This window comes from Eufriesea mexicana, unplaced genomic scaffold, assembly GCF_001483705.2.
Source record: "Eufriesea mexicana isolate 0111107269 unplaced genomic scaffold, ASM148370v2 scaffold58365, whole genome shotgun sequence".
Classification (NCBI taxonomy): Eukaryota; Metazoa; Arthropoda; class Insecta; order Hymenoptera; family Apidae; genus Eufriesea; species Eufriesea mexicana.
Window position 1 is genome coordinate 208,746 of NW_016963461.1, and position 72,089 is coordinate 280,834.

The following is a 72,089-nucleotide window of genomic DNA, read 5'->3' on the forward strand; positions in this document are numbered from 1 at the left end:
CAATGGCTATAGTATTATGTAGAAGGATACGTTCGATACTGTATTACCAATTGTCAATATTTGAAGCTAAATTTATTGTGTCCATTGCTCATTCTAGAATTGCAGTGGTATTTTGATAGTCAGCGAAAAGATTAACACAATGAATATCGCACTGCGTAGACGGCCATACACAATATTTCATGTTAAATTGTCTATATCTAAAGCGATAATTTACCTATCCATAACAAGGTTTGCAATATAAAAGCGATGTCCAGAGAATAAGTTGCTACAATGGCTGTTGGACTTTGTTGATTGGAATACTCAGAAGATCAATGCCAATTGTTCATGTCCCAAGATGTAACTAATGCATACCATGATCATTCTAGAATTGCTGTGGAAGGATCGTCAGTGATCAGATTAATCTGACAGCTATGCTGCCCTGTTGGTGGATATACTAATTACCGTAGACTCAATTGCAAACTTCTCTAGCCATAACTGATCTATGCATTGATTATTCTGGAGGTGCTGCGTATTACATGTAATCAGTGGACAAATAATTCCAACGGACACAGTAGTGTGACGATGGCAGCACACAGTACCCTTTTGTCAATTGTTGATATATCGATCGATAATTGATTCAACTCTTCCCATTCTAGAATAACTTTAGAATCTCTGTCATTGTAAAACAGATCAATACAACGGTTGCGGTAGAGAGTTAACTGCTGTAATCTGTACTGTGCTTTCAGAGCTTAATGTCTCGAGCGATAGCTGAAATTTCGTTCGTCACTCTAGAAACCAGCTGAATACAAATCCTCCAACTGCTAGAGTACCGCGTATATGACTGCACCTTGTGCGGTATTGACTTCTGTCAATATCTCTTGGGGTAATTAATCCATAAGTTAACCATTCTAAGGATTTATGTAGCACTCATATGATCTGAGAATAGATTAAACAAGTGGACGCGTTACTGTTTAGATGTCATGTCCAATGCTGCATCTTCGAATGTCAACATGCTTAGCGACAATTGATCCTTCCAGTGATCATACTTGAATGGCAATAGAAGTTAGAACAGATAGGAACAGGTTGAAGCAATTGCTTTGGTACTGCGTCCATGGCTGTAGTCAGTACTGTATTATCAATTGTTAATGTCTCCTGATACAACATATTTATGACTTGATCAACCTAGAATTTTCATACAATAAAAATCATCAGTGAAATTGAAATCATGAGTGAACTTATCATTCCAACGGCAGCAGAACTGTAATGATGGCTGAATTCAGCACTTCTTCGTCCACTATCTATGAATCGAGCGATAATTGACATGTCTCTTGCGACTCTAGAATTGCTATAGGATATTTATCATTTATGGACAGGTTAATCCAACGGCAACTGAGGCATGCTGATGAATGTACTGAGTACCGTACTATCAGTTGTAAATATCTCTAGCCATAATTGAACTATACATTAATTATGCTAGTACTGCTGAGGAATATGCATCTTCAGCGCTCAAAATAATAGTACGGCTGCAGTACTGTGGTCATGTTTTCACTCACTAGTGCGTTGCTAGGTGCTAATATCTGGCGCAATAATGAATCTGCCTTTAGTCACTACAGAATTACTGCAGAATTTATATAGTCCTTTGAACAGTTTGGTGCAACGGCTACAGTTCCCTGTTAATGGCTATACTCAGTACTATATTGACATATGCCAATGTCTTCAACAAAAGTTGCACTGTCCAGTGATTATTCTAAGCTTACGAAGGAAATTCGATGATAAGCGAAAAGATTGATACAATGGCTATATTATGGTGTAGACGGCTACACTCGGTACTCCATTGTCATTTGTCAATATCACTACCGATATATGGTCTATCCGCTTATCATTCTAGAATTTCTATAGAGTTTAAATTATCATTGGACAGATTAATCTAATGGATACTGTACTGTGATGTTGGCAATACTCAGTACTGTGTTGTCGGTTGTTAGCGTTTCGAGCAATAATGTATACGCTTCCGCCAGCCCGAATCTTCGTCAGAGCCTCATCATCAATGAACAGATAAATCAAACGGCCACAGTGCTCCCATGATTGCTATACTTCGTACTGTATTGGCATATGTCAATGTCTATAGCGACAATTGCACTATACATTGATTATACTCAAATTGCTGCGGAATTTATATCATCAGAGAACAAATTATCCCTGCTTTGTCGTATGTCTATATCTCGAGCGGTGGTGCACCCAGCTGTTGGTCACCCTAGAATTGCTATAGGGCTTGAATCATCAGTAAACAGACTGTTCCAACAGTTACAGTTCTCTGGTACTGGACGCACAGAGCACCGTACTGCCAGTTGTAAGTACATGTAGCCATAACTGACTTATAAATTGGTTATTCTAGTATTGCAATATAATATAAAACAACAGTATATGACTGATCCAACGGCTACAGTACTGTAATGGTGGCTGTACTCAGTACAGCGTAGACAAATGTAAATACCTGGAACGATGGTCTCAAGATATAAATGCAATGTACATTGGTTGCCTAGATTTTCTGTTGGGTTTACATCGTCAGTGAACATTGCAGTCCACGGGCTACAGTACAGTGATGGTGTCTGTACTCACTACTGTGTTGTGAATTGCTATTACCTCTATTAATTATGGATCTGCATTTCTCATTCCAGAATTGCTGTAGGATATACGTCATCAGTGAACAGACTAGTACAACGGCTACACTGCTCTGCTGGCGTATGTAGTAATTACCGTATTGCCTAATGCAGGTATCGCAAGGCATAAAGGTACTATATATAGTTCCTCTATATGGTGTTTGGAATTTACGTCGTCAGTGAACGGAGTAGTCCAGGCGCTGCAGTGCTGTGATGATGGCTGTACTCAGAGCCGTGATATCAGATGTCAATATATCGAGGGATAACGGACCTCCATTTATCATCCTAGATTCGACGTAGAATTGCCATCGTAACTGAAGAGATGAATCCAACGGCAACAGTGCTCTGCTGATGGATGTACAAAGTACCGTACTGTCTATTGCACGTTTCACTAGACATAACCCTACTGTACATGGGTTCGCTAGAATTGCTTTCGCATTTACATCGTCAGTGGGCAAAGTCTTCCGACGGCTAGTGTAATGTGACGATGGCTGCACTCAGTATTTTATTGCCAATTGCTAGTGCCTCGATGGATAATTGATCTGCATTTCTAACTCTAGGATTGTTGTACGATGTGCATCATTATTGAACAGTTTAATCCAATAGCAACTGTGTTCTATTGGCCGATGTAATAAGTACCATACTGCAGATTGGAAATATCACTAGCCATAACCGTCCTAAACATTGATTATTCCAGAATTGCTGAGGAACTTACGCCATTAGTGCGCAAATAGGTCCGAAGGCTGCATTACTGTGATTATGTATGTACTTAGGACAGTGCTGTCATTTGTTAATATCTCGAGGGTAATGGAAAACTGCCTTTCACGCTATTGAACATTTGTAGGATATACATCATTCGTAAGTAGATTAATCCAACAGCAATGGTGCTGTGCTGATAGATGTAATAAACGCCGTACCGAAAAATGTAAATATCACTTGCCATAAATATAACATCCATTAATTATTCCGGAATTGCTTTTTATTTCCGTCATCAGTTTACAAAGTAGTTTAGCGGCTACATTACGGTGATGTGCCTGATCTCACTACTGCTTTGGCGGTTGTTAGTATCTCGAGGGACAATGTATCTGCAAATCGTCTTTGAGGGATTGTTACAGAAACTGTATCATCACTCAGCAGATTAAGCCTGTGGCAACAGCGCTCTGTTGGTGGATTTACTAAGCACCGTTCGGTCATTTGTAAATATCCCTAGATATAACTGAGCTATAACAAGATTATTCTGGATTTGCTGTGGAATTAGTGTCATTGGTGATCGTATTAATCCAACGGGTACAATACTATGACGACGGCTGTACTCTGTACTGTGCTGCCAATTGCAAATGCCTCGAAGGATGATGCATATATGCGCTGTCATTGTAGAAATGGTATAATGCTTAAATCGTCATAAAGAGGAACTACACAACTGCCACGCTGCCTTGCTGGTGGATGTACTAAGTACCGTATTGTTTGTTGGAGATATCTCTAGCCATGCTGGTTCAGTACTTTGGTTATTCCAGAATTGCTTTTGAATATACATCGTCAGTGGACGGAGTGAACCAGAGGCTACATTACTGTGCTGATGGTTGTACTCAGCAATGTGTTGTCATCTGCTAATTTCCCGAGGCGTAGTGGATACTATCGCTGTCATTCTAGAATTGCTGAACATCTATAACATCATGGATGAACAAACCAATCCAACGCCTACGGTGCTATCGTCATGGACGTACATTGTACTTTGTTGTCAATTGCTAATTACTCGAAGGGAAACCGATATGTTCGCCGTCATTCTAGAGTTGCTAAAGGATCTAAATCATCACTGAACAGATTAATCCAATTGCTACAATGCTCTGTGTGTTGATGTACCTGGCACCGTACTGTCAATTGTAAATATCCGCAACCATAACCATACCATATGTTGATTATTCTGGAGATGCTATGGAATTTTATCATCGAGGAACAAAGTAATCCAACGGCTACTGTACGGTTATCATGTCTGTAGTATGCACTTTGCTGTCAATTACTGCCTTCTCGAGCGATAATTCACATGTTCGCCGTCATTCTAGAATTGCTATAATGTAAATACCATAATTTCGCGGATTAATATAACGGATTCAGTGCTCTGCTTACGAATGTACTAAGTTCCGTACTGTCAATCGTACATGTCTCTAGGCATGTACGTCCTATGCAACATTTTTTCTAGAATTTCCTTGAAACTTGCATCATAGGTCATTAAGGTATCCCAAGAGCAACATTACTGTGATGATGGCTGTACGCAGTACTACGTTGTCAACTGTCAATGTCGCGAGGAATAATTGATATGTACTTTGTCATTTTAGTGCTGTTGCAGATTCTAAAGCATCACTGATGAGGTTAATTCAACAGCAGGAGTGCCCCACTGTTGGATGTACTTAGTACCGGACTGCCAAATATAAATATCGATAGGTATTTTCGCACTATACATTGATTATTCCAGAATAGCCTTGGAATATGCTTCGTCAGTGGACAAAGTAGTCCAACGTCCACAGCACTGTGGTGATAGATGTAGCCAGCACCCTGTTGTCAGTTGCTAATTTCTTTTGCCATTCTATGATTGTAACAGCGACTAAAGCATCATTGAACAGATTAATCTGACGGCAGCAGAGCACTATGAGCCCATTGCTTCAGAACCGTCCTCACCGTTGTAAACAAATCTAGTCATAACCGTAAAATACATTGATTATTTTATAATTGCTTGGTAATTCACATGATTAGTGGACAAGTGATACGTCGGCTATAGCTCTGTGATGATGGCTGTACTCAGCACTGTGTTGTCAATTGATTATATATCAGGGACATTGGATCTGTGCCTAGTCATCCTTGAAATTCTATACAGTATAAGTCATCGGTTATTGTTAATATCTAGAGGGTTAAGGGATATGTATTAGTTATACTAGAATTGCTGAGCAAAAAAGTGGTCACTGAGCAGATTAGTCCAGTGGCAGCAATACTCTGTTCGTGGATGTACTAGGTAGCGAACTACAAACTATAAGTACACCTATCTATAGCCGTACTATGCTCTGATCACTTTAGAATTGCTTTGGAACTTACATAATCTCTGAGCAAGGTATTCCGACAGCCAGAGTTGTGGGATAATGGCTGTTCACAGTTCTGCCTCTTCAGTTGCTAATAACTCGAGGCATATGGATATTTCTTGCTCTATTCCCGAATTGCTGCAAAATATAAATCATTAGCGAACAGATTAATACATCGGCAAAGGTGCACTCTTGGTAGATACACTAGTCACCGCACAGTCAATTGTAAATACCATTAGCAATAACCATTCTATGCAAAGGCTATTCTAGAATTGCCTTGCAATTTACGTTATCAGTGATCGTAGTGGTCGAACGGCTGCGATACTGCGACGATGGCTGTACTCATTACTGTGCTGTCAGTTGATAATATATCGAGCGATAATGGGTCTGTGCATTGCCATTCTAGAAATTCTATAGAGTATAAGTCATCAGTGAACAAAGTAATCCCACAGCAGCAGTACATTGATGATGACATTGCTCAGAATTGCATTGTTAATTGTTAACCTCTCGAGGGATAATGGATATGTGTTAGTCATTCTTGCATTGATATACAATAAAAACTTTCACTGAACAGATTATTCGAACGGCTGCAATGCTCTGTTCGTGCATGTTATTAGTTGCGTACTGCCAATTGCAAATTTCCCCCAACAATGACCGCACTATACAGCGGTTATTGCAGAATTGGTTTGGAATTTACAGAATCAGTGAGCAAAGCAGTCCAACGGATACAGTGATGGCGTGACGGCTGTCCTCACTACTATGTTTTCAGTTGTTTAGAACTCGAGGATTAATGGACCTGTCTTCTTCCATTCTCGCACTGCTGCAGAATATAAATAGTGAGACAACAGATTAATACAACGATAGCAATGCTCAGTAGGTGGATGCACTAATCACAACACAGTAAATTGTAGATATCACTAGCATTAACCATTCTATACAAAGGAAATTCTTGAATTTTCTTGCAACTTACGCTATCAGTCAGCATAGTCATCCAACGGCTACGACACTGTGATGATGGCTGTACCCAGGACTGTGTTGAAAATTGATGGTATATCGAGGGATGATGGATATACGCCTTGTATCATTGTTATCATTGGACAAATGATCCAACGTCTACAACACTCTGACGATGACTGTATTCCTTACTGTGTTGTCAGCTGTACGTATATCGAGTGCTAATGGGTCTGTGCGTTGTTATTCTGGAAACTCTATAGAAATTAGATCATCAGTGAACAAGGTAATCCAACGACAGCAGTACAGTGCTGATTGCTGTACTCAGTATTGTGTCGCCAATTGTTAATATCAGTGGGAATAATAGACATGTATTAGTCATTATGGCATTGAGGGAGAAAAAAAATTGTCACTGAGCAGATTAAACAAATTTCTGCAATGATCTGTTCGCGGAAGTACTAAGTAGCGTGCTGCCACTTGTAAATATCCCCAACTAGAAGCCGTACTGTACACCGACTATTCAGGAGTTGCTTTGGAATTTCCATAATCAGTGGGCAAATCAGTACAGCGGCTGCTGTGACGGGATGATAGCTGTACTCAGTATCGTGACTTCAAATGTTTATAACTGGACGCTTGATGGAACTCACTGTTTCCATTCTCGCATTGCTGCGGAATATAAATCGTGGAGCAACAGAATAATGCATCGGAAACCATGCTCAGTAGGTAGATGCACTAATCACCACACAGTCAACTGTAAGTGTCAACATCAATAACCATTCTGTGCAAATGTAATTCTAGAATAGTCTTGCAACTCACGCCATCTGTGAGCATAGTAATCCAACGGCAGCGGCAATGTGATGATGGCTGTACTCAGTACTTTGTTGACAATTGATAATATATCGGGGGCAATGGATCTGCGCCTTATAATTCTAGAAATTCTGTACAATTTAAATCGTTAGGGAACACAGGAGTCAAACGGCAGCAGCACAGTGGTAATGGCTGTACTCAGTATTGTATTGCAAATACTTAGTACCTCGAGGGATGATAGATACGTGTCAGTTATTCTAGACCGGTTGTACAATGAAAATTTTCTCTGAGAATGTTAATCCAGCGTCTGAAACGCTGTGTCCGTGGATGTACCAGTTAGCGTACTGCAAACTTTAAATATCCACAGCTATAACCGTAAAAGACACTGATTATTCTAGAATTGATATGGAATTTACATAATCAGTGAGCAAAGTGGTCCAACGGCTAATGTCAAGGGATGACTGCTGTACTCAGTGCCGTATTTTCAGATGTTTATAACTCGAGGCTTAACGGATACGTCTTTCTTCATTCTCGCATTGCTGCAGGACGTAAATCATGAGACAAGAGATAAATACAACCGCAAAAATGCTCAGTTAGTAGATACACTAATCACCGTACAGCCAATTGTAAATATCACTATCAATAACCGTACCGTGTTATTTTCGGTTTGCCATGCAACTTTCGACATCAATGTGCACAATAGTCCAACTGCTACGGCACTGTGTTCATGGCTGTACTCAGTACCGTGTTGACAATTGTTAACATCTCGAGGGATGATTGATATGTATTAGTTATTCTAGATTTGCTATACGGTGAAAAATGTCACTGAGCAGAATATTCAAACGGCTGCAAAGCTCTGCTCGTGGATGAGCTATGTAGCGTACTACCAATTGCAAATATCGCCAATCGATGCCGCACTGTACTCAGATTATTCTAGGATTGCTATGGAATTTATATAATCATTCAGCAGGGCAGTACAATGGCAGCAGTGGTGGTATGATGGCTGTACACATTCCTTTGTCTTCATCTGTTAATATCTCGATGCATATGAATCTGACCTTTATCATTCTCGAATTGCTGGAGTATGTAAATCATCAGAGAACAGATTATTCCAACGGCAAAAGTGCTCTATTGGTAGATGCAGTTGGCACATCACTGCCAATTGTATACGTAACTAACAATGACCATTCCATGCATAGGTTATTCAAGAATAGCTTTGCAAATTTCGTCATCAGTGAGCATAGTAATCCGACGGCTGCGGCACTGCGATGATGGCTGTACTCAGTACTCTTTTGAGAATTGATAAGGAATCGAAGGATAATGTACCTGCGCTTGTCATTCTAGATATTCTATAGAATTTATATCGTCAGTGAGCAAAGTAATCAAGCGGCAGCGGTACAGTGATAATGGCTCTACTCTGTATTATATTGCGAATTGTTAATATCTCGAGGGATAGCGGATATCTACTAGTCACTGTAGAATTGCTATACAATCAAAATCGTCACTCAGCATACTAATCCATCGGCTGCTATGTTCTGTCCGTGGAAGAAGTATGTGGCGTACTGCCAATTTTAATATCTCTTATTATATACATTCTATGCACTGATCATTCAAGAATAGCTTTGGAATTTACATAATCACTAAGCAATATAGTCCAGCGTCTACAGTGATGGGATGATGGCTGTACACAGTTCCGTGTCTTCAACTGTTAATAACTTCAGGCATATGAAATTGTCTTTTTCATTCTCGCACTGCTGCATTATATAAACAATGAGACGACATATTACTACAACGACAACAATGCACAGTTGGTGGATGCACCAATGACCGCACAGTCAATTGCAAATGTCACAAGCAATAGCCATTCAGTACAAAGGTCATTCAAGAATTGCCTTGCAACTTAAGGCACCAGTAAGCGAAGTAATTCAACGGCTATGGTACTTTGATGATTGCTTTACTCAATACTCTGCTGACAACTGAAAATACATCGAGGGCTAATGGATCTGTGCCTTGTCGCTGTAGATATACAATGAAATTTAAAACATGAGCGAACAAAGTAATCCATCGGCAGCAGTACTGTGATGAGGTCTGTACCGAATATCGTATAGCCATTTGCTCTTATCTCGAGGGATAATAGTTACGTGTTTATTATTCTAGTACTGCTACGCAATCAAAATGGTCACTGAGAAGGTCAATCCAGCGGCTGCTGTGCTCTGTTCGAGGATGTACTAGTTAGCGTACTGCAAATTGTAAGTATCCCTAACTATAACCGTCCTACACAGATTATTCTAGAGTTGCTTTGGTATTTACATAATCAGTGAGCAAAATATTTCGTCGGCTAAAGTGAAGGGATGGTTGCTGTACTTAGTATTGTGTCTTCTGTTGTTAATAACTCGAGGCATATGAACCTGTCATTTTTCACACTCGAATTGCTGGAGAATATATATCATCAGGGAACAGATTAATCCAGCGTCAACAGTGTTCTCCTGGTAGATACATTAATCGTTACACGAACTGCTATATATATCTCTAGCAATAACCGTTCCATACAAGGGTTGTCGTAGAATTTCCCTGCATATTAAACCATCGGAGGGCATAGTAACCCAACGGCTGTGGCACTGTGATGGCGGCTGTGCTCAGTACCCTTTTGACAATTGAAAATATATCGAGGGACAGTGAATATATGCCTAGTCATTCCTGAAATTCTATAGAATTCAAGATATAGGTGAACAAAGTAATCCGACGACAGCAGTACAGTGATGATGGCCGTACTCAGTATTGTGTTGTCAATTGTTAATGTCGGGAGGATTAATGGACATGTATTACGCATTCTAGCATTGAGACACAATAAAAATGATCACTGATCATGTCAATCAAGCAGCTGCAATGCTCTGTTCGTGGATGTACTAAGTAGCGTACTGCCAATTGTAAATGCCTCCAACTAAAAAGCGTATTAATAGACGGATTATTCAAGAATTGCTTTGGAACTTACATAATCAATGCGCAATGTAGTCCAACGTCTACGGTCATGGGATGATGGCAGTACACATTCCTGCGTTTTCAATTGTTAATGGATAGAGGCTTATGGGTCTATTTTCCATTCTAGAATTTCTGAAACATACATATATAATCAGAGAACAGACTAAACCAACGGCAAACTGCTCTCTTGGTAGATGCACTAAGCACCGCAATGTCAATTGTATATATCTCCAGCTATAGCTGTTCCATACGTAGGTTATTCTATAATTGCTTTGCAATTTACGTCATCAGTGAGTATAGCATTTCAGCGGCTACGGTACTCTGATGATGGCTGTACCCAGTATTGTGTTATGATTTGACGGCGTATAGAGGGATAATGTGCATTTGCCTTGTCATTGTAGAAATTCTATACAATAATTGTCACCAGTGAACAAAGAAATCCAACGGCTGCAGTACAGTAATGATGGATGTACACAGTACTATATTGTCAGCAGTTAATATCTCGCACGGTAATGTATATTTATTAGTCTCTATAGAATTGCTGTATGGTAAAAATGATCTGTGGGTAGTTTAATCCAACGGTTGCAATGCTGTGATCGTGGACGTAGTAAGTAGCGTACTGCCAATTGTAGGCATCCCTAACTATAGCCGTCATGTTCACTGATTATACTAGACTTGCTATGGAATTTACATAATCAGAGAGCTAGGTATGCCAACGGCTACACAGATGGGATGATGGCTGTACGCAATACTCTGCTTTCAGTTGTTAATACCCTGAGGCTTAACGTCCCTGTCTTTTTTCATTCTCGCGTTACTGCAGAGGATGGATCATGAGACAACATGTTAATACAAGAGTTACAATGCTCAGTTGTTGGATGCACTAATCACCGCACAGTCTATTGCAAATACAACTAGCAATAACTATACTACATAAAGGTTATTCTAGTATATGCCTGCAACTTACACCATCGTTGAGCATAATTGTGCAACGGCTAGGACACTGTGATGACAGCTGTACTTAGTACTGTGTTGAAATTTGATAGTATATCGAGGTATAATGGGACTGTGCCATGTCATTCTTGAAACACTATGGAGTTTGAAACGTCTGTGGACAAAGTAATCCAACTGCATCGGTACAGTTAAAATGGCAGTATCCAGTATTGTGTTGTCAATTGTTCATATCTCGAGGGATATCGGATATGTATCAGCCATTCTTGCATAGCCATAAAACAAAAATGGGCACTGAGCAGGTTAATCCAGCGGCAGCAATGCTCTGTTCGTGAATGTACTAGGTAGCTTACTGCCAATTATAGATACACCTAATTATAGCCATACTATGCACTGATTATTTTGGAATTGCTTTGGAAGTTACGTAATCAGTGAGCAAGGTAGTCCAGCAGCTACAGTTATGGAATGATGGCTTTTCACAGTTCTGTGTCTTCAATTGTTAATAACTCGAGCATATGGATATGTCTAGTTTCATTCTCGAATTGCTGAAGGGTATGAATCGTCAGCGAACAGATAAATTCGCCGTCAAAGTGCACTCTAGGTAGATGCACTAAGCACCGCACTGTCAACTGTATATATCACTAGCAATAACCATTCCATGCATAGGTTATTCTTGAATTGCCTTGCAATTCACGTCTTCAGTGAGCAAAGTAGTCCAACAGCTACGGTACTGTGACGATGGCTTTTCTCACTACTGTGCTGCCAGTTGATAGTGTATCCAAGAATAATGGACATATGCCTTGTCATCCTTGGAATCCTATAGAACTAAACCATCGATGAAAAATGTAATCCAACGACGGCAGTACAGTCATGATGGTTGTACTCAGCACAGTATGGTCAATTGTCAATATCTCGGATTATAATAGATATATTAGTCATTCTAGGATTGATACACGTTTAGAATTGTCACGGGGAATATTAGTCCAACGGCTGCAATGCTCCGTTCGTGGATGTAATAAGTAGTGAACTGCCAAATGTATATATCCCTAACTATAGACGTACCATACACTGATTATCTTAGAACTGCTGTGGAGTTTACGTAATCAGTGAGCAACGTACTCCAACGGCTATTGTAATGGAATGACGGCTGTACTCAGTACTGTGTCTTCAATTGTTTATAACTCGAGGTTTAATGGATATGACTTTCTTCAATCTCGGATTGCTGCAGAATATATATCATGAGAAAGCATATTAACACAACGGCAACAATGCTAGAATGGTAAATGCACTTGTCACCGCACAGTCAATTGTAAATGTCACTTGCAATAACCATTCCATGCAAACGTTCTTCTCCGATTGCATTGCATCCTTCGTCATCAGCGAGCATAGTTGTCCAACTGCTACGACACTGTGTTTATGGCTGTACTCAGTACTGTTTTGACAACTGATAATATATAGAGGGATAGTGGATATGTACCTTGTCATTCCTAAAAACTCTGTAGAATTTACATCAGTCAACAAAGCAATCCAACGGCAGCTGTATAGTGATGATGACTGTACTCAGTATTGCTTTGTCAATTGTTGCACATCTCGAGGGATAATTGATATGTATTAGTCATTATAGATTAGCAATACGGTGAAAAATGTCACTTAGCAGGTTTATCAAGCGGCTGCAATGCTCTGTTCGTGGATGTTGCTAGTAGCGCACTGCCAATTGCAAATTTCCCTAACCTATAACCGTACCATACACCGATTATTCTAGAATTGCTTTGGAACATACGGAATCAGTGAGCAATTCTGTCCAACGGACGCAGTGACGGCATGATTGTTGGACTCAGTAGTGTGTCCTCAATTGTTTATAACTCGAGGCTTAAGGAATCTGTCTTCTTTCGTTCTCGCCTTGCTACGGAATAAAAATCATGAGACAAAAGATTAATACAACGGCAAGAATGCTCTGTTGCTAGATACGCTAATCACCGCACAGTCAATTGTAAATATCACCAGCAATGCCCATTCCATATAAACGACATTCTAGAATTGCCTTGCAACGTACATCATCAGTGAGCATTGTTATCCAACGGCTACGGCACAGTGATTGTGGCTGTAATCAGTGCTGTGTTGTCAATTGCTAGGATATCGAGTTTTAGTGGATCTGTGCTTTGCCATACAAGAAATTCTGTCGAATTTAAACCAGTCAGAGAACGATGTAGTCAAACGGCAGCAGTACGGTGGCAATTGCTGTACTCAGTATTGTGCTGTCAAGTGTTAATGTCACGAGGGATAATATATATCAACTTTTCTTCCCGGAACTGCTATACCGTAAAAATGGCAATTAGGCAGATTTGTTCAACGGCTGCATACAGTGATCGTGAATGCACTGTGTAGCGCACTGCCAGCGACAAATGTCCGTCACCATTACCTTACTATACACGGGTTATTTTACAATTGCTTTGTAATTTACGTAATCCGTGAGCAAGGTAGTACAACGATTACAGTGATGGTGTGATGGCTGTACACAATTCTATGTATTCCATTGGTAATAACACGAGACGTATGGTTCCGTATCTTTTCATTATCGAGTGGCAGGAGGATATATATCATGAGAAAAAAGATTAATACAACGGCAACGATGCTCAGTAAGTAGATGAACTAATCACCACAGAGTTAATTGTAAACATCAATAGCAATAACCATTCTATACAAAGGTAACTCCAGAACATTCTTGCAACTTACGTCATCAGTGAGCATAGTAATGCAACGAATGCGGCACTGTGATGATAGCTGTACTCATTACTTTGTTGGCAATTGGTAATGTATCGAGTGATGATGGATCTGCGCCATGTAATTCTAGAATGTCTATAGAATTTAGATCATCCGGCAACAAATGTATCAAACGAAAGCAGTACAGTGATAATGGCTGTACTCAGTATTGTATTGTCAATTCTTAATATCTCGAGGGATGATGGATACATGTTAGTTATTCTAGTACTGCTATGCAATGAAAATTGTCACAGGGAACGTTAATTCAGCGTCTGCAATGCTCCGTCCGCGGATGTACTAGTTAGCGTACTGCAAATTGTAAATATCTATAGCAATAACTATAGTATGCACTGACTGTTCTAGGATTGCTACGGAATTAACATAATCATTGCGCAGGGCAGTTTAACGGCTGCAATGGCGGTATGTTGGCTGTACACATTCCTGTGTCTTCAATTGTTGATATCTAGATTCATATGAATCTGTTTTTTTTTTCATTCTCGTATTACTGGAGAATGTATATAGTCAGAGAACAGCTTAATCCAACGGAAACAGTGCTCCCTTGGTGGATGCACTCATCACGGCACAGTCGTTTGTAGATATCACTGGCAACAGCCATTCTCTACGGGGGCTACTTTAGAATGGCCGTGCAAAATAAATCATAAGTGAGCATAGTAATCCAACGGCTAGGGCAATGTGACGATGGGCGTACTCGCTACTGTGTTAACAATTGATATCATATCGAGATACAATGGATCTTCGCCGTGTCATCCTGGAAGATCTATAGAATATAAATCATAAGTGAACAACGTAATCCAACTGCAGCAGTACAGTGACAATGGCTGTATTCCGTGTTTTGTTGTCAATTGTTAATATATCGAGGGATAATGGACATGTATTAGTCATTGCAGAATTGCAATAGGATCAAAATCGTTACTGAGCCGACTAATCAAACGTCTGTAATACTCTGTTCATGGATTCACTAAGTAGCGTACTGACAATTGTTAACATCCCCAACAAGTAACCTTAATATACAAAGTTTATTCTACAATTGCTTTATAATTTAAATAATCAGTGAGCAATATAGTGCAACGGCTAATGTGATTTGATAACTGCTATACACAGTACTGAATTTTCAGTTGTTTATGACTCGAGGCTTAATAGATATGTTCTTTTTCATTCTCGGATTGCTGCAGAATATATATCTTGAGACAACACATTAACACAACTGCAACTATGCTCAGTTGGTAAATGCACTAATCACCGCGCAGTCAATTGTAGGTATCACTAGCAGCAACCACTCTGTACAAAGGTTATTCTAATATTGCCTTGCAAAGTAGATCATCGGTGCGGATAGTAATCCAACGGCTACAGCGCCGTGAAGATGGCCGTACTCAGTACTGTGTTAACAATTGATATCGTATCGAGGTATAATGGATTTGTGCCTTGTCATTCTAGAAAATATATAGAATATAATTCAACAGTGAACAATGCAATCCAACTGCAGCAGTATAGTGATAATGGCTATACTCTGAATTATGCTGTCAATTGATAATGTGTCGAGGGATAATAAACATGTATTAGTCATTGCAGAATTGCTATACAATCAAAGTGGTCACAGAGCAGATTAATCAAACGTCCGTAATGCTCTGCTAGTGGATGTACTAAGTAGCTTATTGCCAATTGCTAATATCCCCAACTGAGGACCGCACTAAACAACGATTATTCTATAATTGCTTTGTAATTTACAAAATCTGTGTGCAAATATGTCCAACGGATGCCGTGATGGCATGATGACTGTACACAGTACCGTGTCTTCAATTGTTTATATCTCGAGGCTTAATGTATCCCTCATTCTTCATTCTCGCATTGCTGCAGAATATATACCATGAGACAACTGATTAATAGAACGGCAACAATGCTTAGTTGGTAGATGCACTAGTCACCGCGCAAGCTGTAAATGTCACTATCTGTGATCATACTATGTAAAGGTTGTTCTAGGGTTGCATTGCTAATTTCGTCATCAGTGGGCATAGTAATCTGACGGCTGCGGTACTGTGATGACGGTTGGAATCAGTACTGTGTTGCGAATTGACAATATATCGAGGGATAGCGGATATGTGCCTTGTCATTCTAGAAGTTCTACAGAATTTAAGTCATCAGTGAACAAAGTAATCGAACGGCAGCGGTACAGTGAAAATGGCTGTACTCAGTATTGTATTTCCAATTATTAATGTCTCGAGGAATAGCGGATATGTACTAGTCACTCGAGAATTGCTATACAATCAAAATGGTCACTGAGAAAGTTATTCCAGTGGCTGCTAGCAGCGGATGTACTAGTTAGATTACTGCAAATTGCAAATATCCCTAACTATAACCGTCCTATACGCAGATTATTCTAGAGTTGCTTTGGAATTTGCATAATCAGTGAGCAAAATACTTCAACGGCAAGAGTGAAGGGATAGTTGCTGTACTTAGTACTGCGCTTTCTGCTGTTAACTGCTGAAGGCACATGAACCTGTCCTTTTTCATACTTGAACTGCTGGAGAATGTAAATCATCAGAGAACAGATTAATCCAGCGTCAACAGTGCTCACCTGGTTGATGCCTTATTCGCTGCACGGACAGTTATAAATATCACTAGCAATAAACATTCCATACAAAGGTTATCGTAGAATTGCCACGCATGTTAAACCTTCATCGAGTATGGCAATCCAACGGCAGCGGCACTCTTATGGCGGCTGTGCTCAGTACTATGTTGACAGCTGAAAATATATCGAGGGTTAGTGAATATGTGCCCAGTCATTCCTGAAATACTATAGAACTGAAAACATGGGTGAACAAAGTAATACAACGGCAGCAGTACAGTGATGATGGCTGTACTCAGTACTATATTGCCAATTGTTAGTATTCCGCAGAATGATGTATACGTATTATTCATTCTAGAGGTACTATATAATCAAAATTGTAACTGAGCAGATTAATCCAACGGCTGCAATGCTGTTACCGTGGATGTACTAAGTAGCCTACTGCCAATTGTAAAGGGACCTAAATATAACTGTAATGTACACTGATTATTCTAGAATCGCTTTGCATTTTAAATAATCGGTGAGCAAGGTAGCACAACTGCTGCAATGATGGGATAACGGCAGTACACGGTTTTGTGTTTCCAATTGTTAATAACTCGAGGCATATGTATATGCTTTTTTTCAATTTAGAACTATAGGAGGAGATAAATCAACACAGAACAGATTAATCCAACGGCGACAGTGCTCTCTTCGTTGATATACTAAGCATCGCGCCGTCAACTGTACATACCACTGGCTATGACCATTCTATACATGAGATATTCTGGAGTTGCCTTGCAATCTATGTCATCAGTGAGCATAGCATTTCAATGGCTACGGTACTCTGATGATTGCTGTACCCAGTATTGTGTTGTGGAATTCCGGCGTATGGAGGGATTATCTACATTTGCCTTGTTACTGTAGTAATTCTCTAGAATAATTATCGTCAGTGAACAGAGCAATCCAACGGCGGCAGTACAGTAATGATGGATGTACACACCATTATATTGTCAACTGTTAATATCCCGCACGATAAGGGACATGTATTAGCATCTCTAGAATTGCTGTACGGTAAAAATGGTCAGTGGGTAGTTTAATCCAACGGCTGCAATGTTGTGATCGTGAGCGTAGTATGTAGCGTACTGTCAATTATAGGTAACCCCAGTTATAACCGCAGTGTACATTGATCTTCTAGAAGAGCTTTGGAATTTACGAAATCACTGTGCAAGGTAATTCAATGGCTGCTGTGATGGGGTGATGGCTGTACATAGTTGTCTGTTTTCAATTGTTAATTGCCCGAGTCGTACAGTTCTGCCTTTTTTCAGTCTCGAATTGCAGGAGTATACATATCATTAGACAACAAATTAATCTAACCGCAACGGTGCTCTCCTTGTGGATGCACTAAGCAAAGCACTGTCAATTGCATATATTTCCAGCAATGACTATTCCATACATAGGTTATTCTAGAATTGCTTTGCAATTTACGTCATCAGTGGGCATAGTATTTCAACGGCAACGGTGCTCTGAGGATGGCTGTTCCTAATACTGCGTTTTGAATTGACAGCATTTCGAAGGTCTAAGGGACATGTGCCCTGTCGTCCTAGAAATGCTGTACAATATGAATCATCAGTGAAGAAAGCAATCCAACGGCGGCAGTACAGTAGTGATCGACGCACGCAGTATTATATTGTGAATTGTTAATATCTCGCAAGATATTGCATATGTATTAGGCATTTTAGAATTGCTATACAGTGCAAATTGTAACTGAGCAGATTAATTCAAAGGCTGCAATTCTCTGTTCGTGGATGTAATATGTAGCCTACTCTCCATTGTAACTATCCATATTTATAACCGTACTATACACTGATAATTCTATAATTGCTTTGGAACTTACATAGTCAGTGGGAAAAGTAGTACAGCGTCTGCTGTGATGGAATTATGGCTGTACACAGTTCCGTGTCTTCAGTTGCTAAGAACTGGTGCATATGGATCTGTCTATCATCATTCTCGAATTGGTGGAGAAAATATATCATCAGAGAGCTGATTAGTCCAACGGAAACGGAGCTCTCTTGGTAGACGCACTAAGCACTGCACTGAAAATTGTATATATCACTGGAAATGACCATTCTATATATGGGACATTCCCGAAATTCCTTGCGATTTACGCAATCAGCGAGCAAAGTAATCCTACGGCTACGGTACTGAGGTGATGGCTTTACTCGTAACTGTGACGTCAAAAGATAAAACATCGAGGGTTAAAGGCTCTGTGCCTTGTCATTCTAGAAATTTTAAAGAATATAAATCATCTGTGAACAAAGCAACTCAGCGGCAACGGTACAGCGATGATTGCTGTACTCAGTATTGTATTGTCTACCCTTAATATCACGAGGGACAATAGCTACGTATTTGATATTCTAGGGTTGCTGTATAGTCAAAATGGTAACTGAGAATGTTAGTCCAATGGCTGCAATACTCTGTTCGTGGATGTACAGAGTGGCGTACAGCCAATTGTATATATCACTAACTATAAACGCACTGTAAACTGATTTTACTAGGATTGCTTTGGAATGTAGGTAACCAGGGAGCAAAGTAGTCCAACGGCTACTGTGATGTGATGTTGACCCTACTCTGTACTGTATTTTCAATTGTCTATGTCCCGAGGCTTGGTGGAACTGTCTTCCCTCATTCTCGCATTGCCGCAGTATATAAATCGTGAGAGAACAGATCAATGCAGCAGCAACAATGCTCAGCTTGTTGTTGCAATAATCACCGTGGAGTCAGTTGTAGATGTCACTAGCTGTGACCATTCTATATTAATCGTATTCATGAATAGCCTTGCAATTTACATTGTCAGTGAGCGTAGTAATCCAACGGCTACGGCAGAGTGACAATGGCTGTACGAAATACTGTGTTCACAACTGACAATATATCGATGGATAATGGATCAGTATATTGTCATTCTAGATATACTATAGAATCTTAAACGTCAGCGGACAAAGGAATCCAACGGCAGCAGTACCGTGGTTATGGCTGTACTCGCTATTGTGTTGCCAACTGTAAATATCTCGAGGGTAAATGGACATGTGTTAGTCATTCCAGCATTGCTATACGATAAATATGTTCGCTGAGCAGATTAATCCGGCGACTGCAATGCTCAGTCCATAGTTGGAATAAGTAGCCTACTGTCGATTGTAATCATCCATAGTTATAGCCGTACTATGCACTGATTGTTCTAGAATTGCTTTGGAATTTACATGATCAGTGTGCAAAGTAGTACAAGGGCCGCAGAGATGGCGTTAAGGCTGTATAGAGTTTCGTGTTTTCAATTGTTAATAACACGCGGCATACTGGTATGCCTCATTTCATCCTCAAACAGATGGAGAATATAAATCATAGGAGAACAGATTAATCCGTCGAGAACAGATCTCTCTTGGTATATGCACTTTGCAACGCGATGTCAGTTGTATAAGTCACTGGCAATCACTATTCTATACGAAGGCTATTTTAGAATTGCCTTGCAATTTACGTCATCAGTGAGCATCGTGTTCCATCGGCTACGGTACTTTGATGATGGCTGTACTCAGTACTGTGCGGTCAATTTTTAAAATGTCGAGGGATAATGGATCTGTGACATGTCATACCAGAAAATATATAAACTTGAGGTCATCAATGAACAAAGTAATTAAACGGCATCTGTACCGTGATAATGACTGTATTCAGTATTGTGTTCTCCATTGATAATATATCCGGGCATAAAGGATATGTTTTAGACTCTCTAGAATCGCTATACGTTAAAAATGGTCAATGGGCGGATTAATCCAACGGCTGCTATGCTGTGATCGTGGGCTCAAAATGTAGAGTACTGCCAACTATATATGTCCCTAATTATGGCCGTAATGTAAGCTGATCTTAAAGAATAGCTTTGGAATTTACATAATCAGTCAGCAAGGTGATACAACGGCTGCTGTGAAGGGGTGACGGCTGTACACAGTTATGTGTCTTCAATTGTTAATAACTCGAGGTATATGTTTATGCCTTTCTTCATTCTCGAATTGCTGGAAAACACAGATCATAAGAGAGCGGATTAATCGAAAGGCAACGGTGCTGTCTTTGTAGATGCACCAAGCGCTGCACTGTCAGTTTTTCATATCACTAGCAATGACCATTCTATGCAATGGTGCTTCTAGAATTGTCTTGCAATTTACGTTACCAGTGAGCCAAGTAATTCTACGGCTACGGTACCGTGATGATGGCTTTACTCATTAATGTGTTGTCAAAGGATAATGTATCGAGGGGTAAAGGATCTGTGCCTTGTCATTCTAGAAATTCTAAGGAATATAGATCATCAGCGAACAACGTAGTCCAACGGCTGCGGTACATTTATAGTGGCTGTACTCGGTATTGTATTGTCAGTTGTATATATCTCGAGGTATTATAGAAATGAATTAGTCATTCTAGCATTGCTATACAATGAATATGGCCACTGATCAGATTAACCCAACGGTCGCAATGCTCCGCTCGTGGATGTAGTAAGTAGCCTACCGTCTACTGTAATTATCCATAGTTATACACTGATTATTCTAGAACTGCTTTGGAACTAACATAACCTGTGGGCAAACTGGTACAACGGCTGTAGTGATGGGATTATTGCTGTACACTGTTTCTTGTCTTCAATTGCTAATTACTCGCGGCATATGGATCTGTCTCTTTTCATTCTCGAATTCCTGGAGAATACAAATCAAATGAGGACAAATTAATCCAACGGCAACGTTGCTTTCTTTGTAGATTCTCAAAGCACCTCACTGCCAATTTTACATATCACTAGCAGTGACCATTATATAAGAGGGGTTTTCTAGGATTGCCTTGCAATTTACGTTATCAGTGGTCAAAGTGAACCAACGTCTGCGTTACTGTGACGAAGGGCTTACTCAGCACTGTGTTGTCAAGAGATAATTTATCCAGGGGTAAAGGATCTGTGCCTTGACACTCTAGATAATCTCTAGGTTATAACTCATCAGTGAACAAAGTAATCCAACTTCAGCAATACAGTTATGACGGCTGTACTCAGTATTTTATTATCTATTGTTAATATCTCGAGGGTTAAAAGGTGCGTATTAGTCATTCAAGGATTGCTGTACAATCAAAATGGTAACTGAGGGTGTTGATCCATCGTCTGCAATGCTCTGTTCGTGGATGTAACAAGTAGCCTTCTGTCTATTGTAATAATCCATGGCTATATACGTACTATACACTGATTACTCTAGAAATGCTTTGAATTTACGTAATCAGTGTACAGGATCGTCCAACTGCCACAGAGATGGGATGATGGCAGCATACACTTCACTGTTATCAATTGTTAATGAATCGAGGCATACGGATTTGTCGTATCTTACCCTCGAATTCCTGGAGAATATAAATTGTCAGAGAAAAGATTAATCCAACGGCAACAGCGCTCTCTTGGTAGCTGTACTATGCACTGCACTGTCAATTGTATATATCTCAAGCAATGACCACTCTATACATAGGAAATTCTAGAATTTCTTCGCAATATGCGTAATCAGTGAGCAAAGTAATCCAACGGCAACGATACTGTGATGACGGCTGTACCCAGTAATGTGTTGTCAGTTGAAGATATATCCTGGCATAATGGATCTGTGCCTTGTCATTCTAGAAATTGTATGAAATATAAGTTATAAGTGATGAAAGTAATCCAACGGTGGCTGTACAGTGATAACGGCTGTATTCAGTATTGTGTTGCCAATTGTCACTATCTCGGGGGTAATGGACATGTTTTAGTCTTTCTAGGATTGCAATAGTGTGAAAGTGGTTACTGGGCAGATTAATCCAACGGCTGCAATGCTGCGATCTTGCATGAATTAAGTAGCGTGCTGCCAATCATAGATGTCCATAATTATAACCGTACTGTACACTGACATTCTAGGATTGCTTTTGAGTTTACACAATCAGTGAGCGTGGTAGCTCTACGACTACAGTGATGGGATGATGGCTGTACTCAGTACTGTGCTTTCAATTGTTTATAACTCGAGGTTCAATGTATCTGCCTCTTTCATTCTCGAATTGCTGGAGAATATTAATAATAAGGGAACTGGTCAAAACGGCAAAAGTACTCTCATGGTAGACGCACAAAGCACCGCACTGTCAATTGTATATATCCATAGCAATGACTATCCTATACAAAGGCTACTTTGAATGGTCTAGCAATTTACGTCATCAGTGTGCAAAGGAATCCAACGTGTACTGTACTGTGATGAAGGCAGTACACAGTGCTGTGTTGCCAACTGTTCATTTATGTAGTGTTCTTGGGCCTATACTTTGTCACACTGGACATGCTATAGAATAAAAACCATCAGTGAACAAAGTAATTCATCGGAAACGGTACAGTGGTGATGGCTGTACTCAGTATTGTGCTGTCAATTGTTAATTCCTCGAGGGACACTATATCCGTATTTTGTCATCCTATAACTGTTATAGAATCTGAATCATCGCTGAACATCTTAATACAACGGCAACTGTGCTCTATATGTGATTATACTAAGTACCGTACCCTGAATTGTATATGTCGCTTCCCATACCATCACTCTATACCGATTATTTCTGAATTGCTTCGGATTTTACACTATCAGTGAGCAAAATAGTCCAGCGGCTGCAGCTCTTGATCGATCGCAGTACTCAGTATGTGATGCAAATTGTTTATAATTCGTGAGATAGTGGATATGAATTTTTCCCTTCGCGAATAGCTGCAGGATATAAATCGTCAGAGGACAGATTAATCCAGCGGCAGCTGTGCTCTGTTGGTGGATGCAATGAGCACCGCACTAACAATCGTAAATATCACTAGCCATAACCATTGTAGGCTTAGGTTATTCTAGAATTTCTCTGCAATTTTCGATATCAGTGAGCATAGTAATCCAACGGCCACGGCACTGCGATGTTGGCTTTACTCAGTACTGTGTTCTGAATTAGTAATATATCGAGGGATAATGAATATGTGCATTGTCATTCTGGAAATCCTGTAGTAAAAAAGTCATCAGTAAACAAAGTAGGCAATGACAGTATTCAGTATTTTGTTGCCTATTTTTAACGTCTCCAAGGTTAATGGTTACGTATTAGTCATTCTGGCATTCCTATACAATAAATATGGTCACTGACCATGATAATCCAACGACTGCAATGCTCTGTTCGTGGATGTACCAAGTAGCGTACTGTCTATTGTAATTATCCATAGTTATAACCGTACCACTCACTGATTGTTCTTGAATTGATTTGCAACTTACATAATCAGTATGCATGGTATTCCAACGGCGACAGTCATGGGATGATGGCTGTACACAGTACTGGGTCTTCAATCGTTAATAACTTGAGGCAAGTGGATCTGTCTTTTCTCATTATCGAATTGCTGGAGAATATAAATCGTCAGCGAGCAGATTAATACAACGGCTACAGTGACATGTAGGTGGATGTACGAGGCTTCGATCTGTCAATTGTAAATGTCACCAGCTGTAACCGTTGTATGAATTGGATATTCTAGAATTGCTTTGCAATTTACGCCATCATTGAAGAGAGTAATCCAGATGGAGCAGTACAGCGATAATGGCTACACTCGATATGGTGTTACCAAGTTTTAATATCTCGAGTGACAATTGATCTGTATTTTGTCATTCTATAGTTTTCATAGAATAAATTTTATCACTGAACATGTTAATCCAACGGAAGCAGAGCTCTATTGGTGTATGCACTGAGCACCGTTATGTCAAACGTAGATATTCCTAGCCATAACAATACTGTACGCCGATTATTTCAGAATTGGTTTGGAATTTACATAATCAGTGAGCAAGTTATTCTAACGGCTACAGTGCAGGAATGATGGCTGCATTCAGCACTGCGTTATCAACTGTTAGTTTATCGAGGGATAAAGGATCTGCCCTTTGTCATTCTGTAACTGCCATAGAATTAAGGTCACCAATGAACAGGCTAATCCAACGACAACAGTGCTTTATTCGTGGATGTATTAACTAACGCACTCTCTATTCTAAATGACACTAGAAGTAACCGTCCTATACAAAGGTTACTCTAGTATTGGTCTGCAATTTACGTCATCAGCGTGCCAAGTAATCCAACGGCTACGATACTGTGATGATGGCTCTACTCAGTAATGTGTTGTCAACTGTCCATTTATCGCGGGTTAGTGGGCCCATCCTTTGTCGTACTGGAAATGCTATACACTATAAATCATCATGGAACAAAGTAATCCAACGGAAGCAGTACAGTGACCTTTGCCACGCTCAGTACTGTGTTGTCAATTGTTAGTATCTCGAGGGACAATGTGTTTGTATTCTGTCATTCTACAATTGTTATAGAATATAAATCATTACTGAAAACGTTAATCCAACGGTGACAGCGCTCTATTGGTGTACGCACCATGTACCGTACTGTGAAACGTAAATATCGCTTTGCGTAGGAGTACTATAGACCGGTTATTTCAGAATTTCTTTGGAATTTACCTTATCAGTGATGAAAGTAGTTCAGCGGCTACAGCACCGTGATAATGGTTTTACTCAGCCCTTGTTTTTCAAGACTTTATACCTCGTGGCATTTAGAATCTGTCTTTCTTCATCCTCGAACTGCTGCAGAATGTAGATCATTGGAGAGCAGATTAATCCAACGACAGGTATACTCTTTTGGTAGATACACTAAGCAACGCAAAGTCAATCTCATATATCACTAGCAATGACCATTCCATACGCAGGTTATTCTAGAATTGCATTGCGATTTACGTCATCAGTGAGCAAAGTAATACAACGGCTGCAATGCGGTTACGACGCCTGCACTTAGTATCGTGTTGTCAATTCTTAATATTTCGAGGGTTAATGTACATTTATGTGTCCTTCTAGAAATGCTATATAATAAGCATTGTCACTGAGCAGACAATTCCAACGGCTGCAATACTCTGCTCTTGAACATACTAAGTAGTGTACTGCCAATTGTAAATCTCCCTAGACATAGACGTACTGCACACTGATTATATTAGTATTGCTTTGGAATTTACGTTATCATTGGACAAATGATCCAACCTCTACAGCACTCTGATGATGACTGTATTCCTTACTGTGTTGTCAGCTGTACGTATATCGAGTGCTAATGGGTCTGTGCGTTGTTATTCTGGAAACTCTATAGAATTTAGGCCATCAGTGAACAAAGCAGTCCAACGGCATCAGTAGAGTGATGATGGCTGTACTCAGTAGGGTGTTGTCAGTTGTTAATCTCTCGAGGGATAATGGATCTGTATTTCGTCATTCTATAATTGTTATTAAATAAGAATCATCACTGAGTATACTAATCGAACGTCAACAGTGCTCTATTCGTAAAAGTACTAAGTACCGTAATGTTAAATGTAAATGTCCCGAGCCATAGCAGTACTATAAACTGATTACTTCAGAATTGCTTTGGAACTTACATTATCAATGAGCAAAGTAGTCCAGCGGCTACAGTGCTGGGATGATGTCTGTTATCAATGCGTGGTGTCGATTGTGTATAAATCGAGAGGTAATGGCTCTGTCTTTTTCATCCTCGAATTGCTGCATATTACAGATCATCACAGAACAGATTAATCTAACGGCAACAGTGCTCTCTTGGTAGATGCACTAAGCAGCGCCGTCTCAATCGTATATATCACTAGCAATGACCATTCTATACATAGGTTAATCTAGAAATTCTTTGCTATTTACGTCATCAGTCAGCAGAGTAGTCCAATAGCTATCGTACAGCGATGATGGCTGTAATCAGTACTGTGTTACCAATTGACACTATATCGTGGGATAATGGGTCTGTGCCTTGTCATTCTAGAGATTCTACAGATTTTTAAACCATCAGTGAACAAAGTAATCCAACAGCATCAGTACAGTGATGGTGGCTGTACTCTGTACGGCGTTGCAAATTGTTAATCACTCGAGGGGTAATGGATCTGTACTTTGTCACCCTATCATTGTTATGGAAACTAAGTAACCGGTGATCGGATTATCCAAACGGCTATAGTGCACCCTTGATAGCTATACTCGGCACTGCATTGACACATGTCAACGTCTGCAGCCACAATTGCGCAAACTATTGATAATTCTACAATTGTAGACGAATTTATGCTGGCTGCGAATAGGTTTTGTAAAAGTCTACATAAATATATACATTGCTGCACTAAGTACTCTACTGTAACTTGTCAATATCAGTACCAACGTATGATCTATCTATTGATTATTCCAGTATTCATATAGAGTTTAAATCAACATTGGACACATTACCCCAACGGATACAGTGCTGTGTTGGTGGATGAATATTGTACCGCGGAGCCAACTGAGAATTTCTGGTGCCATGAGAGTACTATTATTGATTATTACGGAATTGCTTTGGAACTTAAGTTATCAGTGAAGAAGTTACTCCAGCGGCTACATTACTGCGACGATATCTGCACTTGGTGCAGTGGTGTAGAATGTTAAGGTCCCGAGCCGTAGTGGATCTGGCCTTTGTCCTTCTAAAACTTCTGTAGAATTTGCATCATCAATGACCATAGTAATCCAACGCCTAGAGTACTGTGTTGATGGCTGTAAAGGGTACTGTGATGTCAATTCAGTCGTAATATTTCAAGTGATAATGTATCTGCATTTTTTCATTATAGAATTGTTGCAGAACGTACGTCGTCAGTGAAGAAAGTAACCCAACGGCGACAGTACAGATATGATGGCTAATACCTCCGGGACTAATGGATCCGTTTTCTGTCATTCTAGAATTGCTGTAGAATCCAAATCATCGTTGAACATGTAAATCGTAAGAAAACTGGTCCCTGCTTGTCCATGTATTCTCCTCCGTACAGACAATTGTGAATATCCCTTGACATAACTGGTACGTACAATGGCTAAGCTAGAATTTTTGTGGAACTTACATCATCAGTGAAGAAGTTAATCCAACGGCTACAGTACCGAGTTATGTTGGCTGTACTCAGTACTGCGTTGTGCACTGCTACCTTCTCGAGAGTTAACAGCTCTCTCTTTTGTCATTCTACATTTGCTGCAGAATTTAAATCCTCAGTGTACAGACCCATCAAACGACTAACGTGCTCAGTTGATAACCATACACTGTAATGTATTGACATATGTCAATGTCTGCAACAAAAGCTGCTATGCACATACACCATTTTACAATTGCTGGAGAACTTGGGTGACCAGCGATCAAATTAATTCACTGGCTGTAGTATTGTGTAAATGACTACACTCTGCACTTCATTGACATTTGTCCATGTCACTACCGATATATGACCTGTAGGTTGATAATTCTAGAATTGCTATCGAGCCTCAATCATGAGAGAGGAGGTTAATCAAATGGCGACAGTGCATTCTCGGTGGATTTAATATGTTCCGTACTGGCAATTTTAAACATCTCTAGCTGTTATGATATATAGAATGATTATGATAGAATTGCTTTGGAATTCGTTTCATCAGTGAAAAGATTAGTCCAACGGCTACAGTATTGTGATGAAGGTTGCTCTCAGTACTACTTTGCCGATTCTTTATATCCAGAGTGATAGCGGAAGGGCCTTCTTTCATTTTAAGATGTACATAGAGTTAGAATCATCAGTGTTGCAGTTTTCATCAGCTACAGTATTCTGATGGTGATTGCACTAAGCACCGTGCTACCAATTCTAAATACCTCTAGACATAAATGATACAAACGTTGGTTATGCTAGAATTGCTGAGGAACCTAAATCATCATCGAACACATTATTTCAGCCGTTACAGTACTGTCATTGTGGCTATATTCAGCGACGTGTTGTTAGTTGTTAATAACTCGAGCAACAATGGCTCTGTCTCTTGTCTTCCTAGAATTGCTATAGGATTTATATCATGATTCCAGATATTTTTCCTACGAATACACTGATCATTGGTGGCTGTACTATGCACCATACTGCCAGTTGTAACTAAGCATAACTGATGTATTCATTGATTAGTCTGTAAATGCGGAGGAATTTATGTCATCAGTACACAAATTGATCCAACCGCTACAGTACCTTGATGTTGGCAGCACTCAGTACTGTGTTATCAAATGTTAACATATCCAGCGATAGTGGACCTCTCATTTGTCATCCTAGAATTGCAATAGAATATAAATCGCCAGTGGACAGGTTAGTCAAACGGCTACAGTGCTCCGCTGATCGGTATGAACTGGACTGCATTTACATGTGTCAAATTCGCCACAGACGGTTGCACTGTCCATCGATCATTCTTCAATTGCAGAACAACTTAGAAGTTCCTCAGACATAGAAATCCATTGGCTATAGTATTGTTTAGATCGGCACCCTCAGTACTCTAATGCCATATTCCAATTGCAATACCGATATTTGGTCTATCCATAGTTTGTTCTAGACATGCTGTAGTATTTAAATCATCAATGGACAAATTAAAACAGCCGCATGAATGCTCTGTTTATGGCTGTGCTCAGTAATATTTTGACAGGTGTCAATGACGCCAGCGACGATTTCAATGTCGGTGAACATTCAACAATTGCAAAAGGACTAATATGATTAACGAACACTCTAATTTAATGACAGTTGTATTGTTTAGACGGCAACACTCTGAAAGCAACTGTTATTTGCCAATATCACTACACATGTACGGTCAATGCGTCGACTACTGTAGAACGTCTATAGATCTCAAGTCAACAATGGACAGATTAATCCAACGGAGACAGCGGTCTCTTGGTGGATGAAACATATGCCGTTCGGCCTGTTGTAAATATCTCTAGCCATATCTGATCTATACATTGATTATTCTAGAATTGCCACGAAATTTAATTCATCAGTAAATAAATTATAACGACGGCTACAGTACAGTTATGATGGTTGTGCTCATTATGGTTTTGTCAATTGTTAATATCACGAGCGATAGTGGATCTGTCCCTTGTCATGCTAAATTTGCTATAGTATTTCAGTCACCATTGGACAGATCAATCCAACGACAGCATTTCTCTGTTGGTAGGTGTACTAAGTGCATTACGGTGAATTGTAGGTATCACCAGCCGTATCTGATCTATACATTGATTATCCTAGAGTTGCTGTCGCATTTCAGTCATAAGGGAACAAATTAATCCAACGGCGTCTGTACTGGAATGACGGCTGTACACATGACTGTGATGTCCATCTTCAATATCTCTAGCGACAATGGATCTGTCTTTTGTCATTCCAAAATTGCTATATTATTTAAGTCGCCAGTGAACAGATTAGTCCAACGGCTACAGTGATCTACTAGTAGATGTGATAAGAACCTTACTTTCATTTGTAAACGTCTCTAGGCATAGCTCCTCTATCCATAGATTGTTCTGGAGGTACCGTTTAATTTAAGTTATCCTGCGAACTGGCAAATCCAACGGCTACTGTATACCTTTATGGCTACGCCCAGTACTGCATCGACATCCTTGTCAATCTCGCTGGCGGCAATTGCAGTATTAATTCAGTATTCGACAACTGTTAGAGAATTTGGTGAACAGCGAACTGATTAAATCAATGGCTATGCGATGGTGTAGGTGGCTATACTCAGTACTGTATTGTCAATTGTTAATATCCCCAGCTGTGAGCCTTTTATTCCTTCATTACTCTAGATTTGCAGTAGAATCTAAATCATCAGAGAACAAATTAATCCAACGGCTACTGCGCATTGTTTGTGGCTGTCCTATGTACCGTACAGTCAGCAGTATGTATCTGTTGCGGTCACTAATGCAGTCATTGATTATTCTAGAGTCGCTGTAGAACCTAAGTCATCAGCGAACAAATTAATCCAACGGCTACAGTACTGTGCTGTTTGCTGTGCTCGGTACTGTGCTGTCAGTTTTTAATATTTCGTGAAATAATGTATCTGTCTTCAGTATTGCAGAATTGCTATAGAATTTAAATCATGGTGAACGGATTATTCCAACGCAGTCATAACTCTGTTGGCAATGAAACGTAATGTCATTTGCAAGTTTCTCGTGCAATAACTGATCCATACATTGGATATTCTAAATTTGCCTTTGTATTCGAATTTTCAGTGGAGGGATTAATACAGCGACAGCAGTGTTCTGTCGATGGATGTACTCATAAATGTATTGCCATATATCATTTTCTCCAGTGGCACTTGCTGTATTCACTGATCATTCAATTATTAAAGAGGAGCGTGATGAGCAATGAGAATTACTATGCATCCTAAGTCATCAGCGAGTGGATCAATGCGTTGGCTATAGTACCGTGCAGATGGCTGTACTCAGTACTCTGCTGCGACTTATCAATGCCATCAGCGACAATTTATATATCTATTGATAATTATTGAATTGCTCTATATTTAGGACGATCAGCATAAGTATTGCACCAATGGCTGTAGTGCTGCGTTGATCGCTATACACAGTAAATTATTGTCAATTGTTAGTGTCTCTTGCAATAACTTATAAGTCCATTGATCACTTCGGAATTGCTATTGAATATGAGTGGTCCGTCTATAGATTTCACCTATTTTTATAGAATTGCGTATATGCCTATACTCATTACATTACAGTTAGCTCTTAATATCTCTTGCAATAACTTAAATATCAATTGCTCATATTGCAATTGCTATAGAACTTACACGATCAGTGATTAGGTTAACGCAGTGGATATTTTACTCTGAAGATGTACATGGGGCTCTGTATATGGCTATACTGGTTACTGTATTGTCATTCCTTAATATCTAATGCGACAATTAATAATTCTGATGATCATTCTAGAATTGCAACACAAGGTATATGTAGAGTCTATAGATAAATACAAGTACTATGGATCAATTTACAGTTATGTGCTCAGTTCTGTATCGTCAGCTGTTAATATATACAGCAATAGCTGACCTATCCATTGACACTTCTGGTATTGCTACAGAATTTACGGCAGATAATTTATACCAATGGCTATGGTACCAAGTGGATAGCTGTACACATTACTCTATCTTCAATTGTCATTTTCTCTAGCTATAATGCATCTATACATTGACCATTCTATAATTGCTGCAGGAACAAGATGATCGGCATATAGATTGCCTCAATGGCTCTAGTACTATATAGACGGCTGTACTCGGCACGGCATATTCAATCGTTAATATCTCCAGAGATAATCGATCTACTAATTTGTCTGTCTAGTATTGCTATAGAATTTACATGGTTAATGAAGAGATTAATCCATTGGCTATAATACAGGGCAGGCAGCAGTACTGAGCACGGTATTGTCATTCGTCAATACCTTTGGCGATAATTGATCAACCAATTGTTTATTCTGGAATTGCCACAGAACTTTTATTATTAGCCAATAGCTTATACGAATTGGTACAGTCCTACGATCGTGGCTAACCTCAGCACTGTATTTCAAATTTGTAATGCCCCTAGCGATAATACATCTGTCCATTCATCACTGTAGAATTGCCTTAGGATTTCTATGACCATTGAAAACATTAATTCAATGGCTGCGATACTGTAATTGTGACTACAATCAGCAATGTACTGTCAATCGTTAATATCTCTAGCGATAATTGATATATCTAAAGATTGTTCCTTAGTCGCTACGCAATTTATATTGTTAGGGAATACTTTACGCCATTTTACGCCATTGGCTATAGGACTATGCTGTTCGCAATACTGATTACTGTATTTTCAACTGTCAGCACCTTAAGCGATGATATATGTATCCATTGATCATTTTAAAATCGCTGTAAAGATCACTATGTATGTTGACATAACGGCTACAGTAACGTGTTCATGAATGTACTCCGTACTGTGTAGCTAATTGTTAACGTTTGAAGCGATAGTTCATCTGTCCATTGTTCTATCTAGATTTTCTATAGAAAATATATGATCAGTGAATAGATTAGTGCAATGGATATAGTAGTGTGTGGATAGCTGTGGTCTGTAATATATTGTTTGCTTGCTTCTTTCTCTACACATAGTTGCTCCACCCAATTATCTTCATCGGAATGATATGGCATTAAAATGATACGTGAAAAGATTCATGCAATGGCTATAGGGCTCCATAGGGTATATAATCAGTACTGCATTCTTGACTGTTATTTTCTCTAGAAATAAATGAACCACACATTGGTCAACCTATAATACCCACAGAAATTGCATGAAGGGTGAGTAGATTACTGCAATGGTTATAGTACTTCCCGGGTGCCTATAATCAATACTGCTGCGTTAGTTACATATGTCTCCAGCGATAATTGACCTATCCGACGGTCATTCTACAACTGCCGATAGTGAGTAGGTCAACCCTATTGCTACCGTGCAACGTCGATTGTTGTACACAGTACTCTATTGTTAATTACTAATACTTCAAGCGATAACATCTACCAGTTGATGGAGCTAGGATTCGCATAGAACCTACATGATCAATGAATAGATTAATCCATTGGGAATGGTACAGTGTAGATGGCTATAGCCTCTAGCGTACTGTTCGCTCTCAATGTCTCTAGAGATAACTGATCCATCCATTGATAATTGTTGAGTTGCTGTGGAATTTACACGATGGCTAAAAAATTTGTCCAATCGCTATAATGCTGCGTATGTGGCTACACTAATTACTGCATTAACTATTGCTAATGTTTCAAGCGAAAATTGATACTTCCATTGGTCAATGAAGAACTGCCTTAGAACTAACAGTATCGGTGAATAGATTAATGCAATGGACACGAAATTGTGTAGGCAGCTGTACTGTTATTGTTAATATCTCCAGAGATGGTGGTTCCATTCGTTTGTAATTCTTGAAATGGTGTGGGATTTAAGTGATACCTGAATTGATTAATACAGTGGCAAATGTACTGCGCTGATTGCAATACTCTGTGCTCGATTGTTAGTTCTAATATCTCTAGCGAGAATTGAACAATGTAATGAAAATGATGGACTTCCTATGGAATATTAATGGTCAAGGAATTCATTAATGCAATGGCCATAGTGGTGCGTGGATGGCTATACTAAGTTTGGTACTATTATTTGTTTGTGTCCCTAGCGATAGTCGACCATTGATCATTCTTGAGTTGTTGTAGAATTAAATGACCAGTGAATCTATTATTGCATTGGCTATAGCTTATTGTCGGTGGCTGTAACATGAACTCTATTGTTAATTGAAGATATCCCCAGAGATATGTGGTAGATCCATTAATAATTCTAGAATTCCTTTTTAACTTATGCGGTCAGTAGATGGATTAATACAGCGGCAACACTACTGGGTAGATAGCTATATTACGTAACGTATCATAAATTGTTATTGTTTCCATAGATAACTCATACATCTATTGACCAATATAGAGTTGCTATAGAATTGATATGATTACTGAATACATTAGTGCATTCTGGCTAGTATTACCTAGACGAGTATATCTCCCCGAAGATGCAACACTCAGGACTGTATCGTCGACTGTCAATATCTCAAGCGATAATTGATTTAGGGATTTATCATTCCAGAAATGCTATGGTAGTTAAATGATCAGAGAGCAGGTTAACCAAGTGACTGCAGCACTGCGCTGATGGATATGCGTAGCTCGGTATTGTTGGCTGTTAACATATCTAGCGAGCTTTGAAGTATCCATTTCTCATCATACAATTGCTATAAAATTTTGATGAGCAGTGAATTGACTAATCCATTGCCTATAGTACTGCGTACATGCTTATATTGAGTACTGTAATTTCAGTTGCTGGTGTATCAGGCGACAAATCATCTATCTATTGATCAATGAAGAATTGCTACAAAATAAACAAATCCGTGACTAGAGTAGTGCTATGCATGTAGTACAGTTTAGGTGGCTATACCCTCTACTGTACTCTTAATTGTCAATGTCTCTGGAGGTAATTGTTCCATCCATTAATAATTCATTGGTTACTGGGGAATTTATGTGATAACTGAACAGATATATTCAATGGCGTTATTAGTGCGTAGGTGGCTATATTTCCGTTAAGGTAGCAGAACTCAATACTTTATTATCAACTTTGAATATCTGTAGCGACAATTGATCTAGCCGCTGATTATTCCTGAATTGCTATGAAAGGTAAGCAGTCAGTGAATATATTGACGCAACCTATATAGTACGGCGTAGGTGGCTATACTAGGTACAGTTTTGTTGAATATTACCATCTCCAGCAATAATTGGTCTATCCGTTAATCGTTCTAGGATTGCTAGGGAATAAAAAATTAACAGTGTGTACACTAATACAGTGGCTGTAGTACTGTGTAGATACATATTCTGAGTAATGAATTGTTCAATGCTAATACCTCTAGCGATAATTGACTAATCCAATAATACTCCCCTCACTGATATAGGATATAGGTGATCAGTGTATATATGAAACCAATGGTTACAGTGCTTTGTGGACGACCATACCCTGTACTGTAGTGTCAATCATAATATCACCAACATCAATTTATCTCTGCATTGGTCATTCGAGATCTGCTATAGAATTTATGTGGTCAGTGTATAAATTATTCTAATGGCTATAGTGCCCAGTTGGGGGCTAAACTTAATAGTGTATTTTCAATTGGCAGTATGTCGGGGGATGATAGATATGAACATCGATAGTCATAAAATTGCTGTGGAATAAGGATCATAGCTGCATAGACTGACACAAATGCTTTAGTGTCTTGCAGCCGGCTTTACTCATCATCATTCTAGAACTGCTATGGATTTTAAATGATCAGTGAATAAATTAATGCAATTGCTATGGTACAGTGAAGATGACTATACTCGGTACCGTGTAGTCAATTGTCAATTTTTCTGGCGATAATTGATATACCCAAAAGTTCTTCTAGAATTGTTGCAGTATTCAGATGATCAGTGAATAGGATAATTGAATGGCAATAGTAATGTCTTGATGGCTAGTGACAGGACTGTATTATCTATAGCTGATATATCTTGCGATAATTGATCTATCCGATTATCATTCTAAAATTGCTGTCGAATTAATGTGCTCTATAGACATATTTATCACATGACACTTACAGTGCGCAGACGGCTATACTCGGTTCGGAATTGTAGACCGCCAATTTCTCTATATGTAGCTGAACCAAACATTGATCATTGTAGAACAACTATAGAAGTAAGTTTATCTGCGAATAGATTAATGCATTTGCAATGGCACTGAGAAGATATCTGCACTCAGTACCGTATTTTCACTTGATTGTATCTCTAGCGATATTTGAAACGTCATCTGGTCATTCTAAAATAGCTGTGTAAGTTATATGACCAGTGAATAGATTTATCCAATGGCTACGGGAACGCGTAGATGGCTATACTGAGTAACGTGTGGTTACTTGCTACCTTCTCTCGCGAAGATTTATCTAGCCATTGGTCGTTCTATAATTTATTGTAGAATTTAGATGCTCATTGTATACATTACTCAAATGACAATTGAACAGTATTGGTGGCTACGCTCAGCATTTTATCTTCAATTTTAAATATCTCTGGCGATAATTGGTCCATTCTTTGACCATTCCTGTATTGCTATAGAATTTAGAAGGCCGGTGTGCTGGTTAATAAAATGGATATATAATTTTAACGCAGATATACCCGCTTCTGTATTGCGAATTTTTGATACCCCCGGCGATAATTGATTTACGCCATCGTCATTCTATCGTCTTCATAGAATTAGGATGACTAGTAAATAAAGTATACCTTTGCAAATAATACTGTGTACACGGCTTTAGCCAGGACTGCATATTCAATTGCTAATATTCCCAGCCGTAATTGATCTCTCCTTTGACTATTCTGGAATGGCTATCGCATTTAATGATCAGTGGTCAGGTTAATCCAATGGCAATGATGTTATTGATTTGTATTTAGCGCCTATGTATAATCTGCTGCGCTCCGCTGCACTCTGTAGCACACTGCAATGCACCGATCTGGATGTGTTTGGGATGGTAGCGTTTATAATGTTAGGACAGATTAGGGTAAAGCATGAGTCTGATTTATTCGCTGCAATACGGTGGTTTTCGTCGGTTTACTATGCACTGCTACATTCTGCTGCGTTACGTTACGCACGGATATGCTTTTCTGTGTTAAGGTTGGGATGTGAAACGATGGACAATGTTAGGATAGGAATCTGTGCTATGCGCTGCCACCAGTGGTATTCGGTTGCTTAATCTGCTGTGCTATGCTCTGTTGTCCTCAGTTGCGCTATGCCCTGCTCAACCATGGATTGGGTGGGTTAGGAGCTTGGGATAGGTATCTGTGACTTTCGCCGTTATTCTCTGGTATCTGGCGCATTGCAGTTCTCTCCTGCTATCTGCTTCGTTTTCCTGGTTTTTGCTGCAACCGGCTGCAGGTAGGTTAGGGATAAATGTCTACGCCAGGCGAGGGTATGGCAGGCTTAGATTGGTTAACCAGGGATAGGTTCCTGAACTGTCCTTTTCGCTGCTATTCGATGGATTCTGCGCTTCACACTGGCATGCTATTCTTTCCAACGCTCTGCGCTACACTCCACTAATGCGTCAGGGAAGGAAAAGCTTGGAAATGTCATGCTGGCTTAAGTTGGGAATTTGCGCTATTTGTTTCTCCGCGGTGGTGTGCGGCGCTTCATTATGTTCCGCTGCCGTCTGATGCGCCTACCTCTCTCTGCGGTGCTCTGCTATGGTTGCGATAAGTCAGATTATGCTAGGTTGTGTTACGTTGGGTGTCTGTTCTAACTTCTGCTATTCGTTGGTATTCGGCGTATTAAGGCACCCTATTGCACTGCGCTTTCCTATGCTACGTTTAGGTTTAGTTAGGGTAGGCTAGGACACGTACCCGTGTTGTGAGCTAATATCCCGCTTTGCCCTGCGCTTTACTGTGCTCTTCTGAACACTGCTAAGCCCTGCTGTGATCTGCTGGGATTTCCTGTGCTTTGACGCGATGGTGCATATATTCGGAGCACTCATGTCCAAAACTCTGCTAATCGGCATTATTCGGCGGTATCGGAATCTGTACTGCGCCATGCTGCGCGCTGCAGCGCTTTCATGCGCTCTGCTTTGCTCCGCTTTGTTTAGGTTAAGTGGGGAAGGGGTTGTTAGCTTTTGTTGGTTTTGGATGCATTGGTTGTTGCTAGGTAATGTAAAGTTAGAAATTTCTTATATTCGATGATTTTCGGTGGTATCATTAACCGAACTGCGCTCTGCTCCGTCCTATAGCAGTTGCGTTGCTGTTTGTAGCGGTACTAATCGAAGAAGTGCTAGTCTATTTTAATCGACCTATGTATCTGTTATTTTAGATAAGGAATCTGTGCCATTCGCTGCTGCTCATTGGTATTTGGAGCATAACTGCACTCCGCTGTGCTCCCCTGCGCCCTGGTGCGTCCTCCTGCCATCAGCTTCACGCTGTTGTGTTCTGCAACGTTTGCGGATTTTCCAGTGAGGCGTCGGGCATTGAAGTGCTGTGCTCTCGTACTAGTGCGGCCCGGTGTTTTGCCGTCCTGAGCAGTAACATTCTGTGCTGTTTTATGCGGTGATATACGCTGATATTTATTGATCTGCATTGCTGTGCTACGTTCTGCAGTGCGCTGCTGTGTTGGTAGAGCTCAAAAACTTCATGCATAAATAATCGAAGTTCTCTACTCCCATGCAGATGCGCCATCCAAAGCAGATGTGGCTTGTGAACGGCGAGAACAGTAACAGTGTGTAAAAATTCAACATTTGATTCCGAAGAACTACCAATCCCTGCGCTATACACTTCCCTTTTCTTTTCTTGAATATGAATAGGCCTGCTAGCGTGTAATTCCAGCTATTGCACTGCAAATATCGTTTATGGGTGAACTTCGTGCTTTGGATACTACGCGCTATAGGAAATGAAAGATGGAAACCGGAAGGGTAAAATTATATGTTATAATTGATGCAGGAATGGATGATACTTCATCCTAGGTCGATACAAGCTGTTGATGGCAATTCGTTTAATGCGCAAGTCAAGGAAAATTGCAATTAAAATTACTTCCTTAGCCGTGGGTAGCGAAATTAGTATAGTGGTGTAAAGGAAATGTAGGCATGCAGTTACGAAAAGGAGAACAAAACCTCAATCAAGACAATAGAATCTATTATAATCGTCATTAGTCTAGTATATGGCAAATGATAACAGTGTTTAGCGCGATAAATGACCATAAATATAGCATTAAACAATTGGCAGATGTCAGTCATACTTGTAATCGAATTAATTAATTAATTGATTAAATTCATTATAAAATTCGGCAGTATGTGCGCCGTCCGGTATTATAATTGTGTGCGAATTCTTCAAGTAGCTTGTGCATAGTGCAGTTCAAATTAAGTCATATATCTTTCATATTCACGTGGATTGCAAACATGACGAGGTCAGCTTGTTGAACTAGGTGACCCTATTAATTAACAAGATATTGTTAATGTTATTGCGTAATACATTTATCACTCGTCCTATGAAGCCAAAGCGCCACAAGCCCTAAAACTAACCGCTAACTTCATCCCTCCTTTCAAGCTCAACACTTCTCACACAGCTACTGCGGAGGAAGTGCACTTTTCTTCCTTGCCCTCGATTGTGTAGAAAAGGAATCCGTACTCACCATGTGTGATAACCCAAATGAGAATAGCGGAGAAAGGAGCGTAATGGTGGAGTGGTATAGGGCGCACACATCCTTCTCCTTCATCTGAGCACTCTCCACTCAGCCTCGCCTTCAAATCCCAACTTTTATCACCCCATTCCATTAAACCGATAGTCGTCCCGCCATGCGTTTTCCTAGCGACTTGATTATATCTCCTTTGACTTCACCGTATCCACAAACCCCAAATTCAGTCAATTAATTAGTACTTAATAGGCACGTCTTGAACTGCATATTCCATCGCCATTTTGACCCAGGCACCGAGAAACTAGAACGGACTCGGGGAAGTGGGGGGCACTTGGAAACAGCATGACGGTCAAATTTTGTCCTCGTCTTAACGAATGACCTTATCCTGGGCTGCGGTTTCTGGGAATTGGGGAGGAAGTAGTCATGACTTTGGACAAATGTCATTGCACAGTACGCGACGAAACAGCAGCGCATCCTAGAGGTTTCTATCTTCCCCATATCGAAAATCATTTTACGTACGGGTCGCATAAGTATTCGCGTAGTGTTTTCAGTCATTAACACCGCAAACGAACATTATTTAGCATCTTCAATTCCATCTACAAAGTTTACCGGTTTATGCGAGTGATCGCGGCAACGAAATAAAGCATGGCGAATGTGTCCAAAAGAAGACAGTGCAAAGAGGGTATGATTTTTGAAAGCCTCTGTTCTAAAATCTTCTATAATTCAAAGTGATGGATCCGAATCTAGGAGCAAGTACTGATTGCCATGTCACGTTTATGAAACAAATAAGTAAGAGGAATTGACCTTTGCTACTTTCATTTTAAACTTTACATAATATTCTGATAGTAGCAATAGTTTCTTCACAGTTCTAATCAATTGCTTTGTGTAACGCTAGCGTTCCCCCTCCAATGAAACATGTCTTTAATCAAAAATAATTTCTTCTAACCGAGACATAACGCTCTGAAGTCATTCAAGAGGCACTGAAAGTTGAAGAGTGGACTACCATCTTGTCGCTTATTGTAGCTACTGCTGTGTCATTTCAGGTCTACCTCCTTTGTGTCCGAAGTGGAAGTTTATGAGTAGATGCAGAATGCATTTGGTATTAAATTTCAGTTATCATTACTTTCGTTCTATATAGGTTTCCTATCAAAAAATTCGTTGTTTGATTTGCCTGATATGAATATTTGGATGTTGATAAATGACTGAATTAAGACAAATTTTGCTGTGTATAATCCCGCATATGTGGTGTTCACTTCAATTTGTATGTACACAGTGGTCAGAGAGAAGTGGATTTGTAAATTTGAAGTAAACATATTTTCGTGGAATGAAATGATATGGTTAATGCCGTGGAATTATATTTCTCGGTATTATTAAATGTATAAGTTCACATAGACAGCACTTTCGATGTTCCTGAAAGTGAAGTGGATAACTTAGGTCAGACTGTTAAAATATAGTATGTAGATTTGTATGAAATATTGATGACTATGTAATTCCATTATGTAGAAATGAACGTAAAGGGGTAGTTACACATCAAATGTCGTAGAAAGATGTGTTTCTCTGTTTCTTTCGTTAGAACAGAATTTTGTGGTGATATCCAAATTAATTCCGAGGTGATAGTTTGGATTTAGCCAAAATTATATACATCGGTTGAATACTACTAACAAATAGCTTTATTGGGTGCTTTAGTACACCATAAGTGTACTCCTCTTCCATTTTAATCTACTTTCAATAATTTGTGAGTATTGCATTTCGACTCATTTCAGTCATTATTTCAATATACCCGTCCCTTTAACCTCACACCGGAATCGATTGACGTCACACCATAAGCTACAACTATTAAATTATCAAGCAACATTTACGGGGGAATGGTTCCTTCATTATGTAAAAGAGTAAAGGACAAAGATGGAAGGCTTTGCAGCAACGAATACTAAAAACAGCCAACAATCAGCTATAAATGATCGCCCACGTCCACGTGTATACAAATTCGGCTACGAAACATTTGGAAACGGAGTAAACTCGAGGAGCAGAGCTTCGACACATGAGTTACGCCAGGTAATAGGTTGGAAAATTATTTTAGTATTATGAAACCATCGCTGTGCAGAAATTCGTGCAATGAAGTTTTGGCCATATCATTCAAAGTGGGGTGGACGAAATGTAAATGGTGCACGGTGGATCGTTGTGGAGAATGAGAAACGAATGCTAATGGACTGTCAACGACACACATCACGTAGTACGTTCCCAGCTGGGCTAACGACCGCGCTCATTCCATCGATTGCACTGTGTATGTATGAGTGTGTAACATTTTTCATCTTTCCTCAAAACCGTTGATTTTTTCAGTAATCCCACTCCTCCTCCCTTTTTCCATTTGCAACCGGGTGGTCATGGCAGGTACACGTGTCGAAGGTTCACCAGAAAGTGTCTCGTGGATCGTGGTGCACATGCATGCCCGTGAAGTTAGGACATTAAATTGAGATAAGGAGGTTATATAAATGCATGATAAGCTTTGTATTGAGCTATATATGGCTTTGTATAAAGATAATTTTTTATTCTAACATTATTTGCTAATGTGAGTCATTCTTAGGGATCCATTTGGTTAAAAAATACCTGGTTTCTAAGAACAGTTAGCATATCTGTGGTGTTTGTATAGAAACAATTAATGCTACAATTTCAAAGTATGTATCCAATATTTGACATCCCCGTTTCGTATTTTTAGTACTTTCTGCCAGGAACATATTGTTCGGCTTAACGGTTTTTGTGATTCAATAGATATGAAGGTATCAGGAGATAGGAATTCTAAAGAAATATCCATTCTCCTAGATTTTCTGAATTTGACACATCTTACCGGTTAAATGAGAGTATTTTGATATCTTAAAGTAACATAATCAGTATTTTAACATTGTGATACTCCATTATGGTCTTATGCCGCTAGATTGAATGGAATTGCTTTTAATTTACAATTTCCTACGCATTTAATAAGGCAAAAACACATATTGTGCTTCTAAATTAAATGGAAAGGCGTAAAATTAATACGCAACATGTTAAATTTTAAATCTGCTTTCCTGCGAAGAATGGCTCATAATATTCTGGTCCTCTCTTCATTTATAATGAAAGTAACATTTCTCATTGAGAATAATATTCAGTATGAAATGCTTTCATCAGATTTGGAATCTAACTTTTTCACAGCACGCGATATTCGAAAGAAATGCAACAGTGGTATTACAACAAGCTCATCTGCAATATGTTGATACGCTGGTTATTTTAGTTCCTTATATTCAATTTTCGTTCTTGAGTCCTTAATATAGAAATCAACACTTTGGTACATTATTGGCAGTCCATTAAAAGTAATTCGTGGAGTTATTGACTAATATTGGTAAACATGTGAAGCAGAGACTGCAGTTACAGTAATGGCAAAATTAACCTACGTTGAAGGTAACAAAAATGTTGAATAAAATAAGTATCTGAACCTTTGTTCCTTGGTATTGATAGTAAGGTACGAGAATTCCTAAATGGAATGCCTTTTCACTGAATTAATTAATAATACATTTAGTAGTAACAGATGACAATAATAAAATTTCTCTGCGAAGCATGTGAATTTATTAATTTTAATTTGCAAACTATTTCACGAAAAGTTCATTATTAAATAAGAATCTGGAGAAATAGGTATAATAAAGAACAGAATAAAATATTAACATTTGAAAAGGAAATCTGATATATTTCCTGCCGTAGCAATTATGCCTAACGAAATATTAGTTGATATAAACGACTGTGATTATGCTGAAGGGATTCTGAATCCAAAATGGACAGGTGAAGCATTATTTCTCAACCAACCGGCAAATAATGTTTTGTTTCGTAACTTTCGTTTGAATATAACCTAATTGAATGCCCTGGTAATTAATCCTGGCACTGGTACTTACTGGCCTGGGTAACTAAAAGCCCTTATGTTGAATCCATATTTTCACTGGAAAAATTGCCCTCACCCTTAGCTTTCAAATATGAACTTCAAGCCTGCGTTCTATATAATATTATTATAGACATACTTCTCCCTAACTCTTTACTAATTATGTGCATTATGTGTCAGAAAAATACTAATCAGAAGAGTGAGTATTTGAATTTTCGGTGGTATAATTGAATCGGAGGACACGCATGCATCATTTTTCAAAGTAATTCAGTTTTCCTTTCAACCATCCTTCTAAATTGCATCGTTTCATAATAAAGTTGAAATAAGAAACGGTATTGATTATGACTTAAAGATAACATGCGTACTAGTATTACTGATAATCTAAGCAGTAGTTTTGGAGGACACGTTAATACTTATTTATTCTCGTTACACATATCTTTTCTCTTTTATTTCATAGATACTAATTGTTACTTATTATTACATGATCTCTTGCTGACCAGGTTTCCAAATTTAATTTGCCAAATAACTATCCCCATATCGTATTGATCAAAGATTAATTACCCCATAAAGGTTCAACTTGCAATGATCAAAGCAGAGGTCCTTCACTGTGATCGCTATATTCCCACAGTAACGCACTGTGTGGTACAAAATGGATGTAGAACTTTCAACGAGAGTACAATATGAGTTGCTACTCTTCTTCTGTTCCATTTAAAAAAATTACGAAGTATATACCTTAATGTGCACTATTCTTCGCCATTATTTCATTCACATTGTTTAATGTTTTACACGTTATGCGGATCCACTTCTCTCTCGCTATGCGTGCAACTCTTGATATCTCAAATATTCTAGCTCACATTGTAGCAGAAGGATGTGATAACATTCGAAACACCTGTGTTTCGTTTTCCGGTGGAAAATATTCTTTGGAGTCAGAGTTTAAATATTATTTTAATCCTCACGCTCTTGTTTCGATACCTCCGCATCAAAAGGATACACGTTTCAAAATTTTGAATTTATGCTCTTCGAATAAAATTAGAAAACGAGATTAAATTGTTAATATTGCGAAACATATATGTTAATGAATGTCAATTATAAATAGTTTAGTCTCGCTTGAATAGATAGCAGAGTCTTAAATGCTAAATGAGGTAAGAAAATGAATTTTAATAAAATATAAGCTGTTAAGTTAGGCTTAAATGAATAAGCTATTTAAGGGAATATATCGTTAATCGAATACGGGAAATTTACGACATAAATAAAGGGAATTACATCGATAGGAGGATGTGCGATGTTAGTGTTACTTATTTGTCCAGCATAGTAAATCCGAATAGTAATAAGGGATACGCTGGTATATCTTCGGCGTAAAATTTATGATGCACAATACACGCGAATTCTTCCCCTCAGGTTCTTCGGCGTGAGGTGTCCTCCAAGAGATATCCAACTCCATCAATGTAACATGACTTTCAAACATTCCGCTTAAAGTGTACATGCACTGACTTCCAGCAGTTCCCTAACACCATCCCTTCACGCGACTCTATTTCCCTTTCACCAACTCCATGTGCAATGCCAAGGCGAAAAATCGTCCTGAAATAACTGATAAAGTTTCCTAACTTAAATTAAAGTCATTATGTTTTGTTTTAAAGATATGCTTTTAAAAGTTGTGTAGATTAAGCAATATTATCATGTATTGGTGCACCGTTAATGGAATTGCTGTTTCCTTTGTGAAGTCTAGAGGTCCCAACTTCAATCTAGAAATAATTGGGCTACCTTATCACAAGACAGAAATAGTAATTTCAGAATTTCTTAAAATAGATATATGTAAAAGCTTCGGAAGGGAAGAATAGTAAATTATTGTATAGGGCAGAAGCAGATATTTTGAAAATTTGACATATGGTACGAACTATTCACGCAAATTCTTTTAGCAAGAGATAGTCAAATATTGTGCAATTACATTGAATAGCCTTGATCTGTTAAGGAACTAAATTACGAGTTAGAAAGGTATCATCAAAATGAAAGTTGGAAATAACCATGAATATTAATGACGAAGTTGCTATAAAATTGAGATACAATTGAAGTAATATTTTCAACCTTTTCCCACAAAGGAATTGTCTTCGTTAGGTATCGACGGATATGATACGTAGTAACATTCTTTATCCTTAATGGTGAATAAGGGCGAATCAAAAATCAGACGTTAGAACAGTATTTACGACATTACCGAAGTTAATCAAAATTCGATCTCCTCCAATCAGTATTGCATTTTTACAAATCAGCTCTAAACTCGTCGATTATCCTCGATTGTAAATTTTTTCCTGTAAACGGACGATCCTTTTTCCTATTCGTTGCAATATTCCTCGTCATATATTTTGTATAATGTCATATTTTGAGTTAGTCATATATAGCATGGTAATGTCAACGTTAAAAGAATAATTCCAAATTCTCCAGGAAGAATTGAGTTCCTTTTCGGCACCTGGTACTCTATAACAGCTTCTCAATTACAAATTTATCGATTATACTCGTTTCTCTATTTTTTCCCATAAAAGGATGGTGTTCCTTGCCATTTATGTTGAATAATGAGGAATTATGAGTCCGTCATATCTAGGATAGCATAGGATACCATTTCAGGAATAAACCACGAATCGGCTATTGCCAGCAAAAACCACTTATAAACTGATCAATATTTTCTATATGCAAATGGAGAAGTTATTTTGGGCAACATGATTAAGTTCCATGCTCCATATGTGGATTAGAAACGTAGGTTGGGGAAGGCCTAAAAGCATGGACATGGACGACGAAGACAGAGTCCTTAGAATTCAACTGTGACCAATACGAGCGTGAGTCGCTTGGTTTTCGAAAGCAGATAAATTAGAGTGCGTCCTAGTGTGTCTTCGTGTGGTTATCTTGGCGCTCCTTCCTTCGTCAAAATAGTTTTGTAAATTTTGGGACGGTGTTTTACTGTATTGTTGTTTTGTCAATCTTTGGTGGCGCAAAGCCGGTTTTCGCCATCATACAATTAAGTAATTTAGGAATTTAGTGATTTAGAAATTTAGTAATTTCAACATTAGGAATAATAATTTCGGATGTTGGCAAAATATGCTGAATATATGTACTGGAAGGTTGATCGTATTACCGTACCAGAAGAAAAACTGCAATATTAAGTAATATGAAATTTTTAACTAAACCTTTGTGAATAGACACCTAATACATTGTAGGTTTAGCATTATATGGTAACATTTTTCATTCGTGTAGTTATAAGCAATGGGAGGAAATCAATTTTTCTTTTATTTACGGTTAGGTACAAGTATGTGCGAATGTAGGATATCATGGTAGATAGAATGAGAGATGGAAATTTTGAATTTGACATGGAAGAATCTCTAAATGTTACTTCCTATTGGTATCGATAACGTTTGGAAAATGTATGGTAGGTTATATGAAATTCACCTTTTACCTTTATCTTCTCACTTCTTGCTATAATTTTTCTAGTAACGGAGGTTTAATTAAAGTAGCTATAATTAGGACATTGCTTTCTTTTGATATACGTCATATAATTAATGCAATATTATTATGAAAATTTCGAACCACATCACTTTTCATTTTAGTGTTCCTATGAAGCAGCGTAATTTTTTAGGGTTTTATAAATGTGTGATATTTAGAAGTCAGTAAAGATGGTTTAGAGGTTAGAAAAGCTTGTTTACAACATTTTATAGTAATTCAGTATAAAGCTGCACCCAAATACGGTATATGCGAATAATACTGGCACATAATTCTGTCTGAATAATGCTCAAAATGAACAATTCCTGAAACAGTTACTGCGAATGGCCGTTCCAATTATTCGTATACGCGATAAAATCGTGCTGCACCAGTTTCAGTAGTTAATAATAGTTGTAATAATAATATTCCCCGAGAAACTGCCTCTTAATTCTGAATAATTTAGACGCCGAACCATCAAAACCCACGAAACAAAATGGGCATGTATATTCTTGGGAATAAGCATTGCAATAGAGAGCTCTAGTTAATGATTCCGTCATACCCGTCTCGAACGTATTCATTTGCAGCAGCCGAACTTATTCCAGTCACTCGTATTCCTTCAAATCACGAGCCTATTCGCGCATTTCTCCCACGAAGAGAGGAATTAGTAATAGACACGACGTTTCATTTGAATATTGCTGGAAGGATGCGCCGGATTGTGCTTTGTCTAAGGGCAAACGCCGCTATGTCGTTGAGTGAAGCACGCTCGCCGGATACCACGATTCTCGCATGCATGCAAAAGGTAATATGGCAACATAATTGGAGCAACGCTATTATGGAGCACAGTGACCTATTGCTAGTCGCCGGCTCGCTGCGTTTATATTAGACTCGCGATCTACAATCAGAAGGTGCCCGTTCGTTACCGTCCGCTATGCGTTCTGCCGTGACGACATTATAATATTCCGTCGTCGTAAACAAGCTATTTGCAACGAATGCATTTTTATAGAGATAACTGAATGTCCAGCAACTTGTTTCTTCTTTCAATGGCTTTCCATTGCATGCAATCAATTGCAAACGTGGATCTTCGTTACCTAAGCCTATGAGCAGATATAACTTTGCGAGCGGAGACACGAGAATATCTCTTGTGGGCCCTATACAATGGGTAATCCGTACTCTTGCTCCCTTTGGTGGAATTTTCACTTGGATATTTTGTGGTGCAAGGCGCAGACGTGTTTTCGGTTGAAAGATTGGGGAAGCCTTAGGAATCATGCTTCTTTTAGAAATTTATTACTGTGCTCCAAATTGGGGCAGATTAGACCACTGTAGAAACGCTAAGAAACTTAATATACGATTTTTTACTGCTAGGTAATTTCATTCGGAACAAATTATTTCATTAAACTCCGTACCTGTTTGCTATTACTTTAACAACAATATGGGATTTTACTTGCTCACATTCAGTATGACCGATGCGTGTTAATGGAATTGCATCCTGTGTATATCGTACCACATATATCTTTAATTAGTGACATGTCGCTGGTATGCTCATCATTGGGTCTGAAATTACATGGAAACGAGAAATTGCACATTACCTTTCATGGTGTGACTTTAGTGGTTTTATAAACCGTAATTGAACGGAATGCAGAAGAAGCATTTTTCTATTGAAGCTACCAGTATTCCCATTTTTACCAATTTTCAGCATGAAAATCTCTCTGCCTTCTGCAGTAAAACGATTTCAATAAAAATTCAATACCGGCAATGACGACAATGTGTAACATTAGCGGCGCCATGCTGCCACAATTTCAACATTCTCTATGCAAACAGGCGCTTGAACGAAGATAGACGGCTTCGCGGGTTCGACTTGAATTCATTTAGCACTCGCTTGAGACGGAAGGACAAGAAACCGAACAGATGCTTCACTGGCAGGAATACCAGAACATCGACATCGCGGAGCCATCTATATGATCCTTCTTGCGTCAAAGATTTCACCTGAGATCTCTCCCTTCATATCCTTGTAAGCTGCCTGCATTCATTTCCGTCCTATCATAGAGGGATATTTGTTATGGGAAAATTTGGTTATACACGTGGCATGGATTTACATCTGGATACGTGCTTCTCGGTAGCTGTGCTTTATGCATTGAAGTGATACGCAATTCGTTACTTTAATTAATGTTCGCTGGTGGACTGAATTTGCTGTTGAAGCTGTTATTTCAAAGTATTACAATAGTTCGGATTAAATAACTTGAAACATTGTTTCACTAGATAGTTTAATATGGTTTGGTCGGTGGCATGAATTATTGCTCAATACCGAAGCATCTAATAATGTCTAGTTTATTTATATATTGCTTTACCTATAGTGGGTTAACCGATCTGAGACATTACAAGGAAATCATTACCGTGAGGCACAAAGTTAGCGATAACAAAGGAAAATAAAAATAAAACATGGAAGTAAAGATAAGGATAAAGTTATACATATAAGCAAAGGGACGGGATGCGTATAAGTATAAGAGAAAAAGTATTTTCTACAGAGATGTGCGGCATAAGAGCTGTTTTATAGTGTGAAGGGATTGGCCGAATAGGTATAATGTGGAGTAGGTATTGCTAAAACTAATAATGGTTACATACATCACTGAGTGCTACAGAAAAACAGATTTATGATTTGTTAATGATGAAGGTAGTATCGTCTTGAATAAAAAGTTGGAACATTGATTGAGGATTTTTATTAATATATCCGAACAATTTACACGGCTATTGCGCACTTTATAAATAAAGATAATGCCAGAGGTTTCCCTCGTTAAGTCTAGCGTTGTTTAAATGTGTGATGACGGTATGAATTCTTAGGTATGACAACAAACTAACATGGGCTGTCCAGTATGTCGCGAAGCTAAACGTAATAACAGGTACCGTTGAATTCCTAACGAGCTTGTATGCAATTTAAGGTAAGGTGCCCAGATTCTCAGAATCAATTGTTAGACAACTTGGAGTACCGTTAAATTTGTTGCTTTGACCTATGTAGTTAATTGAATTGAATATACTTGCGTAGTCTCATTCAATACTTTGTCATACTGAACTAGCTAGCCTAGTTGTATTCCATTCATTCCGTTAAACAGTGCTATGCTGTCATTTGGAACATAACTATTCTCTCCTTGAGGATTATACATTATTGACAAAATTATTGAATTTTCATTCAGAATTGGTAACAGTTACTGGACCTTGAGATTTTCTGCGCCTTCAGGGATCTATTGGAAAAGTTTGGATACATATTTTATCACAAGCAAGCTTAGAATGTGGAAGCTCTCTAATGTTACCATATCCTTACACCTTCCCTACAGTATATAAATTTTGTAATGCATCTATCTGTGTTATGTCATTTGAACATAGTCTAAACGCGGAAGATACCAAATCGTATTATGCCTAAACTGAGTACATAAATACAAATATATTTAAAAACTACGCAAATATAAATTTCCAAGTTACCCATATAATTCAAATTTTAATTCTGACCCACTTCATGATGGACGTCCATTTATTTTTTTCATGTAGTTACTTTCCGCTAGCATTACCATGAACGAAAACAGATTCTCTAATTTAAAGTACTATTCTCAATACGAAATACAGAGGGCGATGGCAATATCGAAATTTCAGACTGTTAGGAGATACCTTGTTCAGTTTAATTCGTGTCACGGTTAATTCCAGTTTACTCTGTTTGCTTTAACTTATTATAATTGAAGTGTGCTTCCCAGTCCTTTATGAAAATTATTGAATATTTATGAAAAAAGGTAAGCCTATGCAAAGTGAAAATATGAATGCCTCGCAAATGAGCGCTTCGAAGTGCATTACGCCCGCTTGAATATAAATGGCAAGTGTGCAGGTTGCCCGAATTAAATGAAATTGCGTGCATTTTCTACCAAAAAGTCATCGGGAACTACCCAGCAGAAATTCGAATTAAATAATTTGTAACAGGAAGTTTAATTGTAATGCTTGGTAATAAAATATGTGTGGCCCACGACGTGAATAATATCGTTGAACATAAGTGGAGTGAAATTTAATTACAGCTTACACAAAAAAATAATTCAAGACGGCTAATAATGGTTATCGTTAAGGATTTCAAATGCAATAATTAAAACAATAACTGAAGGTGAAGAATGTCTCCTCTGGAGCTGATATGAGCACTTCGAGTACGTAATGAAATACAGTTCATGAAGAATATGTATTTTCCCGTTTTTATGTCTGCAAACTGGGGATGAACTAGAACTATTACCGAAAATTTGTCCCAATATGTGTAACAATGTGAGGTAACGTACAGTTCATTGAGAGTAGATTTAAACGATGACATCTATGATAAAATTATAGAACCCGAATTTGTAATGAATAATCCCAAACGAAGCAATACGGAAAAATTAGCAATGGTAAAGGATATTCGTATGCAGAACGTACCAACCGATAAATTGCTGTCGCAAACGAAGCAATTAGCGCAATGTAAAATCAGGGAGAAATTTACATAGAAATATCAGGATAAAGATACGAAAACAATGTCAATCGTGAGAGCAAATTTCACAAATTGGAGCCCAAGAGGATTACATACACGTTTCGAGAAAGGTGACCTCATGTTCCTCGCGATGTGGACATGCTTGTTTAGAGTAAGTGACGATCATGTAATAGCAACTGAAATAGAAGTGACTTCATTGAAAGATGGAAATGAAGTATTCGTGGTTTTCTATTTTCATTTCACCATAAATGGCAACAATATGAATCCATAGGTAAAAGCAAGCAGTGTTTCGAATCTTTACGTGTACATCGTGGAAATACTTCGAAGCGCAAATGGTTAATAATGATAAACGTGACACTAAAGGTAACTGTGTGCCGGCAGGACCATCAACGGGTAACGAAGAGCGAGGATCATGAGACGAGAACAGTGTGATTGGCACGCGAGCGGGCCCAAGCTACTTCCCTCGCAATTATGGCTGCCTCGTACGTTTTGGTCTCGTCGGACGCTGTGCATTCAGAAACGGGACGCGTCGTCTCGGCCTTTACAAGTGGCTTTGGCGCTGGAAAAGCAGATGCACGGGTCTCGCTACCTTGTTATAATATGTTTATAATATGTCCTCTATTGGATCTCGCTTATGCTACAGGTTCTAATATTTATGGATCGCAAGTCCTTTATTGGATCGCTCCTGTACTACAGATTCTTTCATTTAATGAGTATGGTTCAGTTAATGTGGTGCGCTATGCCTATCAGTAAAGGTTGTCAGGCGACACAAATGAAATCAAACTGCGCTAAAGTTGCATGAAGTGCGTGATATAACTATAACAAGAATACTCGGTGCACATCTGAAGCGGCTGTAAGACTTTCTGCAGGAAATCGAAGGTTTTCCTTACATTTGCTGAAACTGTAGTTAAATTGAGCCGAAATTGCATGTGATTTGTGATATTACTAAAACAAAGGGTTTCTGTGCAGTTATAAAGCACTAGTAAATCTTCGAACGAAAATAGCAAATTTTTGGAGAAGCCGCGATCAAACAACACTGCCATTGCTTTAAATGTGTGACATTACTAGAATTGTGTTACTATGTGCAGTTCCGAAGCAATAAAAGAACTTTACCGCAAGAAACCCAATTATTCTAAGAGGTCACTGAAACTGTAATCTAACTGTGCTGAGAATGCGTGAAATATGCGTTATTCAGTCAATAACGCTATTCTATGCAGCTTCGCGCAGTTCTGAAGCACTTTTAAGTCTATATCGCAAGGAAATCGATAATTTTCTAAAAAATCGCTGAAGCTGCTTTCAAACTGCGCTGAAACTGCATGAATAGTGTGTTATCCGGTGAAAAACGTTTTTCGTTCTGGAACTGCTGAAGAACGTAGATGAACAGGAAGTAGGTTAATACGATGGCTGTAGAACCATGTTGATGGCTATAATCAGTAGCGTATTGTCAATTGTCAAGGTCTCCGGCTACAATTGATATATCTGTTCATCATTCTAGATTCTCTACTGGGATAAGGTCGTGAGTGAATGGATTATTCCAACAGCGACATTTCTGTATTGGTGGCTGTAATTAGTACCGGGCAGACAACTGTAAAGCGCTCTAGACACGATTGATCTATTCATTGATTATTACAGGATAACTATAGAATTCGAATCATCATTGTATAGATCAATCAGTCGGATATTGTTCTGTGTAGATAGCTATACTCAGTAGTGTATTCACACTTGTTTACGTCCCCAGCGACAATTGCTCTATCCATTCAATGTTGAAGAGCTTCTGAACAACTTAGGAGATCACGGAACTATTAAATCCACTTTCTGTAGTACTGTGTAGATTGCTGTTCTTTGTAATGCATTGCCATATACCGGTATCTCTAGCGGTAATTGATCTGTCCATTTATATTTCTATAATTGCTGTACAGATTTGGTGTCCAGGGAATAGATTAATCTAATGTCTATAGTATCTCATTGATGGCTGCAATCAAAACTGTGTGGTCACCTGTTAATGTCCCCTGCAATAATTGATTTATCCCTTGATTATTGAAGATTTACTAAAGAACTCAGACGATCAGCGAATTGAATAGTGCAATGGATATAGCATTGTGTATATAGCTACACTCAGTACCGCATTGTGTTATGTCTATACCTGAAATGATAAGTAATCTATCCATCTGTCACTCTAGAATTGCTGTAGAAACTAAATCATCATTGCATAGATTTGTCCAACGGATATAACAATGTGTTCATGTCTGTTCCGTTAACCGTATTGTCAAGTCTTAATAACTCTAGCGATAACTGGTACATGAATAGATAATTCCCGTTTTGCTATATACCTTACCTTATCAGTGTATTGATTATTCCAATGGCTGTGGTACAGTGAATGTGGCTGTACACAACACTGCATTGAAAATTGTAAATTTGCGAAACTATAACTGATCTAACCATTGATACATCTAGAATTGAATTTCAACACAGATGAACGGAGTGTAGGTTAATGCAACAGCTGTAGAACTCTTCAGAATGCTCATCACATTATAGCACTGGAGGAAACAGGCTGTAGAAATATGCAAACGCCCATACTCAGTAATGTATTGACATTTGTCAATATCTCCAGCGAAAATTGCTCTATCCGTTGGTCATTCTAGAGATGCTATAGTGTTCACACCATCAATGAACAGGTTAATCAACCGGCTAAAGTGCTCTGCCTGTGTAATCGTAACTGTAAATACCTACAGCCATAACTGCACTTCAAATTTATTATTCTATGATTGATTTGGGATATAAACCATTAGTGAACAGACTAATTCAACGGCTGCAGTGCGTTGTCGGTGAATGTTCTAAGAGCCCTACTGCCAACTGGTCTAGCTATAACTAGCATATACGTTGACAATTCCAGAAATGCTGCGAATTTAGTCATAAGTGTATAAATTTATACAACGGCTACTTTACTGTGTTGATGGCTGCACTAAGTAATGTGGTGTCAGTTGTTAATGTCTAAAGAGACAATCGATCTGTCTTTTGTCACTATAGAATTGCTATAAATTGAAGTCGTAGGTCAGCAGATTAATCAAACTGCTACAGTGCCAGATGATGTATGTACTAAGTATCATACTGTCAACTGTAGATGTCTCTAGCCGTACCGTATAAACCTGGATAATTATAGAATTCCTGTGAATTTAATCATCAATGAACGAATTTATACAACGGCTACACTACGGTAATGATGGCTGTACTCAACTTTGAGTTGTAAGTTGCTAATACCCCCAGCGAATGTTTGTCACGCTATTCTCTTCCTACAACTCTTACGGAAATTCTATCATCGACGATTATATTACTGTAAGGACTATACCATTGCATTGACGGCAGCAATCGGTACTGCTTTGCCATTCGTCAGTATCACTACCGGTATTCGAACTATCCATTGGTGCTTCTAGCATTGATATCGTGTTTGTGTCATCAGCCAACTGATTATCCTACTGCTACGGTGCTTTGTCCGTAGATGAACTAACTACCGTACCGACGACTTTAAGCATCTCAAAACATAAGTGATCTATACATTCACTAATCCAGAATGGCTGAGGAGTTTCAGTCATGAGTGCTCAAATTGATTCAACGGCCACAGTACTCTCATGGTGGCTGGACTCAGTATTCAGTTAGCAGTAGTTAATACCTTGAGGGATAATGAATCCGTTCCATGTCACTCTAGAGTTGCTATAGTACTCCGTCTATCAGTGAGCAGAATAATCCGACAGCTACAGTGCTCTGATGGTGGATGTTCTAAGCACCGTACTGTCAGTTGTAAATAACTCTGGCCATAAAGGATCGATACAATAATAATTCTAGTTCTTTCGAGGAATTTTGAATCGTTAGTGAACAGATCAATCAAGCGGTTACAGTGCCATATTCGTTTCCATACTCAGTACTGTATTGACATACGTGAATCCCTCAAGCGACCATTGCTATATCCATTGGCATTTCTACAATTGCTGAAGGACAAATATGATCAGCGGTCATATCAATTCAGTGGCTATGGCATTGTGCAGCCGGCTACACTCAGTGCTGGACTGACATTTATGAACGTCTCAACCGGCATTTGATCCATCCATTGACCATCCCAGGATTGTAATATAGTGCAAATTTTCAGAGAACAGATAACTCCAACGGCTGCAGCGAACTTTTGACGAAAGTACTAAGGATTGTACAGTAAATTGAAAATATCTTTAGACATAAATTATTTATACGTTGGTCATTCTAGAGTTGCTGTGGAATTTAAATCATTAGCGAACAAATTAATACAGCGGGTACCGTGCGCCCCTGATGGCTGTACACAGTACTGTATTGACATATGTCTATGTCTCTAGCTTCATTTGCTCTATCCATTGATCATTCTACAGATGCTGAAGAACTTGTATGATCAGCGAAGCGACTAATAGATTAACATTATAATTGTGTACATGAGTGCTCTGTGTACAGTGTTGTGATACAACAAACATGTGGTCTGTCCACTGATCAAACTCGAATTGCTGCGGACCATAAATCATCACTGAACAGAATAATGCAACAGCAACAGTCCTCTGGTCGTGGATGAACGAAGCACCATTCCATCAACTGTAAATACCTCTAGACGTAATAGTACTATACACTGATTATTGCAGAGTAGCCGTGGAACATAAATCATCAGCGAACAAATCAATCCAACAGATACGTTACAGTGATGGTTGTTGTTCTCAGTACTGTCCTGTCAATTTGTAACCTCTCGAGCAGTAACAGATCTGTCCTTTGAACTTCTTGAATTGCAATAGAAATTACATCCTCCTTGTACATGTTTATCCAACAGCTACAGTGCAATGATGGCGGTCCTAATCGGTCCTGTTTATTAAATAGTTAATATCTCGAGCCATATAGTTTATGCCCTTTGACACTTTAAAATTGCTATTGGACTTTAGTCAACATTGAACAGATTAACCCAACAGCTACGGCCATTTGTTGGTTGATGAAACAACTACCTTAATGCCAATTGTATGTATCCCTAGCCATAACTGTTCTATACACTAATTACGCCAGAGTTGCTGTAGCATTTAAATCATCAGTGAACGAATTAATCCAACATCCCCGATACCGTGATGACGGTTATACACAGTACGGTATTGGTACGTGTCAATGACTCTAGCGATAATTGCTCCGCTCATTGATCATTCTACAGTTACTGAAGAAATTAGATGGTCAGCGGACATATTAATGCAATGGCTATAGTATAGTCTAAATAGAAACACTCATTTCTTCACAGGCATTTCTTAATATCACCTCCGATGTGTGACCTATCCGTTGATCGTTCTAGAACTGCTATGGAGACTGAATCGTTAGTGGACAGACTTATCCGTCGGCTGTAGTGTTCTGCTGATGGATGTTCTAAGTACCGGACTGTCAATTGTAAATATCTCAGGCCATAAGTGAGCTAGACATTGCTTATGCTCTATCGCTTCTAAATATAATTTGTTATTGAAAAAAGATTCAACGGCCTAAGTACTGTGATGATGGTTGCACTCAGTGCTAATTCCTCAATTGTTAATACCTCGAGCTATAACGGATCTGCAATTTGTCATTCTAGAACCGCCATAGTTTGCAAATCATCACTGTACAGGTTAATACAACGGTTAGAGTGTTCTACTGGTGGATATACTATGTACCGCACTGTCAACTATAAATGACTTAAGCAACATGTGATCTATACACTAATTAGGCTAGATTGCGTGTAGAATTTCTATCGTCCATGAACAAATGAATAGAACGCCTGCAGTGCCTTGATGATGGCGCTAATCAGTACTGCTTTGCAGATTGATAATACTTCCAGCGACAGTCGATATGCCTTCTGTCACTCTAGAATTGCTCCCGAATTTAAGTCATCAGTGGACAACGTAACAAATTGACTAGAGTGCTCTGCTGATGGCTACACTCAGTAATGTGCTGATATATGTCAATATCTCCTGCAGCAATTTCTATATACATTGATCATTCTACAATTGCTAAAGAAGCTAGGTGATCAGCGAACAGACTAGATCAATCGATATAGTGTTGTGTAGACAGCTAAACTCAGTACAATGTTGTCATCTGTCATATGCACTAACGATGTTTGATCTATTCAATGTATATTTAAGAACAGCTATAGTGCTTATATCAGCAGCGAGCAAATCTATCCAACGGCTACAATGCTGAGATGATATCAGCATGCAGTAATTTGTTGTCCTTTGTATACACCTCGAGGGATAATGGATCTGTATTATGTTATCCTTGAAATGATATAGAATCTAAATCATCATTTAACAGATTAATTCATGGCTAGAGTGCACTGTTTGTAGATGTACGAAGTACCGTACTATAAATTGTAAATACCTCTAGGCACAAACGTGGTAAGCATAGATATTTCTGGTATTTCTTTCGAACATACATCCTCAGTGGACGAAGTAATTCAGCGGCTACAATGCAGTGACGATGTCTGAACTAAGTACTGCGTTGTTAATTGTTAACGTCTCGAGGGATAATGGATCTGCGTTTCTCAATCCAGAATTGCTGTAGGATATAAATCATTTGTGAACCGGTTAATCCAACGGCAACCGAAATCTGTTGGTCGATGTACTAAGTACCGTACTGTCAATAGTATATGTCACTAGTCATAACCGTTCGATACCTAGGTTCTCTTAGAGTTACTTTAGAATTTACCACATCAGCGTAAAAACTGTTCCAGCAGCCGCATTGATGTGGTGATTGCTGTAATCAAAATTGTGTTGACAAATATTAATATCGCGAGGGATAATGGGCCAGCATTTTGTCATTATACAGCGGTTATAGGATCTAAATCAGCAATGAACAGATTAACTCAAGGGTACAGTGTACTGTTGGTATGTGTACGGAGTACCGTACTATCACTTGTAAATACCTCTAGGCACAACCGTTGTAAACATAGATAGTTCTGGTGCTTCTTTCGAACATACGCCGTCAGGGAGCGAAGTAATTCAGCGGCTACAATCCTGTGATGATGGATGTGCTCAGTACCGTGGTGCTAATTCTTAATACCTCGAATGACAATGCATGTCCATTTTTCATTCTAGAATTGCTTTGGGATATAAAACATCAGTGAATGTATTAACCAACAGCGTATGCGCTCTGTTTCTAGAGGTACTAGGTGCCGTAGGGTCAATTGCAAGTGTCACTAGTCGTAGCTGCACTATTCATAGGATGCTCCGGAATTACTTTAAAATTTATGTCATCGGCGAGTAATGTATTCAAACGGTTACATTACTGTTGTGATGCCTGTACTCAGTACTGTGTTGTCAATTGTTAATATCACGATGGTTAATGGATCTGTGCCTTGTCACGCTAGAAATGTCATGGAATCTAAGTCATCGTTGAACAGATCAATCCTGGGGTACTGTGAACTGTTGGTGAAACTCCAGGATATAACCAATTGGCAACACTGTAATGAGTACACTCATCATCACAGTGCTATAGACGAAGGACGATCTGTTCACTGTCCATGTACCTTCCAAAGCAATTCTAGAATAATCAGTGTATGGTACAGTTATGGTTTGCGATATTTACATTTTACAGTAATGTACCAATTACATACACAAATAGAGCACAGCTGATGTTGGATCAACATGGCCAGTGATGATTTTTATTCTATAACAATTACAGAACGACAGAATACAGATAAATTAAATCTCGAGATATTAACAATTGAAATCACAAAACTGAGTACAGCCATCATTTCTATACTGCTGCTGTTTGATTACCTTTTTCACGGATGATTTGTATTATATGGCAATTCCAGTACGACAGATGGTCAGATCCATTATACTTCGATCTACGGAAAATAGACAACATTCCATTGAGCCCATCCATCACCACAGAAACGTAGCCCTTCGATTACTTTGCTCACTGACGACGTAAATTGCAAGGCAAATCTAGATTGAGTAATGTATAGAGCCGATATGGCTGGTGACATTTGCAGTTGACAGTACGCAGCTTAGACTATGAACCAACACAGCACTCTACCTGCTGGAATAACATTTTCATTTGTGATTTTGGTGCTATAGTAACTCAAGATGGACAAAATGTGGATCCATTATCACGGAAGAAATAAAAATTGTCAACACGGTAAGGCATACAGTCGTCAACACAGTGCTGTAGACGTCGGAACATTTGTCTACTGATGATGTATATTGCAAATCAATTCTGGAATAGCCAGTGTATAGTACGTTCTTTCTAGGGATATTTAATGTTGACAGTACGAGAGTTAGTGCATCAGACAACATCGCATTTTAGCCGAAGGGTTAAGTTGTTAAGTCATCATTTTGATTGCTTAGCAGTTCTAGAGAATGACAAAATACAGACCCATTATCCCTCGGGATATTAACAATTGGCAACACAGTACTGAGTACAGCCATTATCGCTGTAATGCTGCCGTTGGAATACTTTGATCACCCATTATTTATGTTCTACAGATATTCCAGAATGATAAAGCACAAATCCATTATCCATCGATATATTAGCAACTGATAACACAGTACTGCGTACATCCGTCACCATGTACCGTATCCGTTGGACTACTCTGCTCACTGATGACGTAAATTTCAAAGCAATTCTAGAATAACCTAGGCATAGAATAGTCATGGCTAGTGACATTTACAATTGACAGCGCAGTGCATAGCGCATCTTCCATCGGAGCACTGTTGCAGTTGGAGTAGTCTGTTCTCTGATGATTTGTATTCTGCAGCAGTTCTAGAATGAAAATGACGGAGCCATTTTCCCTCGAGATATAAACAATTGACAAGACTGTAATCAGTACACCCGTAATCACAGTGCTATAGGAGATAGACCATTTGTTCACTCATCACATAACTTCCAAGACAGTACTAGAATAATTTGTGTATCGTACTGTCATGACTGGGGATATTTACATCTCTCTGTGCGGTGCTTGTTACATCCACCAATAGGTCACGATTGCCATAGGATGAACACGTTCGTTGATGACTTAGTAACTATAGCAATTATAGAATGACAAAGTACAGATCCGTTACGCCTCGAGTTGTGAACAATTTACAAAAGGTAATGCGTACAGCCATAATCCCAGCAATGTAGCCGTTGGACTACTTTGCCTATTGATAATGTATATACAGAAACTATGCTGAAATAACCTGTGTATGCAACTGATATGGCTAGGGATATTTACAATTGAGAGTACGGTGCCTAGTACATCCGCCACCGCAGCAACGTAGACATTGGATTAATCTTCAAAATGGTGATTTATATTCTATGGCAGCTCCAGGATGACAAAATACTGGTCCATTATGCCTCGAGAGATGAACAATTGACAACATAGTACTGAATACAGCCACCGTCACTGTACTGCGGCCGTCGGATTACTTTGTTCACTGATGATTTAAGTCATATAGGAATTCCAGTATGGCAAAGAACAGATCCATTACCATTCGATATATGAACATTGGAAGACACAGTACTGAGCACATCCATTATTAGTGTACCGTAGCCTTCGGATTACTTTGCTGACTGCTGACGTAAGTTAAAATGCAACTCTAGAGTAATCTATGTATGGAACGATTATGGCTAGTGATATTTACAACTGACTGTGCTGTGCATGGTGCATCCTACAACAGAGCACTGTTGCCGTTGGAGTAATCTGTTCTCCGATTACTTATATTCTACAGCAATTCTAGTATGAAAAGGAGTGATCCGTTATTCCACGAGGTATAGAAGATTGACAACACTGTACTGGGTACGTTCATCATTATAGAGCTATAGATGATCGTCTATGTGTTCACTGATCACATATCATCCAATGCAATTCTGTAACGAGCTGTGTATAGAACGGTTATGCCCAGTGATATTTCCAATTGCCAGAGCGGTGCTTGCACCATCAGCCAACATAGTATCCTTGCCGTTGAAATAATCAGTTCAATGGTGATTTAGGTGCCATAGCCTTTCTAGAATGACAGAATACAGATCCATTGTCCCTTCAGATATTAACAATTGACAAATCAACACTGAGTATAGACATCATACCCGTGCTGCTGCAGTTGGACCACTTTGTTCACTGATAATATAAATTCTATAGAATTTCTAGGATGACAAGGAACTGATCCATCATCCATCGACAAATTGCCAATTGACAATACATTATTGAGAACAGGCTTCATCACAGTACCATTACGGTTCAATTACTGTGCTCTCTTATTACGTAAATTGCAAAAAAATTCTAGATCGACCTTTGTATAGAATGGTCATTCCCAGCGATATGTGCAATTGATACTGCGGTGCATAGTGCATCTACCAAGAGTACACTGTCGCCGTTGGATTAACCTGTGTTCTGATTATTTATATTCTGCAGCAATTCGGGAACGAAAAGACACAGGACTATTATCCCTCGAGATATAAACAATTGAAATCTCATACTGAGTACCGTCATAATCAGAGTACAGCATCAGTCGTATTACATTGCTCTCTGATGGTTTAAGTTCTATAGCAATTCTAGAAGGACAATGCGCAGATACATTATCCCTCGATACATTAACAATTCTGGACGCATAACTGAGTACAGCCATCATCACAGTATTGCAGCCGTCAGACTACTTTGCCCACTGATAATGTAAATACCAAAGCACTACAGTAATAACCGGTGTATAGTACTGCTATGTCTAGGGATATTTACATTTGACTGTACGGTACATAGTACGTATTACAATAGAGCACAGTCGTCGTTGGATTAACCTGTTCAGTGATGACATTGGTTCTATAAAGATTATAGAACGACAAAGGAGAGATGCATTAACCCACGCGATATTAACAATTAGCAACACAGGCCTCAGGCTAGCCATTATCACAGAACTGTAGACGTTGTACAACTTTGCTCACTAATAATGCAAGCCCCAAAGCAATTCTAGAATAATCTGTGTGTAGTACGGTTATAACTAAGAATACTCACAATTGACAGTACGCTACCATGTGCAACCACCAACAGAAGCTTGTAGCCGTTGGATTAACATCTTCAGTGATCACTTTGACTGTATTGCAACCCTAGAGTGACAAAATACAAATCCATTACACTTCGAGACATTAACAACTGAAAACAGAGTTCAGACTTCAATCACCGTCACAGTACTGTAGCCGTTTGCCTACCTTTTTCACTTACGATGCATACTCCAAAGCAATTCTGCAATTATCAATGTACAGGACGGTTACGGCTATTGGTATTACCATTTGGGCGTACGGTGCTTAGGATATCCACCAACAGAGCACTGTAGCAGTTGGATTATTCTGTTCAATGATGACTTAGACTTTATCGCAATACTGGTATGGCACAATACAGGTCCGTTACCCTCGATATATTAATAATTAGCAACAAATTACTTAGTACAGCCGTCTTCACTGTACCGCAGTTGCTGTATTATTGGGTTCACTGGTGCTGTAAGTTTCAATGTTTTTCTAGAATACAATTGGCAGTACGTTACTTTATACATCCACCGGCAAAGTAGTGTAGCCGCTGGACTAGTTTGTTCTGTGACTACTTAGATTTTATAGTAATTCTAGAATAACGGCGGTCTTGGACATTATTCCTCGAGAAACTGGCAGTTGACAACACGGTACTGAGTAAAGCCATCGTGACATTACTGTAGTCGCTGGATAAGTTTGTCCATCGGTGGCATAAGTGGCACCGCAGTTCTAGAATGTTCAGTGTATAGTACCATTATGGCTAAGGACATTTACGATTAACAGCACGATGCTTGGTACATACACAAAAAGGGCACTGTTGCCGTTGGATTAATCTGTTCATTGATGATCTAGGTTCTATAGCAGTTCTAGAATGACAGCGAACGTATCCGTTATCCCTCGAGAAATTAGCAATTGACAACAAACAACAGGGTACAGCTATGACGACAGTACTGTAGCCGTACGATTATTTAGTATGTTGATGATATAAATTGCACAGCAATCCTAGAATACTCTGTGTATGGTACTGTTACGGCTGAGGATATATACAACTGACAGCACGATACACACTACCGAGCGTAGTTGCCGTTGGATTAATCTGTTCTCTGCTGATATGTATTCTCCAGCACTCTAAAAGGGAAAATGGAGATGCATTATCCCCCGAGATATTAACAATTGGCAACACAATCCTGAACACAGCAATCATCACATTACCCTAGCCGTTGAAAGACTTTGTCCACTGATGATTCAAGTTCCAAACCAATTCAGAAATAATTAATGTGCAGTACGGTTGTGGCTAGAAATATTCACAATTGACAGTACGGCGCGTAGTACATCCCCCAGCAGAGCTGTGTAACAGGTAGGATCTGTCCGTTCCATGGTAATATTGAACTTATAGGTATCTTAGAGTGTCAGCGAAATTATAAATCGCCCCTCGAGGAATTAGCTGCTGACAACACATTATACAGCACAGCCATCATCTCAATACTGCAGCCGTTGGATTAGTTTATACTTCGATGATGTATGTTTCAAAGCAATTCTGGAATAATCAATGTATGGTACGGTTATGTCTAGTGACACTTACAATTGACTGTACGTTACCTATTACTTCTACCGACTGTGTGCTCTTGCTGCTTGATTAATCTGCTCACTGGTGATGTATATACTACAGCAATTCTGGATTGAGAAATGCAGATCCATCATCCATTGATATATTAACAGTTGACGACGCAGTGCTGCGTACAACACTCATAACAGTGCTCCAGCAGTTGGAATAAGAAGATCGCTGAAAATTTAAGCTCCGAGGGAATCCTGGAATCATCAATTACTATGGTTATGACTAGAGATATTTACAATACATGTTGCGGTACTTAGAGAATACACCAGCAGAGCAGGTTTGCCGCTGAATTAATCTCTTCAATGACGATCTACATATTACAGCAAATCTAGAATGACAGCTAGGGTATCCATTAACCCGCGAGAAATTAGGTCGTGTAAACTCAGTACAGAATGCACCATCAGCAGAGTGCCGCTGCCGTTGTGATAGTTTGTCCAACCATGATAGAAATAGCACATCAATTATAGGATTTCCTTTGTGTTGTTCGGATATGGCAAGGGTTATGTACAAACGATAGTACGATGCCTAGTAGCCGTTGGGTTAATCTGTTGTGTGATGACTTAGAGTTAATAAAAGTTCTAGAATGACAAAGCACATATCCATCATCAGTCGTGATATTAACAACTGAGAACACAGTGCTGAGTACAGACATTAACACAGTGATGTAGCCGCTATACTACTCTATTCACTGATGTTGTAACTTCCAATGAAATTCTAGAATAACCTATGTTTATAACGGTTATATCTAGGGATATTTACAATTGACAGTACGGCGCTTATTACATGAAGAAACAGAGCACTGTAGCTGATGGAATACCCTGTTAAATGGCGATTAGAATACTATAACACTTCTAGAATTACAAAACACATTTGTATTGTCCCTCGAGATATTAACAATTAACGACAGAGTTCTGAGTACAGCAATCGTCACAGTATTGTAGCCGTTTAATTGCAGTGTTCGCCGGTGATCCTAGTTCCAAAGCAATTGTAGAATAAAAATTCGTAGTACGGTTGTTGCTAGAGACATTTGCAATTGACGGTAGGGTACTTAGTGCATCCACCAGCAGAGCACTGCAGCCGCAGTCTTATTCTGTTCAATGATGATTTAGATTTCATAGCAATCCAAAAATGACAGCGGACATATTCATTGTCCCTCGCGACGTTAGCAATTGGCATCACAGTACTGAGTACAGCCACCATCGCAGTTCTGTAGCCGCTGGAATAAATTGTTCAATGATGAACTATATTACGCAGCAGATCCAGAGTGATCAACGTATAGGTCAGTTATGGCTAGAGACGTTTGCAACTGACAGTACGGTAATTAGAAAGTCCACCAAGACAGCAGTCTAGCTCTCAGATTAATATATTCACTGATGATATTAACTCTACAGCAGTTCTGGAATGATCAAAGTACGAATAAGTTATAGCTAGAGATATAAACAACATGCAGTTGTTAATATGAGTATAACAAACAAAAAAGTCCAACAGCCATTTTATTCACTGATTCTCTGAATATCCCTATTACATTGCTAATCTTTAACAATCCACGGATAGACAATCTATCGCTTTAGATATAGACAATTGAACATGCAATATTGAGTGTGTCCGTCTACGCAATGCGATATTCATTAGATTTATCTTTTGTCTGATAATATAAGTTCTACAGTAATCCTAGAGTGAGCAATGTGTAAATGAAATTTAACTACAAATATTGACAGTTAGCAATACAGTACCGAACGTAGTATTCTACATAGAGCTATAGCCCTTGTGTTAATATGTTCACTGAAGTTTTAACCTCTACGGCATTTCTAGTATAGTCAAAGCTTCAATTAGGTATACCTGGAAATGCGATAATTTGAAAATACACCGCAGGGTATGGCAATTAACACCGTGCAACAACCATTCAATTAACCGTTCCTCTGATCCCGTATTTTATATTGCAATTTTATTATTATCAATTTATAGATCAATTTTCGATACAGATATTGACAATTGAAAATAGAGTACTGAGAATACCCATCCATAAATTACTATTGTCACTTGATTAGACAATTCACTGATAACCTAGTTTTTACAGCAATACCTGCCAATCCTGCAGTCATTTTACAGTTGCTGAAGAAACAAAATGATCAGGGAACCGAATAATGTAGCGGCCATGGTATTGCGTAGGTGGTTGCACTCAGTACTATACTGTCATTTGTCAATTACACTACGGACACATTAAGCATCCGTTGATCATTCTAGAATTGCTATAGAGTTTGAACCATCGGTGTATAGATAAACACAACGGCTGCCGTGACCTCATGGTGGATGTACAATGCAAAGCTCCTCCGACAGTAAATATCACTATTCGTAACTGTACTATACATTGATCATTCTAGTATTGCTGTGTGACTCATATCATTGGCGAACAAATTAGTCCATGAGCTACAGTGCCCAGTCGATGGATGTAGTAAGTACCGTTTTGACAACTCTAGGTATCTTTAGACTATGCATTACCTTATATTCATAATTCTATAGTTGCTTCGGAACGTATATCACCATTATGCAAACAAATACTACGGCCACATTACTGTGACAGTGGCTGTACTCAGTACTCTGTTTTCAGTTGCTAATATCTCGAGGGATAATGGATATGGCCGCAGTCATTCAGGAATTGGAATGGCACCTTATTGTACATTGAACAGATTATTAAAACGGCCACGCTGCTTTGCTGGTGGACGTACTAAGTTCCGAAATCTCAACTACAAATGTCTCACGACATAACCGTAGCACAAATTGATTATTCCGGAACAGATGTGAAACATATGTCATCGATGGACAAATTAATCCAACGTCTATATTACTCTGATAATTGCTTTACTATGTACTGTGGTGCCAACTGTTAATATTTCCAGGGAAAATGGATATGTGTTTTGTGATTCGAAGAATTGCTATAGAAAGAAATGACCATTGACCATTTGAATACAACGGCTGGAGAGTTCTGTTGGTGTGTGCAATAATTGCCGTAATGTCCATTGTAAATGTCACTAACCGTAACCGCAATATGGATAGCTTACTCTCCAATTGCGTGGGAATATACTTCATCTGTGGACAATATAATCGAACAGCTACAGTACTGAGATGATGGCTCTACTCAGGACTGTGTTATCAATTGTTAATATCTCGTGGGACAATTGATCTGTGCCTTGCCATTCTAGAGTTGCTACAAAACCTAAATCATCACTGAACGGATTAATGCACTGGCTACAGTGCTTTGCTAGTGAATGAACTAAGTACCGTATTTTCAATTATATATATCCCGAGCCGTAACCGTACTATACAATATAGTACCTACTATTCTTCAATTGCTTTGGAATATACATCGCCAAAGTACAAATGATATATCATTTATAGCAGAGTGATAGTGGCTGTACTCATTACAGTGTTGTCAATTGTTTATATCTCGAGGTATAATGCATCTCTCTTTTTCCTTTCGAGAGCTGCTGCAGAATATATATCATCAGAGAGCAGATTAATCCAACTCCTCCTGTTATCTGTTGGTAGATGCACTAAGCACCGCGCAGTCAATCGTAAATACCACTAGCAGTAACCATTCAATACATTGGCCATCCGAGAAATCCTTTTCAATTTACGTCATCAGTGAGAAAAGTAATCCAGCGGCTAAGGCACAGTGACGATGGCAGTACACAGTACTGCACCGTCGATTCATAATGTGACCAGGGTTAATTGACCTGTTAATTGTCATTCTAGAAATTCTGTAGTATTTACATCACCAGTGCACAAAGTAATTCAACAGCGGCATTACAGTTCTGATGGCTGCACTCAGTACTGTATTGTCAATTGTTGGTGTCCCCAGGGATAAAGGGTATGTTCTAGTGAATCAAGAATTGTTGAAGAGCAAAAGTGGTCACTGAACAGATTAGTCTAACGGCTACAATGCTTTCTTGCTTGATATAATAGCTAGCGCACTGCCAATTGTAAATTTCCCTAGCTGTAACCGTACTCTACAATCATTGTTCTTGAATTGCATTTGAATATACATCGTCAGTGATCAAATGATCCATCGTCTATAGCACAGTTGTTTTGATTTTATTCACTACACTGCTGTCAATTGCTTATACCTCGACAGATATTGGACCTGTCTTTTTTCATTCTAGAATTGCTGCAGATTATAAATCATCAGAGAGCAGAGTAATCCAACGGCAACAGTTGTCTGTTGGAAGATGCACAGAGCACCGTACTAACAACTGTAAATGTCAATAGCAATGACCGCTACATACATACATACTTGAATTTCTTTGCAATTTACGTCATCAGTGAGCAATGTAATCCAGTGGCAATGGTTCTATGATGATGGCTGTACTCAGTACTGTGTTGTCAATCGATAATTCATCGAGGGATAGTGGATAATTCCTTTGACATACTTGAAACGCTACAGAATTTAAATCGTCAGTGAACAAAGCAATCCAACTGGAGCAGTACTGTGATGATGAGTGTATTCACTACTGTGTTGCCAACTGCTAATTTCTCGAGTTAAAATGGATCAGCACTTTGTCATTCTAGATTTGTTATGAAATCTATGTCATCATTGAAACCATTAGTCCAACGGCTGGTGTGCCTTGTTGTTGGACGCGTTAAGCACCGTAATGCCGGTTGTAAATATCCATGGGCATAACAGGACTATACACAGATTGCTATGGATTTGCTTTGAAATTCATATAATCAGTGAAAAATGTGGACCAACGGCTGCAGTACTGTTATGATGGCTGCGCACAGTACTGGCTTGCCGTTTCTTAAAATCCCGAGGGATTACGTATCTGTGTTATGTCATTCCAGGGTTGCTATAGAACCTGAATCATCATTGGTCAGGTTAATCCAGGGATACACTGCCCTGCTTGTAAATGTACTAATTACCCAACTGTCATTTGTAAATATCTCCATCCATAAGAGTACACTTCACAGATTATTCTAGAATTACCTTGGAAATTACATCTGTTAACGAAGTAATCCAACAGCTAGAGCACTGTCATTATGGCTGTACTCTGTACTACGTTGTCAAATGATAATACCTCGAGGTTTGATTGCTCTACGTTTCTCATTCTATATTGCTGCAGGATATACGTCATCAGCAAACAGCCTAATCCAACGGCAACAGTGCAATATTTGTAGATATACTACGTAACGAACTCTCAATTGTAGATGACGCTAGTCACAATTATTCCATACACAGGTTCTCTATAATTACTTTGGAATTGACGTCATCAGTGAACAAAGCAGTCCAACTACAACTGTATTGTGGGAATGGCAGAACTCAGTACTCGGTTGTCAATCTTTAATATCTCGAGGTATAATGGATATGTATTTGTCATCCTAGAATGGCTGTAGGCGCAGAATGATCACTGAACATGTTAATCCAACGGCAACAATGCTCTGTCGGTGGATGTACTAAGAATCGTACTGTCAATTGTAGATATCCACATCCATAGCCGTACTATACACTGGTTATTCTAGAATAGCTTTGGAGCATACCTCTTCTGTGGACAAATTATCCAACGTCTACAGCAATGTGATGATGTCTGCACTCCGTGCTTTGTTGTCAATTATCAACGTCGCAGCGACGATACCAATGTCCGCGAAAATTCAGCAATTTCAGAAGGACCAAAATGATTAGCGAACAGACTGATTGAATGTCCATTGTAATGTTTAAACTGCAACAATCATTACGCTGCTCTTATCTGTCAATATCACAACGCATACATGGTCAATCCGTCAGCTTTTCTGGAAAGTATATAGAACTTGAGTCAACAATGAACGGACCAGTCCAGCGGAGACAGTGCTCTCTTGGTGGGTGTAACATGTACCGTGCGGTCTATTTTAAATATCTCTAGCCATATCTGTTCCGTACATTGATTATTCTAAAATTGCAATGAAGCTTAATCCGTCACTGAACGAATTATATCGACGGCTACAGTAAAGTGATTATGACTGTACTCAGTACGGTTTTGTCGATTTTTAATATCAGGAGCGATAAACGATCTGACTTTTGTAATTCTAGATCTGCTATGGAACATATATAATCAGCGAACATTATATCCCAACAGCTACAAAGCTCTGGTGCTTTATTATGTCAGCAACGTATTGTCAATTTTAAATATCTCCAGTCACAACTGTTCCATATATTGGTCATACCAGAATTGCTGTGGAATTCGTGTCATCAGTGAACAAATTGATACAAAGGCTTCCGTACTGTGATAATGGCTGTGCTCTGTAGTATTTTGTCAATTGCTAATATCTTCAGGGATAATGCATCCGTCATTTGCATTCTAGATTTGTTATAGAACTCAAATCTTCAGTGGAGATACTAGTCCAACGACTACAGCGCACTGTTGGTAGGTGTACTAAGTACCATACATACAATTGCAAGTATCTCCATTCATAACTGATCTATACGTTGATTATACTAGATTTGCAGCGGAATTTACATCGTTAGTGCAACAATTAATGCTACGAACGCAGGACTGTGACTGTGGCAGCACTGAGTATCGTTTTGTCAATTGTCAATATCTCGAGCGGTAATGGATACGCCCTATGACATTCTAGATTGTTGTAGAATTTAAGTCATCACTGACCAGATTATTCAACCGGCTGCAATGCCCTTTTGATGACAACGCACAGTACTCTACTGATATTTGTAAATTTCTCCAGCAACAATTGCTCCGCCAATTGATGTCTCTATAATTGCTGATGTCATAAGATGATCTGCGAACATATTAATGCAACAATTATAATAATGTGTTGAATACTGCACGCAGCGCTGCATCTCCAGGAGTCAATGTCACCTGCGATAATTCACCTCTCCATTGACCATTCTAGAGTTGGTATAAGTCTGCGAGGATCTGCGAACGGAATGACAAAATGGACTTCGTACTGTTATTTTGTTACGACCTGTGCTGCATTTTCAATTGTCAATGTCCGTAGCGAAAATTGATCTGTCCAGTGGTAATACTAGGATAGCAATGGAAGTTTGATGATATCATAATAGATTGATACATTGGCTGCAGTGTTGTGTTGGTGGCTATACTCAGTACTGTACTGCCAACTGTTAACACATCCAGCTATAACAGGTTACACATTGACCAGTCTGGAGTTGCTATAGAATTTAAATCATCAGCGAACAGAATAGTCCAACGGCTACAATGCTCAATTGGTGGCTGTATTACGTACCGCGTTCTCAGCTGTTGATATCTCTTGCCGTAACTTTACTATACGTTGATTATTCTAGAGTTACTGTGGAATAAAATCATCAGTGAACAAATTACTCGAACGGCTACAGTAATGTGATGATGGCTGTACTGGGTACTGTAATGTCAGTTGGTAATATTTCGAGCGTTAATGGATCAGTCCTTTGTCATGCTAGAGTTGCTAATTTATTTCAGCCATCATTGCACAAATTACCCAACGACTACAATTCTCTGTTGGTGCGTGTACTAAGTACCGTACTGTCAATTGTAACTGTCTCCAGACGTAACTAATCCATACGTTGATTATTTTAGATTTGCTGTTGAACTTAACTCATCAGTGTACAATTTAGTCCAGCAGCTGCAGTACTGTGATAATGGCTGTATTCCGTACCGCTTTTTCAGTAGTTAATATGTCGAGTGATAATCTATCTGGCTTTTGACAAACTAGAAGTGTTGCTGGATTTAAGTCATCATTGGGCAGATTAATCCAACACAGACAGCACTGTATTTGTGGATGAACTGATTACCTTAATGAAAAATGTATGTCCCTTGCGCAATAGCTGATGCATACATTGGCTGTTCTAGATTCGCTTTGGCATTTATATCTTATGTGAAGAGATAAATAGAGCGGCTGCAGTGTCCTGTTGATGGATATACTCAGAAATGTGTTGTCATATGTCTTTTTCTCCAGCGACACTAGCTGCATTCATCGATTATTCAATTATGCTAGAAGAACGTAGGTGAGCAGCGAACAGATTATTTCCACTGGCTATCGTATTGTGAAGATTTCTGTACTCAGTACCGTTTTGTCAATTGCTAACTTGTCGGGCGATAATGGATATGCCTCTTGACATTCTCGAATTTCTATAGAATTTAGATCATTGTTGAGCAAATCAATACAGCGGCTGCAGAACTGTGACAATGTCTGTACGCATTAGTTTGTGATCAGAAGTTCTCGTGGCTTGCGATAATGGCTATGTCTCCTCATGACGTTCTAAGTTGCTACGGAATTTAAATCATCGGCCGATAGATTTGTCCACTGGCCATATCATGGTGCGGACAGCAACACTCT